The 71,485-nt window shown below is 41.8% G+C and overlaps 3 protein-coding genes across 14 annotated transcripts; 2 read left to right on the top strand and 1 right to left on the bottom strand.

The window, feature by feature from the left end:
• The first annotated feature begins 422 nt into the window (after positions 1 to 422).
• Positions 423 to 14,009, top strand: LOC105051473 (uncharacterized GPI-anchored protein At1g61900). 5 transcript variants are annotated; one of them, XM_010931940.4, is made up of 8 exons: positions 423 to 612; positions 2,915 to 3,066; positions 5,510 to 6,364; positions 6,939 to 7,184; positions 7,586 to 7,600; positions 7,689 to 7,829; positions 7,994 to 8,041; positions 11,238 to 11,817. In XM_010931940.4, the coding sequence occupies exons 2-8, from the start codon at positions 3,033 to 3,035 to the stop codon at positions 11,303 to 11,305; spliced, it is 1,407 nt and encodes a 468-aa protein (XP_010930242.1). In that variant the 5' UTR covers positions 423 to 612; positions 2,915 to 3,032; the 3' UTR covers positions 11,306 to 11,817. The 5 variants fall into 5 exon arrangements, with proteins under 5 accessions (XP_010930242.1, XP_010930243.1, XP_073099626.1 ...); XM_010931941.4 differs by lacking the exon at positions 11,238 to 11,817 and adding an exon at positions 13,911 to 14,009 and having other exon boundaries at positions 432 to 612; positions 2,902 to 3,066; XM_073243525.1 differs by lacking the exon at positions 11,238 to 11,817 and adding an exon at positions 9,925 to 10,723 and having other exon boundaries at positions 432 to 612; positions 2,902 to 3,066.
• Positions 14,010 to 38,927: 24,918 nt separating this feature from the next.
• On the top strand, positions 38,928 to 52,201 carry LOC105051474 (uncharacterized). Of its 4 annotated transcripts, XR_012134298.1 has the most exons (8): positions 38,928 to 39,272; positions 41,033 to 41,113; positions 46,962 to 46,995; positions 48,976 to 50,563; positions 50,672 to 50,765; positions 50,884 to 51,386; positions 51,548 to 51,689; positions 51,850 to 52,201. XR_012134298.1 is itself a non-coding variant. In XM_029266579.2 (6 exons), exons 1-6 carry the CDS (start codon positions 39,193 to 39,195, stop codon positions 50,921 to 50,923), a joined length of 1,917 nt encoding a protein of 638 aa, XP_029122412.1. In that variant the 5' UTR covers positions 38,928 to 39,192; the 3' UTR covers positions 50,924 to 51,407. The 4 variants fall into 4 exon arrangements, 2 of the variants coding, with proteins under 2 accessions (XP_029122412.1, XP_073099417.1); XR_012134299.1 differs by lacking the exon at positions 51,548 to 51,689; XM_029266579.2 differs by lacking the exons at positions 51,548 to 51,689; positions 51,850 to 52,201 and having other exon boundaries at positions 50,884 to 51,407.
• A 3,125-nt stretch (positions 52,202 to 55,326) lies between these two features.
• LOC105051476 (U1 snRNP-associated protein usp106) lies at positions 55,327 to 70,530 on the bottom strand. Of its 5 annotated transcripts, none has more exons than XR_012134553.1 (14): positions 70,267 to 70,525; positions 69,721 to 69,773; positions 69,010 to 69,178; positions 68,854 to 68,917; positions 65,778 to 65,857; positions 65,441 to 65,597; positions 64,709 to 64,770; positions 64,430 to 64,492; positions 63,343 to 63,401; positions 62,940 to 63,021; positions 60,217 to 60,266; positions 59,811 to 60,071; positions 56,428 to 56,734; positions 55,327 to 55,848 (listed from the first exon to the last, which is right to left on the bottom strand). XR_012134553.1 is itself a non-coding variant. In XM_010931947.4 (13 exons), the coding sequence occupies exons 1-13, from the start codon at positions 70,411 to 70,413 to the stop codon at positions 56,707 to 56,709; spliced, it is 1,275 nt and encodes a 424-aa protein (XP_010930249.1). In that variant the 5' UTR covers positions 70,414 to 70,525; the 3' UTR covers positions 56,397 to 56,706. The 5 variants fall into 5 exon arrangements, 3 of the variants coding, with proteins under 3 accessions (XP_010930249.1, XP_073100067.1, XP_073100068.1); XR_833240.4 differs by lacking the exon at positions 55,327 to 55,848 and adding an exon at positions 59,521 to 59,690 and having other exon boundaries at positions 56,397 to 56,734; positions 70,267 to 70,526; XM_010931947.4 differs by lacking the exon at positions 55,327 to 55,848 and having other exon boundaries at positions 56,397 to 56,734.
• Positions 70,531 to 71,485: the final 955 nt, after the last annotated feature.

Raw genomic sequence — 71,485 nt, 5'->3', positions numbered from 1 at the left:
ATGACCCGCATCACAGAATCCCAGGACTCAAGAAAATTTAATTGTGATGCTACGGATCCCAAACGAGACTCCACACAACCATCACTTTGGTATCAGAGTTGGGTCCCGAAGTATTCTCTGCATTAATTAACACGGAACCCAAATTCCGATCCCATCAAAATGAGCGAATCAAAAGCTCTGCCGTCCATCTGGTGGACCCCAGCTCAGGCTTGTGCTCGATCCGTATTTCCTCCAGTTACATAGTACCAATCGTAAAGGCATCTCAGCGACCTCTCTGGCCGTCCGATTAGTGGAGTCCACTGGCAGTTCCGTGGTAGTAATTTGGGGTCGGTTGAAGGGTATTTTGGGAAGTCAGTTCGGACAATCATTCAGATAGCCGAAATAAAGTGCCGTTTGGCATCCGCTGTAATAAAAGAAAGCTAAAAGCGCGAGGGAGGAGAGAGGAGAGAGGGAGAGGGGGGGGAGGAGAGTGAGGAGTATCAAAAGGAGAAAGAATTGTAGCTGGAAAGGGGAAAGTAGCGAGGAAAGGAGAAGGGGAAAGGGGTTTTAGCGGAGGCGATTCGGAATCCGCATTTGGAGCTCGATTCGTGGTGGAGAAATCTCTAAAAAGAGGTATTTTTTATGGTTCGCTTTGCTGCAGATTTGTCTGATTTGTTGATTTCGTCTCCTGTTCTTAACCTAAGAACTTATTGATGAAATGTGGGTGAAAGAGTTGATGTAGAGGACGCTTGGTTGTTTTTATTGTACCATTTTTGTTCTAAAGTCTGGATTCCTGCACTGCATTATAAAATTTTAGCTGTTTGTGGGTTTAAAGAGGGATCTTGCAGCCGTTATACGTTTGATCTGCTGATGATTGTGGATTCTGAGTTACTGTTGGATTGCAGTATGGAATGTTAGATTTTTAGTTAATATTCAGTGGATAACAGTGTTTGTTGTGTATTTTATCTGTTTCTTTTTTAGTTGTCACTTTTATGTGTTTGATGTCTATTGAAAATTTTTGGTTTCTCCTTCTTTTAATTTCACTGTATATACTATGATTAATTGATAGGGCAGTATCTGTTAGAAAAAGAATGAAGACAGATTTTGGAAGTGTATGAGCAGATTAGAACTTGCATCCCTGGATTTGAGCAGAGAGGCTTGATCTTTTGCAACACAAGTTTGATGATGATATCATGAATAGGGTGATCTAAGTGAAATGGGATTATAAGCAGTGTAGGGTGATCTGTGAGAAGAACGTTGTTTTCTTTTCATGAATGCACACAACCGTTGGTCATTTAATGTGATTCTTTGTGGAGATTGTTTCCACTTTGAATGAAAAATTGGGGCGATCTTTAATATTTATGCAGAGATAGTATAGAATATGTAGATTATGAGACGTGGTTTCACTTGTGTCTTTTTCCTTTGTAGTCAGCGAACCTCTAACCCAAGGTAGATGAAATCATCCTCATATTAGTAGTAAAGCTAAGTTTATTATGTCTTTCACTATTCTTTTATTGCTCTTTTTGGGTGGAGGTCAAGCACATGTAAGATCCTTTAGAAGACTTGCTTGGTTGACAGAACCGGGCAGATATTATTTGCTTGTGGCAATGTTTGAAAGTGTGAGGTATAGAGGTAGGCAGGGGGTGCCCTCAAAATTATCTAGACCCCAGAAATTACAGAATAGGTACAAGATACTTAAAATAAAATTTGCAACAATTAACAATTGAATCTTCACATGTCTATTTGACCAAATGCAGCCATGAGAAAGCAATTGTTCAAAGTAGTGAAGGATTCCAAGAGAGAAAGTGTGATAGAGAGAAGAAGAGAGCATTTTTTTTGTTTTGTTTTGTGTTTTGTGGTTGAGGGGAGGAGGGGGGGTGGACGGGCTAAACAAGCTTTCATCATCTAATCCTTTACCTGGAAAAATGGGGTTCATTGTGGATCATAACTCTTAGTTCACTGGTTCTTTGGAAGAGCCGAGCAAATATTTATGATTAGCTCTTGACCAAAGATAAACACATAAAAAAATTCACTCTGATTTCCTTTCTAGGGAACTCTAAACACAAGAGGGGCTTGCAAAAGATTCTTGAAGCCAACTGGTGGGTAAGATGCCTTCCTTAGTAGCTGTAGTTTAAGATCATGCATTAGGGAGCAATCCTCCACTACTCTTCTAAACTCATAAAAATCCTGGAGCAAGAAGTATGACAAGGTTTAGTCTTTTATAAAATGAATGGCCTTTGTCTATAAGGCACACTTTATAAAGCAGTTAAACTGAACTATAATCTTCTAATAAGTTTTGAAGCTCCAACGTAGGCCCCTTTCTTCACTGTGTTGAGCTCTTGGCTTCATCATCATACATGATGTGACCATCTTTGTCATTGTACCATGTATTATCATCCAATGTACTAGCCACTATATCTTATTCTCTTGTCAAATCATTAAGTGACTTTGTTCTTGGCTTTGTTTTTCCTAGTTTTACCAGAAATACTCAACATCTTCTACTTTTCTGCCTGGGTTTTATGCACACACACTCTCTTATTGCCCAAATATTTGATGCATGCAGCATGATTGTGTTTTCTGCAATTCTAAGAATTTTCTGTATGGACTTATCTATCTTTAATGATCGTATATACTACCCATCTTTATACTGCTTCTTGAGTCATTTATCCTATAAAGCTGAGACATCAGAAACAATTAGCTATCAAACTGTGGTATATCATGGGAATCTATTTAATTGGAGTCTCTAATGATACATCAAACTGCCTACACTAAACAACATGATTAGCTAGATCACCTTTTAAATGTAAACAATAAATTTATCGGTGCCATGAGTAAAGAGATTAAAATATATTATGTTAAGAAGTACCTGCTTCCTAACATATCTATGAATGACATAAACCTTCTGCATTCTCCATCCTGAAGTTTGTAGCTGCAGGTTGTCTACAAGGCATTTTACCATATGCTGGAACTATGGTGTGTTGGTGAATAAATAACTGGATGCCTTGTGGCACTTCTTCACTCAGGCACCCATGTCATCAAAAGGTTGAGAAGATATGGAGCTGCTTAATGCTGATTCTCGCCTTCGCAGTAAGTGGCTTAAAGAAAATCTCAGATTTTTTTCTGAAAATTTTCAAAAACTACATCTTAAAAAATTATCACTTCATGACTGTCAACAAAGCACTGCCATTTCCTATCATTTTTCCCTTGTCATTATTTATGCTTTTGTTATATTTTCCTCATTTGTTTTACCAGTTTATCTATTTAAAGAGAGTGTCTGAGTTAAATGGTTTTAGTTTCTATATTTGCTAGGATATAATAACATTTTCAAACATATGATAAATTATTCTGCAGATATTTACCAACTATTGAATGATTAACTCTCGAAATGTTCTGGTTGGACATATTTTTAACCAAAAATAAAATTGAAGCTACATTAGAAAATGCCAGTTAACTCTTCCATAAGAATCTGACATGAGAATCTTCTAATAATCTGACATAGAGACAGTTTGTGTCTCATAGATATATATGTATATGTATATGTGTGTGTGTGCGTGAGCGCACGTGTGTGTGTGCGCATGTAATTTATTCAAATATGTTTTTTTCCTTTGAGAAGCAGGCGAGATTTAGATCTTGCCTGCAACATTTAGAGCCTATTTGGTTAAATCTGGCAGAGTAGGACATGATTGGGAGTGTGTAGTGATGAGAGGGAGGGAGTGGGAGAGGGAAGAAGGGTGGGGCACTGGGTTAGCATGGCTCCCTTCCTGCAGGTTAAAAGAAAAAAAAAAAGATTTTTTTTGGCCTTGCAGGTGTGGGCCCACAAGCCCTATGCTCTCCCTCTTCCACTCTCCAGCTCCCTTCCTCCCTGAGACTGGGATAAAATAAAAATTCTTGATGTTCAGCTGGTTAAGTGGCTTGAACCTTTGACCTCTTGCATATAAGCAAGAGGGTGCTACCACTAAGCTAAAGCTCAGTTCACATATTCAAATATGTATCCACGTGTGCATATAATGAATGACGAGCTAGATCTATGCTGCTTAAGTTCATAATGTCTGATCAAATGGCTGCAAGTTGTTATGTTAGACTTGGTAACTTTCATAAATACATGACAAATGTAGACATGTGATAATGGTAGGGCATCATGATTGGATAACATGAAGTGTCAAGCACTGTCATGAAATGTCCTAGCGTCCAAGTGTCAGACATATCAAAATACCCAAAATTTGAAGTGTCGTGGTAACACTACATAAAATCATCTACACGTTGAGTATTCATGAATATTGCGATATGATTTCTCATTGGCAACACCCGTATATTGATCAAGCAATTTACATTTGCAAAAATCCATTAATACGAGAAGGAAAAGGGTGGGATTTTGTAATGTTTATACTGGGTGCACATGCCTGTAACATAGTTGAGCATGGGAATCATAAATTTTGCTTGTTAGTGCATTAAGTAATGAATGAGCTCTGTTGAAGTTCATTATGCATATTTAACATGCAAATGATAGACTTTGATCATGATTATCAGATATTACTATTGTGGATTCTAGTTCCACCTTTTCAATACATATCTCCAAGTCTTATGGGAAACTGAAAATGTCCTTTTCCAACCATCATAGCCCAGCAGTTTGGTTCTTCCTTTTTGTAGCCATCATCTCATTAAAAACATGCTTAAATTGGTAGTAGCCTGTAAAGTTATGTATACACATAGCATCACAAAAATGGATGTTAGAGCGTATTGCCATAATCATGACTAATGACCTGCAGATATCTTATACTACCTTGCATGCTTGGTAACATGGTAAAAGATGTGTTATTTGCAAAGGTATTCTTATGCGCATCGGACATATTGGTGAAATGGCAATGCTCCTATTGATACAACTAGAAAGGTTTCCTAGTTTTACAGGGGAATTAACCTGTTTTTCTTTGGACAATCATTGTGAGCATGTAATTCCATTAGCTATTATCTGAGAGACTGGACAACAAACTTAAATTGGTAAAACATGCATTATTCTGCATAGATGCTAGAAATGGCTACCTAAATATGTCTATCAAGTTGCATGCTAGATGACCTTGCACGAAAGTGACCACATTTAACATATTGCATGCAGAATACGTACACATACATACATACATACATAGACAGACAGACAGACGTCAGGAATTCTAGTTGGACCAGGTAGGGAAGACACAAATGAATTGAGATTCCTGAGAAACCACATGGGCAAGGGAAAAATGTGATATTTGAAAGGAAAAAAGTGAGTGCTGGATGGCTGGAAGCTTGGGATTCCTATCACCTTATGATTCACATCTCTGTGTGTGTGTGTGTGTGTGCTGGATGATGTCTTTATTTAATCACAATCATTCATGCTTCTGCTATAAAAATCGGTTTTCTAGTCCACAATGTGTGTGCGACATGATTTCCTGTTCCTTGCATGCAAGATACCATGTCCTCTAATATTAATGATATCTACCATTTTTGTGATTCTGATGATTCAATAAATGCTGACTAGAGATATGTTTTACTGCAGGTACAATCTATCATCGATTTCTCATATTTGCAATTTGGTTATGTGGTTTCCAGCAAGTTGTGTCTCAGGAAGTGGTACTTAAACCAAAGTCCAGCGTTCCTGATAAATTTGTGCTGTCTGATCCTCCTGCTGGCCTCTTTGATCCAATAGAGATCTCTCCTGCTGTCATTCCACGTAATCCATATCCTGTAGAACCACTACCACCAATGTATCCGTCCTTTCCAAGCACATATGAGCCAATTTTGACTGGGAAATGCCCTGTAAATTTTTCTTCAATATCAGATATTGTGGATAAGACTGCCTCTGATTGTTCTGCACCTTTAGCAGCATTAGTTGGGAACGTTATTTGTTGTCCCCAGGTTAATAGTTTGATGCACATTTTCCAAGCCACTTATAGCAGTGAATCTAACACGCTTGTTCTGCACCAGGCTGCTGCTAATGATTGTTTTTCAGATGTCATGAACATATTAGCTAGCAGAGGGGCAAACAGTACTATCCCTACACTTTGCTCTGTGAAACCATCAAATCTTACTGGTGGTTCATGTCCTGTGAAGGAGATTACATCATTTGAGAAAACAGTTAACACAAGCAAACTGCTAGATGCATGCAGTGCAGTTGACCCACTTAAGGAGTGCTGCAGGCCCATCTGTCAACCTGCAATCATGGAAGCTGCACTTCGCATCTCTCTAGGAGGAGCAAGTATGCTTGAGATTTCTAATATACCTGGGAGTGGCACCACAGTCAGTGTTGTCAATGACTGTAAAGGGGTGGTGTATGCTTGGCTTTCTAGGAAGCTCTCACCAGAGGCTGCTAATGCTGCTTTTCGGATATTATCTGGCTGCAAAGTTAACAAAGGTCTGTTTTATTATTATTTTGTAGTGTTGCAGTAAGCATTTTCCATTGCTTACAATAACACAACATGCTTTTCACCTTCACCACCTCTCTCTCTCTCTCTCTCTGTGACTTCCTCTGTACGTACATGCATATATCCCGAAGTCAAGCATTATTTTGCTCTTTCAAGAGGTATAATTCCAACAGTGCAAAATTTCTTGAATATTAGCCTAATATTGCTCCATACTGAAAAGAAAAACTGATGACAGAACAAAGAGATAATGAAATTATATGAGAAAAAAATGAGAAACTACAGACTATATGGAAAAGCATGAGATTATATACGTATACTTTTATAAATACCCATGCATGCTTACACTCCTAAATGCTCATTTGCCTGCATGTGTACCTCTGTGCACTGATGCTGGATTAATGCTTTCTCTTGCATTCACCATCCGCTTATCATTTGCCAGCACTTGATGGTGGGACTATGTTCACAACTTATAAATGCAATAATCAGGGATTCTGCTTTACACAATGCCAATACAACAACACAAATTCATGACGTGTTACTGACGTTTGGTCTGTTCTCTCATAGTTTGTCCCTTGACATTTGAAGAGCCTTCGTCAGTTATCAAAGCATGCCGTGATGTGGCTTCTCCGAATCCTTCCTGCTGTGCTTCATTGAATACTTATATTGCAGCAATACAAAAACAAATGCTGATAACAAATAGGCAAGCCATCAACTGCGCGACACTCTTTGGGTCAATGCTACAGAAAGGAGGTGTTATGACAAATGTATATGAACTTTGTGATGTTGACTTGAAAGACTTCAGCCTTCAGGGTATATTTACTATTTACAGCCTATTTGGATATTCCTGTAGTCTTGGGCTGAAAATCCTATAGGAATTAGGCCTTTTGGCCCATCTAGCTTGTATTGTCTAAGAGCCTATGTAAACCCAGCTTAAATCCTAGTCTTTGTGCTGCACAAAGGGGAAAAAAAAAGACCCATGAAGGTCTTTTTTTTTTCTCCCTATAGGATTTAGGCTGGGTGGTGTTTGGTTGATACAGGGTTATGCTTAAATAGACCATCTAATCCACGAATCCTATAGGATTTTCAGCCCCATCGCGTAGGAATATCCAAAAATACCCTTATTAACATTTTTGTCCTCTACTTTAAGCCCTCTGAATTGTGACTAATCTCTAACATTATTTTACTTATGTTGACGTTCGCAATTGGGGCAGCATATGGGCAACAAGGTTTGCCATACACTTCTTTTGATATCGAATTCATAGGTACTTTTCATACAGTATGTCATCTTTACCTATAACATATTTTTGAATGCAGGCTGTCTGCTTCGGAGTTTACCAGCAGACATTGTACTTGATAATGTGACAGGCTTTAGCTTTACATGTGACTTGAGTGACAATGTTGCTGCACCATGGCCTTCCTCATCTTCTCTTTCATCCTTGTCCCTTTGTGCCCCTGGTGAGTAAAATTTTAATTTTCTAGCTGGTTGTAATCAGGATTTAGGACAATGTTTCTTGCAATTTTGCTTTTTTGAGACATGTCCCAACTTACCCCATATTATTTAAAACAATGCAAGCTTGATGGTTTTAATAATCTTCCTATCTGGTTTCCTGAATTTTCAGAGATGTCATTGCCGGCGTTACCAATACCACAGATGTCTAGAAGCTCAGGTATGTTGTATTAAATGATATCAGTATTTTTTGCTATGGAACTTCTCGTATACATCTTGTGCTTCTCAAATTGGCATCCTCTAAACCATACCTGTGCTGATATAGTTGCATGTAATGTATTCTATCTCATAGGAATTATTTTGGGAGGCTTTCCGTTGCTACAGGATGCAGGGATTATGTGGCTAACTATCTCGCTAAAGTCTGGTCATTTTGAGCAATCATGTTGGATACTGATGTTCTATAAAACTGCCTTTCTTTGCACCTATTGTAGTTGCAAAACTTAGAGGAAGGATTACTAATATATGGTGTCAAAAATGTTCTCCTTCAATTATTTTTCTTGTGCTCCTTTTCCTGCCCTAACATCCAAGTTGCAAATCGGGAAACTCAAAAGAAAGACCGAATCAGAAAGATACCTCACCACCCATGTTATTTAGCACATTATTGAAGTAATGACTATCAAATTGAGATACATGCTTATGTGAAATAATAGCGCATTGGCAAAGAGGGGGCCTAGATTTGTGTAGAAGGCTATGGAAAGGACAAGAGATCCGAAAAATCCTATAATAAGGAGGATCAGCCTTTATATAGGGTGGTATGGTGAAGAAGGAAGCATGATGAAACCTAGATTAAAGTTTGTTGGCAATGGTGATTATCACCTTGATATGCTATGTTGTAAATGGCCAATGCTATTGAATTTTTATGGAAAACGACATCGGTGAGCTATGGACAATTTAGCTGATGCTTGAATTGTATATCATGTTTGTTTATTAGATTCTGCTTGGATGATGACCTCTATAAATATTGAAACTTGAGTGCTTTTCTTCTATTTAATTGGTAGAAAAATCATACCATAATAAGTGCTTTCGCATGCTAGATTATTTTAAACTCTGGATGGTTCAAATGGGGGTGTATTCATCAAAAAGAAAAGTTTTTTTCTTTTTATCATTTCCAAAGGAAAGACCGTGCCCGATGGTTATATTCTAACAAATGTAATTCTTCTTTGTCAATCTTGATAATGCATTGAACTCTACGAACCACTCTGCTTATGCTAAAAACCTGATTGTTAGCACATCAATTTTGGCAACCAAGTTTGCTTCCTGTACATCTTTGTGAATAATTATAAAGTGACTAATAACAAATACACACCTTCCCCCTTACAATTTTAGATAATGGAAGATGTAATTAGCTCAACTGGGGCCGTATGCCTAGGTTTGTTTTACTAATCATAGTTATTTTGTTCTTTCTTTCTTAACTTTTGATTAAGTTTGGGCAGAAATAGAACTGCTATTTAATAAAAAAAAAAAGTTTTATGTGGTTTTGTTGAAGTAATTGGGACCTATGTCCTATTTGCAAGAGGAGCAGTGTCATTCAAATATGAGGTAGAAATAAAAGAGTTCAGCTGTTTTTGTAAAACTTAGACATGCAAGGTATCAGTTTGTAGATGACAAATAACAACATTTCTCGGGGTTCAGAGAAGCTTATCACCGAGCAGGCTCACTTAAGGTGATATTTTAGCTATGCAGTCAAATTCTTTGCTTTTTCTTTATCCTTGAAGTAATATGCCTTGCGTCACATTGTACAGTGGAATTCTACATTGTATTATTCAAATAAAGGTATACAAAGAAATATATTCCAAAAAGGAAAGAACTGGACTGTCTTGGCCAGCAAAGAGATCTCTAGAAAGGGAGAATTGCAAACATATACTGAGTTGGATAAAGCAGTAGAAAGAAGGGCTATTTTATGATTTTAAAACCTGAAGTGCAGTTGTTCCCCATGTCCATTAGCTTACTGATCAGGAGTAAAGGTTTATTTTAACTGTTGATTATATCAAATGCCGTCTTTTCTCCCTTTTCAGAAAGTCTGAGATCTGATATTTACTTCAGATTCAATCAGAACATCAAATTTGCACAATGTTTTTAATCCACCAAGATAATTACCGATGATGCGTAGATTTGAGAGATCTCCTTCAACATGTGGACGCCCAAGAAGTTTATGAACAAAGATGGTTACGGTGTAATTGAAGGTGCTCCTTCAGATCTGTATGCATGTGAGGAAAGTTGGTTGCTGGTGGATAAGCCATATGATGATGGGAGGCTCCAGCTGATGAGAAGATGCAAAATTGGAAGTTGATGCGATGAACTGAAAAGGGGCAGATGAGTATGGTGCATGTAATCATGATCTTCCATCGGAGGTGACACTAAATCAAGTCAAACTTTCTGTGCATATTATTTATATTATATCAATGGTGCACGACTGATCAAGAACTTGAAGCTTCTTGAGTAGGGTGGTTGAGGTTGATTGTGTGGCATGACTGCTGGCTCAATGATTTTTCAAATGTTCCATATACTGCAAAATAGATGGCAATGGCCATTATGCCATTTCATGGCTGTCTATAAAGTTTGGATTAAGTGAGTCTGTTTGAAGGATTTTTGGAACTTAGATTAGATTTTGGGATCTGAATATTGCCTTCTGTCTAGAGATTTTAGTTGTACTTGAGTCCTGCATTTATGTGTTGGATTGATACGGACTCTAGTGGTGTACAAGGGATAGCTTTCGTGTTTCGAAGTAGTGGCTGCAGTAGCATTTGTGCCTAGCAGGGGTCATGGTTGGGCTATGGTTGCTCATAGATGGTTACAGAATTATAGAGTGATAATGGACTAGCTATGCTTGGTAAGTTTGTGTGATCAGAGGGACTAAATTTTTAATTTTTCATATGAATTCCTCTCGTCTCTTTGTGAATACTTGAACCAGGATTCTATAATATGCTCCTAAATAGGCAACCTAAGTTTTTGTCATTTTATTAGCTTATTGTCACTAATTTATCCTTAAAAAAAAAAAAGAAGAAAAAGAGACATTAGGTAAAACTCGTCAGAAAACAATACATACTTTGAGGTGATCCATGTATTTTTTTAAGCTATCAATTATTTATTTATTTATCTTTTTTATCAGCAAGCAAAGGTTTTAGAGTTTTTGGATTTAGTGAATAATCAAAAGTCATGTATACTTATTGTTAATATTGCAAGTTGGTGCCTCCATGTATAGTTCCGTGGTCTGTGTGAATTTTTTTCTAATTTATGTATCTAATAATTTCTTACTTTTGCTAAACGGATTTTTTTTCAGTTGCCTATTTAATTTATATCAAAGGTAGGCTTTCTGTTACATGATCACTGACAATTTGATGTTCCACCTCTCTCAGGTAGCTACGGTCTGGAAATGAGAACTTTGATTCCCTTTATGTATTTAGTGTCCAGCTTATTATTTTAAAATATGGTCATGGGTTTCAAAGTTATATCCAGCAGATATTGCAGAGGTTGGGAGATCCCTTTCTTGGGTAGTTTACATCGAGCAAGTTGATCCCTTTTTGGTATATTTTAAGATCAGAATTTTATTTGGGGATATGGTATGAAAAATCCTTCGTAGGGACACCAGTGTTCTTGCAATGAAGAAAACACCCAAGTGATCCTAAGGATCTTTGTGAATAGAAAGTAAGCTGAATGGGTGTTTGTCTCTCCTTAGAGGCCATCTCCATCATTTTCACTATTTTTGTTGTTCAATGGTAACTCTGCTGCGGAGCGTGCATGGTTGTTGTTGGGCTTGTTGGAGTGGAAATTCTTGGCATTGGTGCAGGTTTTCGATAATTACATATTGCACTCTAATTGTAATATCCTGTCGATGATTTATCTCTAACAAAATCATTTTGGGCATAGTTTCTCCTATGGTGGTTGGTATGTAGCTATATACTACGGATAATCAAAGCGATATAATAAATTCTTCTAGCTTGTTGTTGTTTATTCTTTATCTTTATTGTCAAGTAATATAGAGTTTCCAAGTGAATTGCATGCTTGGGATTATCCTCTGTTTTGAAAATTGTGGTTCAATCAGCTAGTAGGGAGGGGAATGAATTCCATCACTTACAAGCAACAATCACTATCTAAGGATCACTTGCTACCATCATATATGATTTCATTGATAAAAGATAGTGAGCTTTTACCAATTTTTATTTATTTTTTTTACATTCCAGTTTCTAAAATGTTTTATTAAAATAATATAGAGAGATTAAAAATAGTGAGGGAATATGTCGAACCATGTTTGTAGAGTCAGGTAATTCTTTTTCCATTCCTTTATCTTTTAACATGTCTCTTCTCTACGAGTATTTCCCTTGATATCAATAATATGATCATTTTATTCTGATGAACTGGTACCAAAGTGAGCTACTCTTCCTCTCCCCCTCAAACGCTCCACTACAGAGCCCAGCATTATTTGGACTCACTTTCTAAGAAGAGTCCATCCCTTTGCCAACAATATATAGAAAAAATGAATTAACAGAGTTCGAGAAATATAATCAGTCTAATTAATTTAACATAAAGGATTCATATGTAACAAGTTACAAAATTTTAAAGATAAAAATATTATATATATATATATATATAGGTGGAACAAGTTATAAAATTTTAAAGATTAAAATATTATTGATATCCAAATCTTATGACAGCTTAATCATTATCCAAACTAATAAGGCTGTTTATAAATTACTTAATAATATATTTTGTATTTTTTATATATTAATATGAAAGTCTAGTCATTGTCTAAGCCTTTTCATTCGATCGTCTCCCATCTGATTGAGACTCCTAAGAACGGAAAAAATAGAGAAAAATTTAGAAGAAAAAATTAAAAAAATCAACAAAAACAAATGAAAGGCAGAAAAAAATAAAAGGTGAGACCTTTTCCATATATATTAATTATTTTTTTTTTTTTCTTTTCTCTATTCTTTATCGAAGACCTGTGGAAAGGAGAGCAGCTCAAGGAGATCGGAGGGGTTTATTGGGGTTTTTTCTTCAAGCATATGGGAGTTGATCCCTTGAGGTTTTGAGAGCTTAATCTTGGTAGAAGCATGATATTTGGTAGGGTTTGGAAATTTTTAATCGAAAGGATTCTTCTTTGGTTATAAAATTTTCAATACATAGAGTTCCATTCTCATGATAATGTGAATATGAACGAGCATTAATCGGATGGGTTCGTGTACCCTACAGGGATATGCTATTTTTAAATAGGATTGGGATAGATTTTAGATTTTAGGTTAACTAGCTTATAATCCCATATAATATATGGGATGTAATTTTTTTAAAATAATATTTAATTTTATTTATCAATTTTATTATATTTATTTTTTACATATTTTAAAAAATTAAAATATTCTCTCAATTATCACAGTAAGCCTCCTTGATATAAAGTTTACTTCGAAATGTTTTGAACCTCAAGATAAATAGACTGTAATGTAACCAAAGGGATGTCAACTTTATTTTTGTAAGTTTTGATAGGTTCCGAGAACAAATGGAGCACAAGTTGGTGGGTTCAGTTCAAAGTGTTGCTAGAGAGGGGCTTGAAAGAGTGGAGGCATGAATCCCACTGGTCTCATGATATTTCAAGTCATGTCGATCTCGGTCCTCTCAGGCCTCTTTTGGTGGCAATTGGATGCTTATCATCACATGCGCAATGGGTTGGATAGCTGGTACAATTGGTTTGATTTTGGCAGCTGCCATATCCTTGCTTGCTAATATTCTTCTTGCTCATATTCACGAAGTTGGCGGTAAACGGCAGATTAGATATAGAGATCTTGCTGGTTATATCTATGGTATTTTGTCTCTTCAATTATCTGCTTGTTATCCAAAATTTTCTGATGCAAGAAGTTGAGTTGAAGATTGAGCGGCCTTAAAGCAACATAATATTTTCCTTTTTCATGCATTCTTTTTAGATGACATCTTACATCTTCATGTAACTTAAATTTTTTAGAATTTATTCTATTCCTTCCCTACAAAGTTGGTCTTACTTTCTACATCCTAAATGATTTCTCCTGTTTCAATTATTGCAGGTAGAAAAATGTACTCACTTACATAGGGACTACAATATGTTAGTTTGTTCATGATCAACACTGGATTTATCATTTTGGTTGGTCAGGCAACGAAGATAGGATAAATCTGCACAGAGTTGTATGGTACAAAATCGAATCACACAAACTTGTTCAGCCACACTCATATATTGAAGCAGAAATTAGAATATATCGATATCAAATCAAATAAAATTGCTGAGTCATGAATTTGTTGTATTTCAATTTGTTATTTATTAAAAATTTATATATTTATTATACTTACAGAAGTCTTATGCATCAATCCTTCGGCCTCAAGAGGCATGAAGGTATCACCATCAGGCTAATTTTTGTTTCTTTTTTTTTTTTTTTTATGGTAACGATGCTCCAGTTGCTAGTTGACTAGGCATGTAATATTTTGGATAGAACATTTATATATGTAATGCATTTTTATTTATAAAAAATTTTTATTGTATGATATTTGATATATTTTAATGCACTTGATGATAAATTTTTGATTTTGAATATGTAATTGGTTGAATATTAACAGATGAATCTTGATATTTTATTTTATTAAATTTAATATTCATTTCAGATTTGTATACTTTTGACGGTTTTTTAATAGATTTTTGATGGATTTTTGATATGTAAATTTTATGACAGATTATCTGTCAGTAAATAGAAGGAAATTTAAATATAATAATGATAAATTTTTAACAAAAAATTTATCAAAAATTTTTTTGATGGAAATTTGTCAGTACAAGTGTCAAGTCGTAAAAAATTTTTTGACGGATAGTTTGTCAAAAAATTTCTAACAAATAATTTATCAAAAAATTTTATCATAATTATATTTTCTGATAAAAAAATAATATTTGTTAGAAAATATAAAAAATATATTTCTGACAGATTATTCATCACAAATCTATCAGAAAATTTTTTGATGGATATATTTTGTCAGAAAAAATTACTAACATGATTTTTTCTGATAGATGAGAATCCATCAGGAACATATTTTCTCATAAATTTTATGAATTTTTCTAATAGAATTACCCGACAATGAAGTTTTTATTTTTAGTAGTGGGCCAACAATGAGGCTCAAGTCATTTCTTCCTAGTACTTTTTCTTGGCAAACTCTCTTAAGGATATCATGAATGAATTTTGTACACAAATTCTTTTCAGTTTTTTGTTCGTGATAGATTGGACTTCTGTTCTTCTTTGCAATATTCATGGGCTTCTTCCCACTCTACTGCCATCTTCACCTTCCCAATCGAGCAAGCGATGCTGATCAAGGAACATTCGCCGAGAATATACCATCTCTCCTCCTACTTCTTTGCTCACATGGCTGAGATAAGAAGTTTTTTGTTTATTGCATCAACTAATTTTTACTAATTTTTTATCAAGGTGCGAGTTATAAAATCACATAAATTATTATTTGAGAAAAAAATAAAGGGTTATAAGGATAATAATGTATATTTAATATATGGAAGGTTAAGAGCTCTTTAAGAACTTAATAAAATTTCAAATGAAAATAAAGAGGAAGAAGCACAGGAGTTGAGGGCCTCTTAGGAAAATGAAATGGTCAAGCTCATTTAATATGGCAGGTTAAGAGTTCTCATGAGTTTAATAAAATTTCAAGAAATCACAATATTTTTTAAATAACTTTTAAGTACTTTCAATATATTATTAATAATATAATATTTACGTCGCTTTATATTGATGTAATATAATGAAGGTCGATATTGTACCAGATGCACATGAAGAGATAAAAATTTTTTGCTTATATGTATAGACTAGATTAGTAACATAATTTCTTTCACTTTCTGTATGTGTGTGTATATATATATATATATATATATATATAACACCCAGAAGATCATGAGAATCTCATCACACAAAAATACCATCATCCGTTCATGAATCTACTGCAATCACAATATATTGCAATCTAAATCTTTTTATTTTTTTTTTTCATACATAAGACAAATAATTTACCCAATGAGTCAGCATTATGTCCATAAATCCTCCCTGAATTCAATCCAATTTGACCCTATCACCCGTTCTTTCCGGACACTGGCTTAAATCGGTCCACAATGGGCGCACCCAAGCCCAACTCATGCCAACCGATGCCTTCCCCACGCTTTCCTTCTTGAGCAGTTTTCAGCAGTATTAGAAGCGGCGGTGATCTAAAAAATGGGTCACCGGATACATAGAACGCCCGCAGGCGAGGCCGCAGCTATTCATCTCCTTTGTCCTCTCCCCTCCGCGTCCTACTCCTCCCTTCCGTCTCCGGCAAGGCGATGGGCTGCGCCTGCGACGGCGAGAAGTTGCCCACAACCTGATCCTCAGCATCCCCAAGGAGGGCGAGCGGATCCTCGCGCCCACGTGGCGGCCCGACGGCACCCTCCGGAAGCCCATCCGCATCCGTGCCGGGTATGTCCCCTAAGACGAAGTCGCCATCTACCAGTCCAAGGGTGCCCTTATAAGCTAAATCCTTCACCAGCTCCGGATCCACATTAGCCTCCGGCTCCCATATCTCCTCCTCAATATCCACCCACTTCACCAAGTACTCCTTCCCACCTCCCTCCGCCCCACCACTGCCTCCGCCACTCCAGCCTCGAAGTCCACCACCAGATCCTCCGCAACCCACTCCTTCCTCACCCACTCCCTCCCCCCGTCCTTCCCCTCCAGCAAGTACTCCCTCCTCTTCCCCCTCCCCCTCCCCTCCACCACCCTTTCCACCTCTGCCCACTCGTATACCGCCCCCTCCAGTTCCGCTGCTGCCTGCCTCCCCAGCGCCACCACCGGCGTCGCCGCCAGCACCTCCCTCGCTAGCTCCAGCGCTGTTCTTCCTCGTCCGTCTACCACCGCCGCATCCGCCCCGGCCTCCTTTACCGAGTTCTACTCCACGAGCAGAGCGAGGAGGTGTTCATCGGCCAACCGGCGATTCCTGGATTGAATCCGTCGGGGAAGGAGAGCAGTGTCGGTGAGGAAGCCTGACGACGGACGCCGCTGCACATGGCGGTGGGCTATGGGCAGGTGGCGGCGGTGCTGGCGCTGCCAATGCAGAGGCCTCCGTTTTATAACCCATGGGATGCGAGGTTTAAAAAAAAATATTTTTTTTCCTTTCAAAATTATTTTTTTAAAAAAAAATTTTTATTTTTTTAATTATATGCTTCCTTCCTTCCGTCTTAGTACGGGCTGCTTTTCGACCTTTATCATTCTTTTTCATGATTAATTGATTTGATTCTCCTATTCGTCCAAGAACTCCAATCCCTCTGAAATTATTATCTTCCGCGTGTTTACCCTTCACGAGCTAAGCCACGTTAATCCTTTTTTTGTGAGTGTGCGTGTTATATACCAACCCGATCCACCTCCACTCGTCCGTCTCCTTTCCCGTTGCGCGCTCCTTTCCCGCACGGTCTCCCTCTCCCACGCTCTCTTCTCCTCACCTTTTTTTTTTTTCCTTCCTCCTCCTCCCCCTCCATTTCTTCTTCTTTTCTCCACTGCCACCACTCATCTCCGGCATCTTCTCCTTCGCCACCTCCCGCCTGTCCTTCAGCCCCTTCGACCCGATCGCCCACACCCTCCCCGACCCCTCCCTCTCCTTTCTCCCCCACCTACGATCATCGTCCAATCCTCATCCAACGACCTCCTTTGCTGCTTCGCCCCCTTTCCACCGCCCCTCCTACTTCGTCTGTAATCCGGCACCATCGCCTGGGTCGGGATCCTGCCCCCGCCCATCCACCCCAGCTCCGACCCCGCCCTCATCTTCGAGCCCTCCGCCTATAATCTCAACTCCGTCAGCGCCAAGATCAAGCGCCTCGGCGACTCGGACCCTCGCTTCCTCCGCTACGCCTCCCCCCACCCACCCCGATCCTCTCCGCTCCGGAGACCCGCGTCACCACATATATTAGATTAGATTTCGTAATCGGGTTTGGGAACGGATTCGGATAGGAAGATTTTAAACGGATTCGTATACAGGTAGGGCAAAGTTTGCGGTTACCGTACCCGTTGACGTGGCTCCCTCCCCTTCTCCCAAAACCACACACGTCAAACGGAGGCCCTGCCAACGCAGAGGCCTCCGTTTTATAACCCATGCATGGGATGCGAGGTTTAAAAAAAAAATTTTTTTTTCCTTTCAAAATTATTTTTTAAAAAAATTCTTTTCATTTTTTTAATTATATGCTTCCTTCCTTCCGTCTTAGTACGGCCTGCCTTTCGACCATTATCATTCCTTTTCATGATTAATTGATTTGATTCTCCTATTCGTCCAAGAACTCCAAATCCCTCTGAAATTATTATCTTCCGCGTGTTTACCCTTCACGAGCTAAGCCACGTTAACCCTTTTTTTGTGAGTGTGCGTGTTATATACCAACCCGATCCACCTCCACTCGCCCGTCTCCTTTCCCGTTGCGCGCTCCTTTCCCGCACGGTCTCCCTCTCCCACGCTCTCTTCTCCTCACCTTTTTTTTTTTCCTTCCTCCTCCTCCCCTCCTTTTCTTCTTCTTTTCTCCACTGCCATCGCTCATCTCCGGCATCTTCTCCTTCGCCACCTCCCGCCTGTCCTTCAGCCCCTTCGACCCGATCGCCCACGCCCTCCACGACCCCTCCCTCTCCTTTCTCCCCCACCTACGATTATCGTCCAATCCTCATCCAACGGCCTCCTTTGCTGCGCCCCCTTTCCACCGCCCCTCCTACTTTGTCTGTAATCCGGCACCATCGCCTGGGCCGGGATCCTGCCCCCCGCCCATCCACCCCAGCCCCGACCCTGCCCTCATCTTCGAGCCCTCCGCCTATATCTCAACTCCGTCAGCGCCAAGATCAAGCGCCTCGGCGACTCGGACCCTCGCTTCCTCCGCTACGCCTCCCCCCACCCACCCTGATCCTCTCCGCTCCGGAGACCCGCGTCACCACATATATTAGATTAGATTTCGTAATCGGTTTGGGAACGGATTCGGGTAGGAAGATTTTAAACGGATTCGTATACAGGTAGGGCAAAGTTTGCGGTTACCGTATCCGTTGACGTGGCTCCCTCCCCTTCTCCCAAAACCACACACGTCAAACGGAGGCCCTGCCAACGCAGAGGCCTCCGTTTTATAACCCATGCATGGGATGCGAGGTTTAAAAAAAAAAATTTTTTTTCCTTTCAAAATTATTTTTAAAAAAAATTCTTTTCATTTTTTTAATTATATGCTTCCTTCCTTCCATCTTAGTACGGGCTGCCTTTCGACCTTTATCATTCCTTTTCATGATTAATTGATTTGATTCTCCTATTCGTCCAAGAACTCCAAATCCCTCTGAAATTATTATCTTCCGCGTGTTTACCCTTCACGAGCTAAGCCACGTTAACCCTTTTTTTGTGAGTGTGCGTGTTATATACCAACCCGATCCACCTCCACTCGCCCGTCTCCTTTCCCGTTGCGCGCTCCTTTCCCGCACGGTCTCCCTCTCCCACGCTCTCTTCTCCTCACCTTTTTTTTTTTTTTCCTTCCTCCTCCTCCCCCTCCTTTTCTTCTTCTTTTCTCCACTGCCACCGCTCATCTCCGGCATCTTCTCCTTCGCCACCTCCCGCCTGTCCTTCAGCCCCTTCGACCCGATCGCCCACGCCCTCCCCGACCCTCCTCTCCTTTCTTCCCCACCCTACGATCATCGTCCAATCCTCATCCAACGCCTCCTTTGCTGCTTCGCCCCCTTTCCACCGCCCCTCCTACTTCGTCTGTAATCCGGCACCATCGCCTGGGCCGGGATCCTGCCCCCCGCCCATCCACCCCAGCCCCGACCCCGCCCTCATCTTCGAGCCCTCCGCCTATAATCTCAACTCCGTCAGCGCCAAGATCAAGCGCCTCGGCGACTCGGACCCTCGCTTCCTCCGCTACGCCTCCCCCCACCCACCCCGATCCTCTCCGCTCCGGAGACCCGCGTCACCACATATATTAGATTAGATTTCGTAATCGGGTTTGGGAACAGATTCGGGTAGGAAGATTTTAAACGGATTCGTATACAGGTAGGACAAATTTGCGGTTACCGTACCCGTTGATGTGGCTCCCTCCCCTTCTCCCAAAACCACACACGTCAAACGGAGGCCCTGCCAACGCAGAGGCCTCCGTTTTATAACCCATGCATGGGATGCGAGGTTTAAAAAAAAAAAAAAATTTCCTTTCAAAATTATTTTTAAAAAAAATTCTTTTCATTTTTTTAATTATATGCTTCCTTCCATCCGTCTTAGTACGGGCTGCCTTTCGACCTTTATCATTCCTTTTCATGATTAATTGATTTGATTCTCCTATTCGTCCAAGAACTCCAAATCCCTCTGAAATTATTATCTTCCGCGTGTTTACCCTTCACGAGCTAAGCCACGTTAACCCTTTTTTTGTGTGTGCGTGTTATATACCAACCGATCCACCTCCACTCGCCCGTCTCCTTTCTCGTTGCGCGCTCCTTTCCCGCACGGTCTCCCTCTCCCACGCTCTCTTCTCCTCACTTTTTTTTTTTTTTCCTTCCTCCTCCTCCCCCTCCTTTTCATCTTCTTTTCTCCACTGCCACCGCTCATCTCCGGCATCTTCTCCTTCGCCACCTCCCGCCTGTCCTTCAGCCCCTTCGACCCGATCGCCCACGCCCTCCCCGACCCCTCCCTCTCCTTTCTCCCCCACCCTACGATCATCGTCCAATCCTCATCCAACGGCCTCCTTTGCTGCTTCGCCCCCTTTCCACCGCCCCTCCTACTTCGTCTGTAATCCGGCACCATCGCCTGGGCCGGGATCCTGCCCCCCGCCCATCCACCCCAGCCCCGACCCCGCCCTCATCTTCGAGCCCTCCGCCTATAATCTCAACTCCGTCAGCGCCAAGATCAAGCGCCTCGACGACTCGGACCCTCGCTTTCTCCGCTACGCCTCCCCCCACCCACCCCGATCCTCTCCGCTCCGGTGACCCGCGTCACCACATATATTAGATTAGATTTCGTAATCGGGTTTGGGAACGGATTCGGATAGGAAGATTTTAAACGGATTCGTATACAGGTAGGGCAAAGTTTGCGGTTACCGTACCCGTTGACGTGGCTCCCTCCCCTTCTCCCAAAACCACACACGTCAAACGGAGGCCCTGCCAACGCAGAGGCCTCCGTTTTATAACCCATGCATGGGATGCGAGGTTTAAAAAAAAAAATTTTTTTTCCTTTCAAAATTATTTTTAAAAAAAATTCTTTTCATTTTTTTAATTATATGCTTCCTTCCTTCCATCTTAGTACGGGCTGCCTTTCGACCTTTATCATTCCTTTTCATGATTAATTGATTTGATTCTCCTATTCGTCCAAGAACTCCAAATCCCTCTGAAATTATTATCTTCCGCGTGTTTACCCTTCACGAGCTAAGCCACGTTAACCCTTTTTTGTGAGTGTGCGTGTTATATACCAACCCGATCCACCTCCACTCGCCCGTCTCCTTTCCCGTTGCGCGCTCCTTTCCCGCACGGTCTCCCTCTCCCACGCTCTCTTCTCCTCACCTTTTTTTTTTTTCCTTCCTCCTCCTCCCCTCCTTTTCTTCTTCTTTTCTCCACTGCCACCGCTCATCTCCGGCATCTTCTCCTTCGCCACCTCCCGCCTGTCCTTCAGCCCCTTCGACCCGATCGCCCACGCCCTCCCCGACCCCTCCCTCTCCTTTCTCCCCCACCCTACGATTATCGTCCAATCCTCATCCAACGACCTCCTTTGCTGCTTCGCCCCCTTTCCACCGCCCCTCCTACTTGTCTGTAATCCGGCACCATCGCCTGGGCCGGGATCCTGCCCCCCGCCCATCCACCCCAGCCCCGACCCCGCCCTCATCTTCGAGCCCTCCGCCTATAATCTCAACTCCGTCAGCGCCAAGATCAAGCGCCTCGGCGACTCGGACCCTCGCTTCCTCCGCTACGCCTCCCCCCACCCACCCCGATCCTCTCCGCTCCGGAGACCCGCGTCACCACATATATTAGATTAGATTTGTAATCGGGTTTGGGAACGGATTCGGGTAGGAAGATTTTAAACGGATTCGTATACAGGTAGGGCAAAGTTTGCGGTTACCGTACCCGTTGACGTGGCTCCCTCCCCTTCTCCCAAAACCACACACGTCAAACGGAGGCCCTGCCAACGCAGAGGCCTCCGTTTTATAACCCATGCAAGGATGCGAGGTTTAAAAAAAAAAATTTTTTTCCTTTCAAAATTATTTTTAAAAAAAATTCTTTTCATTTTTTTAATTATATGCTTCCTTCCTTCCATCTTAGTACGGGCTGCCTTTCGACCTTTATCATTCCTTTTCATGATTAATTGATTTGATTCTCCTATTCGTCCAAGAACTCCAAATCCCTCTGAAATTATTATCTTCCGCGTGTTTACCCTTCACGAGCTAAGCCACGTTAACCCTTTTTTTGTGAGTGTGCGTGTTATATACCAACCCGATCCACCTCCACTCGCCCGTCTCCTTTCCCGTTGCGCGCTCCTTTCCCGCACGGTCTCCCTCTCCCACGCTCTCTTCTCCTCACCTTTTTTTTTTTTTCCTTCCTCCTCCTCCCCCTCCTTTTCTTCTTCTTTTCTCCACTGCCACCGCTCATCTCCGGCATCTTCTCCTTCGCCACCTCCCGCCTGTCCTTCAGCCCCTTCGACCCGATCGCCCACGCCCTCCCCGACCCCTCCCTCTCCTTTCTCCCCCACCCTACGATCATCGTCCAATCCTCATCCAACGGCCTCCTTTGCTGCTTCGCCCCCTTTCCACCGCCCCTCCTACTTCGTCTGTAATCCGGCACCATCGCCTGGGCCGGGATCCTGCCCCCCGCCCATCCACCCCAGCCCCGACCCCGCCCTCATCTTCGAGCCCTCCGCCTATAATCTCAACTCCGTCAGCGCCAAGATCAAGCGCCTCGGCGACTCGGACCCTCGCTTCCTCCGCTACGCCTCCCCCCACCCACCCCGATCCTCTCCGCTCCGGAGACCCGCGTCACCACATATATTAGATTAGATTTCGTAATCGGGTTTGGGAACGGATTCGGGTAGGAAATTTTAAACGGATTCGTATACAGGTAGGGCAAAATTTGCGGTTACCGTACCCGTTGACGTGGCTCCCTCCCCTTCTCCCAAAACCACACACGTCAAACGGAGGCCCTGCCAACGCAGAGGCCTCCGTTTTATAACCCATGCATGGGATGCGAGGTTTAAAAAAAAAATTTTTTTTCCTTTCAAAATTATTTTTAAAAAAAATTCTTTTCATTTTTTTAATTATATGCTTCCTTCCTTCCATCTTAGTACGGGCTGCCTTTCGACCTTTATCATTCCTTTTCATGATTAATTGATTTGATTCTCCTATTCGTCCAAGAACTCCAAATCCCTCTGAAATTATTATCTTCCGCGTGTTTACCCTTCACGAGCTAAGCCACGTTAACCCTTTTTTTGTGGTGTGCGTGTTATATACCAACCCGATCCACCTCCACTCGCCCGTCTCCTTTCCCGTTGCGCGCTCCTTTCCCGCACGGTCTCCCTCTCCCACGCTCTCTTCTCCTCACCTTTTTTTTTTTTCCTTCCTCCTCCTCCCCCTCCTTTTCTTCTTCTTTTCTCCACTGCCACCGCTCATCTCCGGCATCTTCTCCTTCGCCACCTCCCGCCTGTCCTTCAGCCCCTTCGACCCGATCGCCCACGCCCTCCCCGACCCCTCCCTCTCCTTTCTCCCCCACCCTACGATCATCGTCCAATCCTCATCCAACGGCCTCCTTTGCTGCTTCGCCCCCTTTCCACCGCCCCTCCTACTTCGTCTGTAATCCGGCACCATCGCCTGGGCCGGGATCCTGCCCCCCGCCCATCCACCCCAGCCCCGACCCCGCCCTCATCTTCGAGCCCTCCGCCTATAATCTCAACTCCGTCAGGCCAAGATCAAGCGCCTCGGCGACTCGGACCCTCGCTTCCTCCGCTACGCCTCCCCCCACCCACCCCGATCCTCTCCGCTCCGGAGACCCGCGTCACCACATATATTAGATTAGATTTCGTAATCGGGTTTGGGAATGGATTCGGGTAGGAAGATTTTAAACGGATTCGTATACAGGTAGGGCAAAGTTTGCGGTTACCGTACCCGTTGACGTGGCTCCCTCCCCTTCTCCCAAAACCACACCCGTCAAACGGAGGCCCTGCCAACGCAGAGGCCTCCGTTTTATAACCCATGTATGGGATGCGAGGTTTAAAAAAAAAAAAATTTTTTCCTTTCAAAATTATTTTTAAAAAAAATTCTTTTCATTTTTTTAATTATATGCTTCCTTCCTTCCGTCTTAGTACGGGCTGCCTTTCGACCTTTATCATTCCTTTTCATTATTAATTGATTTGATTCTCCTATTCGTCCAAGAACTCCAAATCCCTCTGAAATTATTATCTTCCGCGTGTTTACCCTTCACGAGCTAAGCCACGTTAACCCTTTTTTTGTGAGTGTGCGTGTTATATACCAACCCGATCCACCTCCACTCGCCCGTCTCCTTTCCCGTTGCGCGCTCCTTTCCCGCACGGTCTCCCTCTCCCACGCTCTCTTCTCCTCACCTTTTTTTTTTTTTCCTTCCTCCTCCTCCCCCTCCTTTTCTTCTTCTTTTCTCCACTGCCACCGCTCATCTCCGGCATCTTCTCCTTCGCCACCTCCCGCCTGTCCTTCAGCCCCTTCGACCCGATCGCCCACGCCCTCCCCGACCCCTCCCTCTCCTTTCTCCCCCACCCTACGATCATCGTCCAATCCTCATCCAACGGCCTCCTTTGCTGCTTCGCCCCCTTTCCACCGCCCCTCCTACTTCGTCTGTAATCCGACACCATCGCCTGGGCCGGGATCCTGCCCCCCGCCCATCCACCCCAGCCCCGACCCCGCCCTCATCTTCGAGCCCTCCGCCTATAATCTCAACTCCGTCAGCGCCAAGATCAAGCGCCTCGGCGACTCGGACCCTCGCTTCCTCCGCTACGCCTCCCCCCACCCACCCCGATCCTCTCCACTCCGGAGACCCGCGTCACCAAATATATTAGATTAGATTTCGTAATCGGGTTTGGGAACGGATTCGGGTAGGAAGATTTTAAATGGATTCGTATACAGGTAGGGCAAAGTTTGCGGTTACCGTACCCGTTGACGTGGCTCCCTCCCCTTCTCCCAAAACCACACACGTCAAACGGAGGCCCTGCCAACGCAGAGGCCTCCGTTTTATAACCCATGCATGGGATGCGAGGTTTAAAAAAAAAAAATTTTTTTCCTTTCAAAATTATTTCTAAAAAAAATTCTTTTCATTTTTTTAATTATATGCTTCCTTCCTTCCGTCTTAGTATGGGCAGCCTTTCGACCTTTATCATTCCTTTTCATGATTAATTGATTTGATTCTCCTATTCGTCCAAGAACTCCGAATCCCTCTGAAATTATTATCTTCCGCGTGTTTACCCTTCACGAGCTAAGCCACGTTAACCCTTTTTTTGTGAGTGTGCGTGTTATATACCAACCCGATCCACCTCCACTCGCCCGTCTCCTTTCCCGTTGCGCGCTCCTTTCCCGCACGATCTCCCTCTCCCACGCTCTCTTCTCCTCACCTTTTTTTTTTTCCTTCCTCCTCCTCCCCCTCCTTTTCTTCTTCTTTTCTGCACTGCCACCGCTCATCTCCGGCATCTTCTCCTTCGCCACCTCCCGCCTGTCCTTCAGCCCCTTCGACCCGATCGCCCACGCCCTCCCCGACCCCTCCCTCTCCTTTCTCCCCCACCCTACGATTATCGTCCAATCCTCATCCAACGGCCTCCTTTGCTGCTTCGCCCCCTTTCCACCGCCCCTCCTACTTCGTCTGTAATCCGGCACCATCGCCTGGGCCGGGATCCTGCCCCCCGCCCATCCACCCCAGCCCCGACCCCGCCCTCATCTTCGAGCCCTCCGCCTATAATCTCAACTCCGTCAGCGCCAAGATCAAGCGCCTCGGCGACTCGGACCCTCGCTTCCTCCGCTACGCCTCCCCCCACCCACCCCGATCCTCTCCGCTCCGGAGACCCGCGTCACCACATATATTAGATTAGATTTCATAATCGGGTTTGGGAACGGATTCGGGTAGGTAGATTTTAAACGGATTCATATACAGGTAGGGCAAAGTTTGCGATTACCGTATCCGTTGACGTGGCTCCCTCCCCTTCTCCCAAAACCACACACGTCAAACGGAGGCCCTGCCAACGCAGAGGCCTCCGTTTTATAACCCATGCATGGGATGCGAGGTTTAAAAAAAAAAAATTTTTCCTTTCAAAATTATTTTTAAAAAAAATTCTTTTCATTTTTTAATTATATGCTTCCTTCCTTCCATCTTAGTACGGGCTGCCTTTCGACCTTTATCATTCTTTTTCATGATTAATTGATTTGATTCTCCTATTCGTCCAAGAACTCCAAATCCCTCTGAAATTATTATCTTCCGCGTGTTTATCCTTCACGAGCTAAGCCACGTTAACCCTTTTTTTGTGAGTGTGCGTGTTATATACCAACCCGATCCACCTCCACTCGCCCGTCTCCTTTCACGTTGCGCGCTCCTTTCCCGCACGGTCTCCCTCTCCCACGCTCTCTTCTCCTCACCTTTTTTTTTTTTCCTTCCTCCTCCTCCCCCTCCTTTTCTTCTTCTTTTCTCCACTGCCACCGCTCATCTCCGGCATCTTCTCCTTCGCCACCTCCCGCCTGTCCTTCAGCCCCTTCGACCCGATCGCCCACGCCCTCCCCGACCCCTCCCTCTCCTTTCTCCCCCACCCTACGATCATCGTCCAATCCTCATCCAACGGCCTCCTTTGCTGCTTCGCCCCCTTTCCACCGCCCCTCCTACTTCGTCTGTAATCCGGCACCATCGCCTGGGCCGGGATCCTGCCCCCCCCCATCCACCCCAGCCCCGACCCCGCCCTCATCTTCGAGCCCTCCGCCTATAATCTCAACTCCGTCAGCGCCATGATCAAGCGCCTCGGCGACTCGGACCCTCGCTTCCTCCGCTACGCCTCCCCCCACCCACCCCGATCCTTTCCGCTCCGGAGACCCGCGTCACCACATATATTAGATTAGATTTCGTAATCGGGTTTGGGAACGGATTCGGGTAGGAAGATTTTAAACGGATTCGTATACAGGTAGGGCAAAGTTTGGGCTACCGTACCCGTTGACGTGGCTCCCTCCCCTTCTCCCAAAACCACACACGTCAAACGGAGGCCCTGCCAACGCAGAGGCCTCCGTTTTATAACCCATGCATGGGATGCGAGGTTTAAAAAAAAAAAAATTTTTCCTTTCAAAATTATTTTTAAAAAAAATTCTTTTCATTTTTTTAATTATATGCTTCCTTCCTTCCGTCTTAGTACGGGCGCCTTTCGACCTTTATCATTCCTTTTCATGATTAATTGATTTGATTCTCCTATTCGTCCAAGAACTCCAAATCCGTCTGAAATTATTATCTTCCGCGTGTTTACCCTTCACGAGCTAAGCCACGTTAACCCTTTTTTTGTGAGTGTGCGTGTTATATACCAACCCGATCCACCTCCACTCGCCCGTCTCCTTTCCCGTTGCGCGCTCCTTTCCCGCACGGTCTCCCTCTCCCACGCTCTCTTCTCCTCACCTTTTTTTTTTTTTTCCTTCCTCCTCCTCCCCCTCCTTTTCTTCTTCTTTTCTCCACTGCCTCCGCTCATCTCCGGCATCTTCTCCTTCGCCACCTCCCGCCTGTCCTTCAGCCCCTTCGACCCGATCGCCCACGCCCTCCCCGACCCCTCCCTCTCCTTTCTCCCCCACCCTACGATCATCGTCCAATCCTCATCCAACGGCCTCCTTTGCTGCTTCGCCCCCTTTCCACTGCCCCTCCTACTTCGTCTGTAATCCGGCACCATCGCCTGGGCCGGGATCCTGCCCCCCGCCCATCCACCCTAGCCCCGACCCCGCCCTCATCTTCGAGCCCTCCGCCTATAATCTCAACTCCGTCAGCACCAAGATCAAGCACCTCGGCGACTCGGACCCTCGCTTCCTCCGCTACGCCTCCCCCCACCCACCCTGATCCTCCCCGCTCCGGAGACCCGCGTCACCACATATATTAGATTAGATTTCGTAATCGGGTTTGGGAACGGATTCGGGTAGGAAGATTTTAAACGGATTCGTATACAGGTAGGACAAAGTTTGCGGTTACCGTACCCGTTGACGTGGCTCCCTCCCCTTCTCCCAAAACCACACACGTCAAACGGAGGCCCTGCCAACGCAGAGGCCTCCATTTTATAACCCATGATGGGATGCGAGGTTCAAAAAAAAATTTTTTTTTCCTTTCAAAATTATTTTTAAAAAAAATTCTTTTCATTTTTTTAATTATATGCTTCCTTCCTTCCGTCTTAGTACGGGCTGCCTTTCGACCTTTATCATTCCTTTTCATGATTAATTGATTTGATTCTCCTATTCGTCCAAGAACTCCAAATCCCTCTGAAATTATTATCTTCCGCGTGTTTACCCTTCACGAGCTAAGCCACGTTAACCCTTTTTTTGTGAGTGTGCGTGTTATATACCAACCCGATCCACCTCCACTCGCCCGTCTCCTTTCCCGTTGCGCGCTCCTTTCCCGCACGGACTCCCTCTCCCACGCTCTCTTCTCCTCACCTTTTTTTTTTTTTTCCTTCCTCCTCCTCCCCCTCCTTTTCTTCTTCTTTTCTCCACTGCCACCGCTCATCTCCGGCATCTTCTCCTTCGCCACCTCCCGCCTGTCCTTCAGCCCCTTCGACCCGATCGCCCACGCCCTCCCGACCCCTCCCTCTCCTTTCTCCCCCACCCTACGATCATCGTCCAATCCTCATCCAACGGCCTCCTTTGCTGCTTCGCCCCCTTTCCACCGCCCCTCCTACTTCGTCTGTAATCCGGCACCATCGCCTGGGCCGGGATCCTGCCCCCCGCCCATCCACCCCAGCCCCGACCCCACCCTCATCTTCGAGCCCTCCGCCTATAATCTCAACTCCGTCAGCGCCAAGATCAAGCGCCTCGGCGACTCGGACCCTCGCTTCCTCCGCTACGCCTCCCCCCACCCACCCCGATCCTCTCCGCTCCGGAGACCCGCGTCACCACATATATTAGATTAGATTTCGTAATCGGGTTTGGGAACGGATTCGGGTAGGAAGATTTTAAACGGATTCGTATACAGGTAGGGCAAAGTTTGCGGTTACCGTACCCGTTGACGTGGCTCCCTCCCCTTCTCCCAAAACCACACACGTCAAACGGAGGCCCTGCCAACGCAGTGGCCTCCGTTTTATAACCCATGCATGGGATGCGAGGTTTAAAAAAAAATTTTTTTTTTCCTTTCAAAATTATTTTTAAAAAAAAATCTTTTCATTTTTTTAATTATATGCTTCCTTCCTTCTGTCTTAGTACGGGCTGCCTTTCGACCTTTATCATTCCTTTTCATGATTAATTGATTTGATTCTCCTATTCGTCCAAGAACTCCAAATCCGTCTGAAATTATTATCTTCCGCGTGTTTACCCTTCACGAGCTAAGCCACGTTAACCCTTTTTTTGTGAGTGTGCGTGTTATATACCAACCCGATCCACCTCCACTCGCCCGTCTCCTTTCCCGTTGCGCGCTCCTTTCCCGCACGGTCTCCCTCTCCCACGCTCTCTTCTCCTCACCTTTTTTTTTTTCCTTCCTCCTCCTCCCCCTCCTTTTCTTCTTCTTTTCTCCACTGCCACCGCTCATCTCCGGCATCTTCTCCTTCGCCACCTCCCGCCTGTCCTTCAGCCCCTTCGACCCGATCGCCCACGCCCTCCCCGACCCCTCCCTCTCCTTTCTCCCCCACCCTACGATCATCGTCCAATCCTCATCCAACGGCCTCCTTTGCTGCTTCGCCCCCTTTCCACCGCCCCTCCTACTTCGTCTGTAATCCGGCACCATCGTCTGGGCCGGGATCCTGCCCCCCGCCCATCCACCCCAGCCCCGACCCCGCCCTCATCTTCGAGCCCTCCGCCTATAATCTCAACTCCGTCAGCGCCAAGATCAAGCAGCTCGACGACTCGGACCCTCTTTTCCTCCGCTACGCCTCCCCCCACCCACCCCGATCCTCTCCGCTACGGAGACCCGCGTCACCACATATATTAGATTAGATTTCGTAATCGGGTTTGGGAATGGATTCGGGTAGGAAGATTTTAAACGGATTCGTATACAGGTAGGGCAAAGTTTGCGGTTACCGTACCCATTGACGTGGCTCCCTCCCCTTCTCCCAATACCACACACGTCAAACGGAGGCCATGCCAACGCAGAGGCCTCCGTTTTATAACCCATGAATGGGATGCGAGGTTTAAAAAAAAAATTTTTTTTTCCTTTCAAAATTATTTTTAAAAAAAATTCTTTTCATTTTTTTAATTATATGCTTCCTTCCTTCCGTCTTAGTACGGGCTGCCTTTCGACCTTTATCATTCCTTTTCATGATTAATTGATTTGATTCTCCTATTCGTCCAAGAACTCCAAATCCCTCTGAAATTATTATCTTCCGCGTGTTTACCCTTCACGAGCTAAGCCACGTTAACCATTTTTTTGTGAGTGTGCGTGTTATATACCAACCCGATCCACCTCCACTCGCCCGTCTCCTTTCCCGTTGCGCGCTCCTTTCCCGCACGGTCTCCGTCTCCCACGCTCTCTTCTCCTCACCTTTTTTTTTTTTTCCTTCCTCCTCCTCCCCCTCCTTTTCTTCTTCTTTTCTCCACTGCCACCGCTCATCTCCGGCATCTTCCCCTTCGCCACCTCCCGCCTGTCCTTCAGCCCCTTCGACCCGATCGCCCACGCCCTCCCAGACCCCTCCCGCTCCTTTCTCCCCCACCCTACGATCATCGTCCAATCCTCATCCAACGGCCTCCTTTGCTGCTTCGCCCCCTTTCCACCGCCCCTCCTACTTCGTCTGTAATCCGGCACCATCGCCTGGGCCGGGATCCTGCCCCCCGCCCATCCACCCCAGCCCCGACCCCGCCCTCATCTTCGAGCCCTCCGCCTATAATCTCAACTCCGTCAGCGCCAAGATCAAGCGCCTCGGCGACTCGGACCCTCGCTTCCTCCGCTACCCTCCCCCCACCCACCCCGATCCTCTCCGCTCCGGAGACCCGCGTCACCACATATATTAGATTAGATTTCGTAATAGGGTGTGGGAACGGATTCGGGTAGGAAGATTTTAAACGGATTCGTATACAGGTAGGGCAAAGTTTGCGGTTACCGTACCCGTTGATGTGGCTCCCTCCCCTTCTCCCAAAACCACACACGTCTAACGGAGGCCCTGCCAATGTAGAGGCCTCCGTTTTATAACACATGCATGGGATGCGAGGTTTAAAAAAAAAATTTTTTTTTCCTTTCAAAATTATTTTTAAAAAAAAAAAATTTCATTTTTTTAATTATATGCTTCCTTCCTTCCGTCTTAGTACGAGCTGCCTTTCGACCTTTATCATTCCTTTTCATGATTAATTGATTTGATTCTCCTATTCGTCCAGAAACTCCAAATCCCTCTGAAATTATTATCTTCCGCATGTTTACCCTTCACGAGCTAAGCCACGTTAACCTTTTTTTTGTGAGTGTGCGTGTTATATACCAACCCGATCCACCTCCACTCGCCCGTCTCCTTTCCCGTTGCGCGCTCCTTTCCCGCACGGTCTCCCTCTCCCACGCTCTCTTCTCCTCACCTTTTTTTTTTTTCCTTCCTCCTCCTCCCCCTCCTTTTCTTCTTCTTTTCTCCACTGCCACCGCTCATCTCCGGCATCTTCTCTTTCGCCACCTCCCGCCTGTCCTTCAGCCCCTTCGACCCGATCGCCCACGCCCTCCCCGACCCCTCCCTCTCCTTTCTCCCCCACCCTACGATCATCATCCAATCCTCATCCAACGGCCTCCTTTGCTGCTTCGCCCCCTTTCCACCGCCCCTCCTACTTCGTCTGTAATCCGGCACCATCGCCTGGGCCGGGATCCTGCCCCCCGCCCATCCACCCCAGCCCCGACCCCGCCCTCATCTTCGAGCCCTCCGCCTATAATCTCAACTCCGTCAGTGCCAAGATCAAGCGCCTCGGTGACTCGGACCCTCGCTTCCTCCGCTACGCCTCCCCCCACCCACCCCGATCCTCTCCGCTCCGGAGACCCGCGTCACCACATATATTAGATTAGATTTCGTAATCGGGTTTGGGAACGGATTCGGGTAGGAAGATTTTAAACGGATTCGTATACAGGTAGGGCAAAGTTTGCGGTTACCGTACCCGTTGACGTGGCTCCCTCCCCTTCTCCCAAAACCACACACGTCAAACGGAGGCCCTGCCAACGCAGTGGCCTCCGTTTTATAACCCATGCATGGGATGCGAGGTTTAAAAAAAAAATTTTTTTTCCTTTCAAAATTATTTTTAAAAAAAATTCTTTTCATTTTTTTAATTATATGCTTCCTTCCTTCCGTCTTAGTACGGGTTGCCTTTCGACCTTTATCATTCCTTTTCATGATTAATTGATTTGATTCTCCTATTCGTCCAAGAACTCCAAATCCCTCTGAAATTATTATCTTCCGCGTGTTTACCCTTCACGAGCTAAGCCACGTTAACCCTTTTTTTGTGAGTGTGCGTGTTATATACCAACCCGATCCACCTCCACTCGCCCATCTCCTTTCCCGTTGCGCGCTCCTTTCCCGCACGGTCTCCCTCTCCCACGCTCTCTTCTCCTCACCTTTTTTTTTTTTCCTTCCTCCTCCTCCCCCTCCTTTTCTTCTTCTTTTCTCCACTGCCACCGCTCATCTCCGGCATCTTCTCCTTCGCCACCTCCCGCCTATCCTTCAGCCCCTTCGACCCGATCGCCCACGCCCTCCCCGACCCCTCCCTCTCCTTTCTCCCCCACCCTACGATCATCGTCCAATCCTCATCCAACGGCCTCCTTTGCTGCTTCGCCCCCTTTCCACCGCCCCTCCTACTTCGTCTGTAATCCGAAACCATCGCCTGGGCCGGGATCCTGCCCCCCGCCCATCCACCCCAGCCCCGACCCCGACCTCATCTTCGAGCCCTCCGCCTATAATCTCAACTCCGTCAGCGCCAAGATCATGCGCCTCGGCGACTCGGACCCTCGCATCCTCCGCTACGCCTCCCCCCACCCACCCCGATCCTCTCTGCTCCGGAGACCCGCGTCACCACATATATTAGATTAGATTTCGTAATCGGGTTTGGGAACGGATTCGGGTAGGAAGATTTTAAACGGATTCGTATACAGGTAGGGCAAAGTTTGCGGTTACCGTACCCGTTGACGTGGCTCCCTCCCCTTCTCCCAAAACAACACACGTCAAATGGAGGCCCTGCCAACGCAGTGGCCTCCGTTTTATAACCCATGCATGGGATGCGAGGTTTAAAAAAAAAAATTTTTTTTCCTTTCAAAATTATTTTTAAAAAAAATTCTTTTCATTTTTTTAATTATATGCTTCCTTCCTTCCGTCTTAGTACGGGCTGCCTTTCGACCTTTATCATTCCTTTTCATGATTAATTGATTTGATTCTCCTATTCGTCCAAGAACTCCAAATCCCTCTGAAATTATTATCTTCCGCGTGTTTACCCTTCACGAGCTAAGCCACGTTAACCCTTTTTTTGTGAGTGTGCGTGTTATATACCAACCCGATCCACCTCCACTCGCCCGTCTCCTTTCCCGTTGCGCGCTCCTTTCCCGCATGGTCTCCCTCTCCCACGCTCTCTTCTCCTCACCTTTTTTTTTTTTCCTTCCTCCTCCTCCCCCTCCTTTTCTCCACTGCCACCGCTCATCTCCGGCATCTTCTCCTTCGCCACCTCCCGCCTGTCCTTCAGCCCCTTCGACCCGATCGCCCACGCCCTCCCCGACCCCTCCCTCTCCTTTCTCCCCCACCCTACGATCATCGTCCAATCCTCATCCAACGGCCTCCTTTGCTGCTTCGCCCCCTTTCCACCGCCCCTCCTACTTCGTCTGTAATCCGGCACCATCGCCTGGGCCGGGATCCTGCCCCCCGCCCATCCACCCCAGCCCCGACCCCGCCCTCATCTTCGAGCCCTCCGCCTATAATCTCAACTCCGTCAGCGCCAAGATCAAGCGCCTCGGCGACTCGGACCCTCGCTTCCTCCGCTACGCCTCCCCCCACCCACCCCGATCCTCTCCGCTCCGGAGACCCGCGTCACCACATATATTAGATTAGATTTCGTAATCGGGTTTGAGAACGGATTCGAGTAGGAAGATTTTAAACGGATTCGTATACAGGTAGGGCAAAGTTTGCGGTTACCGTACCCGTTGACGTGGCTCCCTCCCCTTCTCCCAAAACCACACACGTCAAACGGAGGCCCTGCCAACGCAGAGGCCTCCGTTTTATAACCCATGCATGGGATGCGAGGTTTAAAAAAAAAATTTTTTTTTCCTTTCAAAATTATTTTTAAAAAAAAGTCTTTTCATTTTTTTAATTATATGCTTCCTTCCTTCCGTCTTAGTACGGGCTGCCTTTCGACCTTTATCATTTCTTTTCATGATTAATTGATTTGATTCTCCTATTCGTCCAAGAACTCCAAATCCCTCTGAAATTATTATCTTCCGCGTGTTTACCCTTCACGAGCTAAGCCACGTTAACCATTTTTTTGTGAGTGTGCGTGTTATATACCAACCCGATCCACCTCCACTCGCCCGTCTCCTTTCCCGTTGCGCGCTCCTTTCCCGCACGGTCTCCCTCTCCCACGCTCTCTTCTCCTCACCTTTTTTTTTTTTCCTTCCTCCTCCTCCCCCTCCTTTTCTTCTTCTTTTCTCCACTGCCACCGTTCATCTCCGGCATCTTCTCCTTCGCCACCTCCCGCCTGTCCTTCAGCCCCTTCGACCCGATCGCCCACGCCCTTTCCGACCCCTCCCTCTCCTTTCTCCCCCACCCTACGATCATCGTCTAATCCTCATCCAACAGCCTCCTTTGCTGCTTCGCCCCCTTTCCACCGCCCCTCCTACTTCGTCTGTAATCCGGCACCATCACCTGGGCCGGGATCCTGCCCCCCGCCCATCCACCCCAGCCCCGACCCCGCCCTCATCTTCGAGCCCTCCGCCTATAATCTCAACTCCGTCAGCGCCAAGATCAAGCGCCTCGGCGACTCGGACCCTCGCTTCCTCCGCTACGCCTCCCCCCACCCACCCCGATCCTCTCCGCTCCGGAGACCCGCGTCACCACATATATTAGATTAGATTTCGTAATCGGATTTGGGAACGGATTCGGGTAGGAAGATTTTAAACGGATTCGTATACAGGTATGGCAAAGTTTGCGGTTACCGTACCCATTGACGTGGCTCCCTCCCCTTCTCCCAAAACCACACACGTCAAACGGAGGCCCTGCCAACGCAGAGGCCTCCGTTTTATAACACATGCATGGGATGCGAGGTTTAAAAAAAAAAAAAATTTCCTTTCAAAATTATTTTTTAAAAAAATTCTTTTCATTTTTTTAATTATATGCTTCCTTCCTTCCGTCTTAGTACAGGCTGCCTTTCGACCTTTATCATTCCTTTTCATGATTAATTGATTTGATTCTCCTATTCGTCCAAGAACTCCAAATCCCTCTGAAATTATTATCTTCCGCGTGTTTACCCTTCACGAGCTAAGCCACGTTAACCCTTTTTTTGTGAGTGTGCGTGTTATATACCAACCCGATCAACCTCCACTCGCCCGTCTCCTTTCCCGTTGCACGCTCCTTTCCCGCACGGTTTCCCTCTCCCACGCTCTCTTCTCCTCACCTTTTTTTTTTTCCTTCCTCCTCCTCCCCCTCCTTTTCTTCTTCTTTTCTCCACTGCCACCGCTCATCTCCGGCATCTTCTCCTTCGCCACCTCCCGCCTGTCCTTCAGCCCCTTCGACCCGATCGCCCACGCCCTCCCCGACCCCTCCCTCTCCTTTCTCCCCCACCCTACGATCATCGTCCAATCCTCATCCAACGGCCTCCTTTGCTGCTTCGCCCCCTTTCCACCGCCCCTCCTACTTCGTCTGTAATCCGGCACCATCGCCTGGGCCGGGATCCTGCCCCCCGCCCATCCACCCCAGCCCCGACCCCGCCCTCATCTTCGAGCCCTCCGCCTATAATCTCAACTCCGTCAGCGCCAAGATCAAGCGCCTCGACGACTCGGACCCTCGCTTCCTCCGCTACGCCTCCCCCCACCCACCCCGATCCTCTCCGCTCCGGAGACCCGCATCACCACATATATTAGATTAGATTTCGTAATCGGGTTTGGGAACGGATTCGGGTAGGAAGATTTTAAACAGATTCGTATACAGGTAGGGCAAAATTTGCGGTTACCGTACCCGTTGACGTGGCTCCCTCCCCTTCTCCCAAAACCAGACACGTCAAACGGAGGCCCTGCCAACGCAGAGGCCTCCGTTTTATAACCCATGCATGGGATGCGATGTTTAAAAAAAAAAAAAATTTTTCCTTTCAAAATTATTTTTAAAAAAAAATTCTTTTCATTTTTTTAATTATATGCTTCCTTCCTTCCGTCTTAGTACGGGCTGCCTTTCGATCTTTATCATTCTTTTTCATGATTAATTGATTTGATTCTCCTATTCGTCCAAGAACTCCAAATCCCTCTGAAATTATTATCTTCCGCGTGTTTACCCTTCACGAGCTAAGCCACGTTAACCCTTTTTTTGTGAGTGTGCGTGTTATATACCAACCTGATCCACCTCCTCTTGCCCGTCTTCTTTCCCGTTGCGCGCTCCTTTCCCGCACGGTCTCCCTCTCCCACGCTCTCTTCTCCTCACCTTTTTTTTTTTCCTTCCTCCTCCTCCCCCTCCTTTTCTTCTTCTTTTCTCCACTGCCACCGCTCATCTCCGGCATCTTCTCCTTCGCCACCTCCCGCCTGTCCTTCAGCCCCTTCGACCCGATCGCCCACGCCCTCCCCGACCCCTCCCTCTCCTTTCTCCCCCACCCTACGATCATCGTCCAATCCTCATCCAACGGCCTCCTTTGCTGCTTCGCCCCCTTTCCACCGCCCCTCCTACTTCGTCTGTAATCCGGCACCATCGCCTGGGCCGGGATCCTGCCCCCCGCCCATCCACCCCAGCCCCGACCCCGCCCTCATCTTCGAGCCCTCCGCCTATAATCTCAACTCCGTTAGCGCCAAGATCAAGCGCCTCGGTGACTCGGACCCTCGCTTCCTCCGCTACGCCTCCCCCCACCCACCCCGATCCTCTCCGCTCCGGAGACCCGCGTCACCACATATATTAGATTAGATTTCGTAATCGGGTTTGGGAACGGATTCGGGTAGGAAGATTTTAAACGGATTCGTATACAGGTAGGGCAAAGTTTGCGGTTACCATACCCGTTGACGTGGCTCCCTCCCCTTCTCCCAAAACCACACACGTCAAACGGAGGCCCTGCCAACGCAGAGGCCTCCGTTTTATAACACATGCATGGGATGCGAGGTTTAAAAAAAAAAAAAAAATTTCCTTTCAAAATTATTTTTAAAAAAAAATTCTTTTCATTTTTTTAATTATATGCTTCCTTCCTTCCGTCTTAGTACGGGCTGCCTTTCGACCTTTATCATTCCTTTTCATGATTAATTGATTTGATTCTCCTATTCGTCCAAGAACTCCAAATCCCTCTGAAATTATTATCTTCCGCGTGTTTACCCTTCACGAGCTAAGCCACGTTAACCCTTTTTTTGTGAGTGTGCGTGTTATATACCAACCCGATCCACCTCCACTCGCCCGTCTCCTTTCCCGTTGCGCGCTCCTTTCCCGCACGGTCTCCCTCTCCCACGCTCTCTTCTCCTCACCTCTTTTTTTTTTCCTTCCTCCTCCTCCCCCTCTTTTTCTTCTTCTTTTCTCCACTGCCACCGCTCATCTCCGGCATCTTCTCCTTCGCCACCTCCCGCCTGTCCTTCAGCCCCTTCGACCCGATCGCCCACGCCCTCCCCGACCCCTCCCTCTCCTTTCTCCCCCACCCTACGATCATCGTCTAATCCTCATCCAACGGCCTCCTTTGCTGCTTCGCCCCCTTTCCACCGCCCCTCCTACTTCGTCTGTAATCCGGCACCATCGCCTGGGCCGGGATCCTGCCCCCCGCCCATCCACCCCAGCCCCGACCCCGCCCTCATCTTCGAGCCCTCCGCCTATAATCTCAACTCCGTCAGCACCAAGATCAAGCGCCTCGGCGACTCGGACCCTCGCTTCCTCCGCTACGCCTCCCCCCACCCACCCCGATCCTCTCCGCTCCGGAGACCCGCGTCACCACATATATTAGATTAGATTTCGTAATCGGGTTTGGGAACGGATTCGGGTAGGAAGATTTTAAACGGATTCGTATACAGGTAGGACAAAGTTTGCGGTTACCGTACCCGTTGACGTGGCTCCCTCCCCTTCTCCCAAAACCACACACGTCAAACGGAGGCCCTGCCAACGCAGAGGCCTCCGTTTTATAACCCATGATGCGAGGTTTAAAAAAAAAAAAAAATTTTCCTTTCAAAATTATTTTTAAAAAAAATTCTTTTCATTTTTTTAATTATATGCTTCCTTCCTTCCGTCTTAGTACGGGCTGCCTTTCGACCTTTATCATTCCTTTTCATGATTAATTGATTTGATTCTCCTATTCGTCCAAGAACTCCAAATCCCCCTGAAATTATTATCTTCCGCGTGTTTACCCTTCACGAGCTAGGCCACGTTAACTCTTTTTTTGTGAGTGTGCGTGTTATATACCAACCCGATCCACCTCCACTCGCCCGTCTCCTTTCCCGTTGCGCGCTCCTTTCCCGCACGGTCTCCCTCTCCCACGCTCTCTTCTCCTCATCTTTTTTTTTTTTCCTTCCTCCTCCTCCCCCTCCTTTTCTTCTTCTTTTCTCCACTGCCACCGCCTCCGCCTATAATCTCAACTCCGTCAGCGCCAAGATCAAGCGCCTCGGCGACTCGGACCCTCGCTTCCTTCGCTATGTCTCCCCCCACCCACTCCGATCCTCTCCGTTTCGGAGGCCCGCGTCACCATATATATTAGATTAGATTTCGTAATCGGGTTTGGGAACGGATTCGGGTAGGAAAATTTTAAACGGATTCAGATAGGGCAAAGTTTACGGTTACCGTACCCGTTGCCATTAATCCCTCCCCCTTCCCCCCGCGGCCTACGGACCGCAATAAGGAGGGCACGAGGACGCGGCGGAAGACCTCGTCGGGAATACGGTCCTCGTCTTCTTCTTCTTCGGCCGGTACCGAGTTCTACTCCACGAGCAGAGCGAGGAGGTGTTCATCGGCCAACCGGCGATTCCTGGATTGAATCCGTCGGGGAAGGAGAGCAGTGTCGGTGCGGTTGAGGCAGTGGTTGAGTTGGATTCCGTGACCCAGATCTAAGCGATGGATGTATCGTTTCAAGAAGCTAAAAGGTTATGGTCGCTCCTCTGGCATAAGGATGATCTGCTAGATAAGAAAAGGAGGTTTGTCAAATGGCACTCTCTTTTTTCATTGCATAAAGTTCCATCCTTTTTCCTTTAATTGCCGGAAAATTTTATACTTTATCTATCACATTAGCAGAGTTTTTTGTGGCTACGCTGATGTTATGGTTATCCTTTGGATAGAATATGGTCTCTAAATTAAACTGAGATGAAAACTTTGCAGTCAGTAGTATATTCCCCAAAAGAATGGGTGGAAAAATTGGAAAACATGAAACAGCAATTGTTGGTTGTTTCATTTGCCGATCCAAACTTTGAAGCTTAGTAAATGCTAAGCTCTTAAAAGGATATACCCCTCATATAATTTTGCATGACTCTATAATAGTGCCATAGCAGAATGATACTTGTCTACATCGTGTTTATTTTAGTCAACCAATATAATTTTTTGTGTGATGATGGATTTTGCAGCATGTTTTGGTTTATTTTTGAATTTCTGATAAAGTTCAGTATACAAATGCTTTGCAATCTTGAGTTTGTTGATAAAGGGACATCATATGGCAATGTATTTTTGTTGTGACCACTTACACATTAGCACAAGAGGTACACACACAAATGTGGCTGTTAAGCATTTCTTACTATATGAGAAATGAAAACAATGTTTGTGATATGTTTGCCTCTAACCCAATCTAAAATTTTATCATCTAGCCAGCTCATTCTTGTCAATTTCTCTAATTTTAGCTCTAGCACTTTTGACTCGTTTGGTTCATGGGAAGAGGAGGGGGGAAGTGTGGCCAATGGGAAAATGATGAAAGGCCTCATATTTGGTTGGAGTTTTCAAAGGAGAGATGGGAAAGTGGCATTCTCATGGAAAAAAGATGGTTACATTTCATGGAAAAGAAAAATCCATATGGGACATGGAAAAGTCCAATTTCCATTGACGGGGAATTGGGATAATTTTTTTTCCAATTATTCCCTTAAGCTTTTAGAAAGAATTGGATAAGGTTTTTGTTAAGGATATAATAGGTATTTTATACAAATTTTTTAATAAAATAGATGCTCAACCAAATATAAGCCACTCTGGAACATACCACTTTTTCATGGTCAACCAAACCTACAAAAATCATTTTCTCATGCATCATATACCAGGGCATCAGCTTCCTAGAAAAAACATTCTAGTGAGGGAAAATTCTTCCTGCACCAAACAAGCCCTTTATGATGGAGCTCTTTGATATTAAATGATGCCATATTGCATCTATTTCATGAATCAGATATCGCTTAATTCATAGGGTATACCATGGAGACAGAATGAGGAATCGAAGATACAAAAGGAATATGAAATCCAAATGCCCAGAAGCCTCTAATCAAAGTTATATAAATTTTTTTATATATTGGGATGAACTAAGGTATTTGGGGTTTGTTTTTGAGTTTATATATGAAAAATATGTTTCAAGGGTGAAAATGAAAAAAAGTAACTTAGTTAATTCAATCAAAAATGGGTTTTCTAGAAATATAGTTTCAATAGAAGAGAGTAATAGAAAGCTAGAAGCATCTAGGAATTCAAATGAGCATGGAAACCTGTGTTGGAGATTTTAACTATGAAAGAAAGGAAATGAAAATGGTAAAATTGGTTATGGTACCACCCTTGACAGTAAGAAATCACAGAGGTCATATATCTAACCTTATTTATATGTGATTCGCTTGTGGCTTAATGAGTTATCTAGAAGATGTTTTTTGTTTTGTAAAAGTTGAAAATACTTTAAATATTTCATTTAGCTGATAAGAAATAGCGCATGATCCTTGTGCAGGTGGTTGTTGGGACCTGTAATCATGTCTACATCCGAGAGCAGTCAAAAGAAGTCCAAAAGACCAAAGCATTTGACAGATGTGTAAGCGATCAATTTTTTTTCCTTCCAATCTAATAAATAGCATACTATCCTAAAATATTTTAAATCGTGCCATCAATTTAGCTTGTCAGCCATGTTGAGTCTGATTGAGATCCTGCAGCAAAACAATTTGCAGAGATTTGGGTTATAAAGGAAGCTTGTTTAATCTTGTTCAATAGACTTATGTATGATTGTTATGGGGCCTTGTTCCGCAAACTTATTGAGTGCTAGGTTTACACCAATATTTTCGTTGATACCCCTGCATTACATAATGATTTGTCACACAAATGTTGCTCCAAATTTTAGGTACTGCTTTGGCTTACAGATGCTGGTGCCCCTGCAAAAGAATGCCTATGTATTTACAATTGGTTACATGAGTTAACATTATGCTTTACAGGCCTAGCTTTATAGAAGTTTTTCTGGTTTGCTAATGGCATTTCCTTGGTGACATGAGAACCAGCTTGTCATGCATAGACATCTTTCTGTTTGATGCTTAGTTGTCTATAAGATGAGCTGGCAGTGGCACTTCAGATATCTTGTCATGCTTAATGGATGGTCTCTGCTGCATTTATAGGTTGTTACCTGGTTGAGGCTGTCTGAACAATGTGTTATTGATTTATCATTGCTAGGATTTGCCTAATTTTTATCTGTAGTTTTTGTGATATATAAATCCTACATTTGATTCATCAGATTTAAATATTCTACATCTGGAGAATTTCAGGGATGTGTCAGTTGGATCGAGTCTGACAATCTTTATATTTCACTGCTATATGAATTTACAGGATATTTAAAGAATTGCTGCTGGAGCTTTTCACTTTTTATTGGCATTATAAGTATGGACCTCTAATATGTAAAAGGAAAAGGGGATCTTATGATATTCAATCAAGATTATAAATTGTACTTTCTTGTCCTTTATTTATTTTATGATTGAAATTTCATCTGAAATGCACATTTTGGACTAGTCATACCAGGTTTCGAGGATCTAAAATGTGACTAGGCATTGACATGTAGTCCTAGTTTTCCCCTACTCAACCCAAATATACCAAATATGTCTGCTTCCTCAAAGGTTGATTGAAATCAAATCTACATAGCTAACATATGATTTCAGTTTCCTTCTTTGTCATATATGAGGGTAACTACATCGAAATGTCTAGATTTATTGTTGTCTGGATTGAGATTGGAGAGCCCAAGATCTGAGGAGAGCAAGAGCATATATTTTAAAGGCACTCTATGGCTTTCCCGCCCCTTCAAAACTAGAAACAAGTGTTGTACAAATACTACCAATACTAGAGGAAGGTCATATGTAACTTGGTGCCTTGGTGGTACCATTATGAGCTTATGTACTACAGGATTTCATGAGTTTCACATTTAGATTGAAACAAAATGATGATTTCTTTTTAAAAAATCATTATCATGTTTTTGAAGTTTGGGTCTTCAAGTCATAAAAGTAAATTCAGCAGGGGAAGAGTTCTAGACTATGTAGAGTTCTGGACTATGTATATAAGAAAATTCTGTTCAGAATGGTCGTGTGTAAGTTAAAATGAGGACGTGAGATGTCAGCTGCCTGTATGAGACTGTGTTAATCCTACATTCCTACTTAATTCATACCAAGGTGGGATGCATCAATATTGTAAAGATACATCGGCATAGGCTTGCACACTCAACTGTACTCGTTCACTATGCTGATGAGTTAGATATGGTACAGTAAGGATGGGAATTTAAATCCATAAGTCTATGATGCTGATTTTTTTTAGAAATTAGATTTCTTCCATCATTTAAGAGAATGGAACATTTGTTAGGAAGGAAGCACAGAAATATTATCCTCTTCCTTCCTAGAATTCTTTCACTTGGTGTTGGTATCGTATCTAGCATTTGCTGTCGCATATACGAGTGTTAGTTCTCTTAGGATTCTACTGGATTATTCCAAATGAATAGTTCTTAATCTGCTTCAAAGAATTCCAGAATCTTGCAAACCAAGTCTTAACCAATTGGGATGGTTTTTATTTGGGATCCATTTAAATTAACATTTTGATGGATGTTTTTGTAAATTGTGCTTCTTTTATGACATAAAAGTGTGACTTTGGCTCAAATCATGGACATGTTTCATAAATTACATGTAATTTGTCTCTTAGTATATTATTCTATTGGAACTTGGAAACATAATAAATCCTTTTTGTTTGTTAAATGTCATAGTAAAACCGATAATAGACACATCCAAATACATAGGACTATGTAATATCTTGTGCTAGTTCCTGATATTGAGACTCGAATCACACACCATCATTAGTTCCATTTTTTTAAGCAAAATGGACATGTGATATTGAGGCAAATTGAATAGAGAGGAGTTGGAGTTTTTAGGACCAAGGATGGTAAAACCAATACTGACAGGCGTATTGGCCGGCGACCAGTATGGTATACTACCAATTCATACCATGCTGAACTGCGGCATACCAAACCATGGGGAGGGAGAGGGAAAGAGCTGGACAGGAAGATGGTGGAGGGAGAGGGAGTGGGGGAAGAGGAAGGAGGGAGGGAGAGAGAGGGGGGAGGGACTCGCTTGGTTGGTCTTCCAGGATTGACGGCTCTATCTGAGGAAGGATGGGTAATAGGAGAAAGGCCAAAAGGTGGAGGGCGTTGGCAGCAACAAGCAATGTTTTCAAAATCGGATCGGACATCGGACTGGAATGAAAAAAGGGTCAGGGGTCAACCAGGTCAACCGGTCGGCCCAATCAATTGATCCGGGATTTTGCCATTCTGGGAGAGAGTAGGCCCTCCCATTCTGGAGAACAGCGATATGGGCGGACATGGATCCATCCAGATCCGCCAAAAGAGCGGAGATCACGACCAAACAGCAAGTAAACATATGCTTGGATCTTGATTTTACAAGCTTAAGAGTGGTGCGCTGTAGAAATCCATCCCAGAACCACCAAGTCCCAATCTTTCCTCAGGGAAGGAACCCAAAAATAAAATAAAATAAATAAGAATCGCACACCTCGCACAAAAAATAGGAAAAAAACGAACTATCTGATCATGATGCGGTAAGAATTCGCAATGGAAACAATATCACAAACACCCAAATACATTATGCATCAAAAAGGCCTCCAGGGAGAGAAAAAAAGAAAAAAAAATACATGCCTTGGAAGACGAGGCTTGGAAGAGGTAGCGACGCCTTCCTTGCATTCCTTGCCGTCAAGAAGAGACCTGATTGGAAGAGGCCCGAAGGTGCTAGATTTCTCTCTCGAAAGCAGGGGGAGGACGGAGAAACAAGCTCGGGAGCATTGGACATCGAGATCGACGACAGGAGGAAGGAAAAACGAGATCGAAGATGGGATGGATCGCCTCGAGATCTCCGCGAGGCCTCCCACAGCGAGGAGGCGATTCTTCTTGGGGTCCTCGATGATGGGGTTGGAGAAGAAGGCGGTGAGATCGCGGAGAGCGGGGAGGGGATCGGTGGAGGAATCTTGTCGGCAGCGGTGGAGGAGGAGGACCAGAGATGGATGAGGCAACGGAGGGTGAGGTTGGGGATGAGGTCAGTGGAGGGTAGGGGTTGGCGAGTGGCAGGGCAGGTGCAGTGATCGAAATCGAGCACCTACTTTGGGGCTTTAGATTGCAGAGAGGCAGAGACCATGGCGCTTGTCCAGTAGGCGACGACGACGAGGCTAGGGCTCTGGCCTTTGGGCGGCAACAACGAATAGAAGAAAAGAAACGAAGACCGAAAGACGTCGTAGACAGAGTCGAGACCAATCTAGAGAATTAGAATACCCTCGGTGGTTTTTTATCCGCAAACGATTAACCTGTCGTCCGGTCGGTTCATCACGGGCCAACCGGTTCAACGGTTCTTACCGATTTTTTGCGGGTTGAATATCAACCAGGTCCAACCCAAGTTTCGCTTCGGGATTAAAACCGGTCCCCGGTCCAACCGGTCGACCCGGCCGGTTCGGTCTGATTCTGAAAACATTGGCAGCAAGTGGAGGTAGGAGAGAAGCGAGGGTTTCGAAGGGCTTCATTGGGGGACCAAGAGGGAGGGGGGAGAACGAGAGGGGCTGAGGGGGCAGAGGAGGTGAAGGTGCCAAGGGGATTTGCAATGGAGTAGCGACGATGGATGGATAGCGTTTCCGAGAGTTTTTTTTTTGGGGGGGGGATCGTAAATCCAGTGGTGACATGGCCTATTTAATCGATGTGCTAATCATGAGGGATTGCTGGATTGGGTTAAGCTTATTTAAAGAAAAGGGCTAATTGAGGAGCTTTTCTAATTGGGTTCAGCTTGTTTACCATGCCAATAGAGCAAATTGTTCTAATTCCCCATCGGTCTGGTTCAGTAGGCCCTGAACTGGACGGTTCAAGGCAATATAGTCAACCATGTTTGGGACCATAAGGATTTGATATTTGAAAGACTGTGTTAATATATGGTTCTTTTATGATGAAATAATTGATTATTTGCGCTCAATTCATATGTGGCTATTTCTATATTGATGTTCTAGTTAAGCTTTTATCTGTCACCTTCTTACTATATTTTTTTATGAGTATGCTGAGTGGTCGGCTAATGTGAAGCACTGCAACTAAGCATCCACCCATGCTCTGAGTTCTGTTATACATGCTTTGTTCTTTTGCTTCTCTATGATTTAGCTATTGCATATAAGATTTGTCCTATGGGGAATATGTAAAAAAGAGAGATTACTGACCACGTATAAACTGTTTATCGAGTCTGGAAAAAGTCGGCATTTCAACAGTAGTTTTTGATACCGAGGCTTTCAGCAACTCTACCTGACGAGTCTTTCATATTTTGGTGCATATTCCTAGGTTCATCTTGCTAGTACTTTTCATTCATGTATTTCTGTCTTGTTTGTACTTTAGCCTTAATTAGTTTTTGACTAGGTGCTTCTTCGTAGTATGAATTTTCAGGCAAAATTATTGTTTTCTAACCTAAAAGCTGGGACATAGGTTTGTGTATAACGGTCAAGAAAAGGAGGAACCATGGCAATACTGAAATAGGGTGAAAATCTGGATGTGATGAATGTTGAACATCCATAATAGATTTAAATGAAACTGTTCTGTTTAGAGTTAACTGAAACTGTGATAGGACATAAAGCTTTTTTAAGATGAAGACCCATATTACAAAATTTTTAAATAGGGCAGTGCAGCGCAAGAGGTTCCCTTCATTGTAGGGTTTGGGAAGGGTTAGATGTATCATAAAATTTTTATTTAGTAAAACAGCGGTTGTAGGAAATTAAGAGGATTCATGCTCCTTTCCATGCGTTGCTAAGATAATTGCTTGTCATCATTGGGTGCTAACAAATCCATTTTATTGTTGATGTACGTGGATTCTTGGTTTATTTTCTTTTGCATCATTGTTGAAGCCAGCCAGAATATTCAATTCCTTCCCCAAAATCCTGTAGGCTCAATGAATCAGTACATATTGGACTTGTTTTCCAGTTTCCTCAATGCATTCCTGATTGGTTGAGTCGGTAGCATGGGTATCTTTTCTAGCCCATAATTTTTATGTTAGTCTTTTAGATTGTAAATTTATCCAAAACTTATACATGTTTTATGTCTTTTGATGGCTTTATATAACGTACATCAGTTCTTCTATAAAAGGGAGATGATAGAAAAATATTGATTCTTAAGAAACTGATACAGAAGGGCCATCTGCAATTCCAAGATTTTTTATCTTCTCCATTGGTTTTTGGATTAGAGCTCAAAACTAACTGAAAACAGAACAGCCCAATAGACCGTTTTGACTACTTTCCATTGTTGCTGTTTTTTCTGAGCGATGGTATCTGTTTTGATTTGTTCTCTCTGTTACAAGAAATGAGAGTCTAATCTAAGGATAGATATTTTGGTGTCTGTGCAGGTACTTGCTGGAATCAGACATTAGGAGTGATGAGGTTAGTTGCTGACTTTTCATAAATTGCTTAGCTCTAAAAATTTGAGCTCTGATTGGTGCTAATGGTATCATTCATTTGGGAAGGAGTGCAATGAGATGTCTTTGTTTGAAATCTTGATGGTTGAATTATTGATGAATGAGGCTAACAATTGTTTGCTCGGTTGGTTGGCACCTCTCCCCCAAAGGCTTGGCCATGGAGGAGGTACAGGTTTGAAATCCTGGGTCTTGCTCAAGTATAGGGGGAAAAAAAGAAGTGTTGGTGCATGAGAAATTCATGTCCTTGTTCTAAAGGTTACAAAATTTGACTTAAACTAATAACAATAGCATGGTGATGCCATTCCATGACTTACCCAAATTCCTAACAATAATCTAATAGTCAGAAATGTTTCTGCTACAATACTGCAGTCATAGGTGAATTCATTGAGATTGTGATACCGAGAATTTGCATAAAATGTATGTACGTTGCACGATTAAATCGCTAATAGCTGCTCTATCTATTGCCTTATGGATGCTTTTTTTTCTTGCATGTAAAAACAATTATCTAAGTGGACTGTGTTTGTTTTATATGATGAAAATATGAAAGCATGCTTTGAACATGCAAGGGTGTGCATGAGGTCTTACAACCGCAGTCGCAAGGAGGGGTTGAACCATTGAAGAATACATGTCCATGCCAAGCATACGAAACCATCCTTGTAGGGAACTGGTACTTTATATACCCTTGGTGCTGTACTAACACTTGCCAAGCACTAGTTGTTACATGACCATCCTTTCCATGATTGTGCTTGTAGCCCTCCCCACACACACACACACAAAAAGAGAGAGAGAACTAGAGAGAGAGAGAGAGCAACTCAATCAGATAACATGTGAATAAGTGTTATCAATCCTAAATCTTTGTAGGATTGTATAATTGGTGATTTAACAATAGTCTTCCTTTATCCCATAAAGTAAAGATAATTCAAAATGCATCATTGAATAATATTCATGATCTGCAATTTAATTTCAAATTTGATGCTTTAGTTCATTGAAGCTTGCAAAAGCATGTCTGTGTTTCTCTATGCATCTATTCCTTGATTTATGGAGTATTCATGCCAAATGAATACCTCTGGAATTTGCCTTTTGATGCAGCAACTTCAGAAAAAGAAGTGATTGGCTGGTCCTGAAGATTTGGATGGCTTGCTTACAAGGATTCTTGTACAAATCCTTGTTGACAAATTGTCTGCATGTTGACCTTGCATTACCTTTTCCTTATTATTTTCCTATCAATTCTCTCCACTTTCAGTAGGTACTGATCCATTTAAGAGGTAGCAAATGGTTTGACTGTCATCAGAAAAATTGCAGAATCTTTCCAAATTGCTACACCAACGTAAACTTGGTATTAGGATTCAGTCTGATGTTTGTTCCATTGAGAAGATCTAAAGACATTCTGAAGGAATCTTAGATTCTCATTTCGCACCTAACAAGCTGCATCAAATTTCTATTAGAGTTTGTGTTGTTGAATTTCTACTAGAGTGTGCGGGTGTGCTTGGGCTTTGTTTGGACAACTTTTACATATCATGATATACAAAAAGTTGTCTGTTTCAATTTTATCAGCTTATTGGTCAAGCATATGATATGTTTCATTGTTGATAATGTAGGAAGTTAGATTGTAATATGAATGTGATATCAGGATCTTTGTAGTTTCAGTTTGTACCTGAATCTGTTTCTGCTTCATTAAAACTAGGAAACCCAGTGAGAAGACAGTCCAATGAATTCTGATGAAACTGATCTAGGTTTATTTAAAACCAGTAAGCACAGTAATTATAAGTCATTATAATTGAAAATTTAACTACTGTAAATTTTTGTGATTTGTTATGTCAAATAAATGCTCTACATCAAATTTGACCCTTGATAAGGGTCTTAGATGTTTTTACACATTCAGATGATCAACAATTATGTATTTGTTGTCCTTTTTTTATTTCTTATACACCATTTCCTTTTTCAGGTTTCCTCGGAGATTGTAAGAGCTAATGTGGAGAGGTGCTTTGGATCATATCATAATGGTCAAGGGACACACCATGTGGTTCAGGATTACCTGCAACACTTTGGCATGCATAACATGGAGAGTAACTCTGTAAACCCACCCAGCTTAAAGACATTTTCAGTAATGATTGACAACTTGAACAACGATGCACTATGTGCTGTGGCTAACATAGTCAGCAACAACAATGTTAGCTTCAAGAAAACCCATCCGAGGATGAGAAAGGTCATAAAGAATTATCTTCGAAGATATTTTACGGAATCAAATTTTAAACACAATCCGACTGTGCTGAAAAAGTTATCAGATATTTTCAGAAACCCATGCAATTTTCAGGAGAAACATTTGACGCTCACCACTCCAATCTCTCCACCTCTTCTTTCGGCTATTTACAAGGTCTTGGAAAGACTTGGTGAAATGCCTATTCAGGACCTTATTGCAATGAATAGAAGGCTCAAAGGTCTAGCAATTGTCCCTCAATTTCCACCTGTCCTTTATGGCTCTAAAAAGGATATGCTTTTAAAACGAGTGAGGAAAAGATGTGAAGATTCTCTTTCAAAAGTTAAGGAAGGGGACGACCTGCCGGAACGATTAGCTAAGGCACTGTCAGTCATGCTTTTGTCTCTCAAGCTAAAATCAGGAAGTATCGAAATGCTAACATCAACATTTTACCCCTTTCCACCAGATATAGTAGGCTTGCAGCATGGGTTTTTAAATGCTATATGGTCATTCCCGAAATTCAGATATGCTGATCTGAAAGCCTTGAAACCTTTAGTGGATCCAGAAGCTAGAGTTCCCACAAGGAGATTCAGGATATCTCTTAAAAATTATTTGAAGGAGTATTTGTTTGCATGTGATGAAATAAATATTCCAAAGGAAGTACAGAGTGCTCTTTCTTTTATCAATGGGACGTCGAAGCGTCGACCCTGCATGTTTTCCAAAGAGACAAGAGAAGAGGAGGTAGAGGCTGTGTTGTCTGTGAGCAGTCAATTTAAGCAAATTATATTGGACCTGATTCCGGACCATAGTATTGATGATGAATGTGGAGTTGCATGTGCAGGGGGGCTTGGAACTGATGAGAGCAGTGAGAGTGATGATTTTGAATTGTCAGCAAGTGACTATTTCTCTGGTTCTGATGACTGTGAACACAAGCAAACATATGATTCTTGTTCAAGTGATGAAGCGGAGACTTTTGGGGATTCAAGACCTAATTCCACTCCCATCACCGCTAGCGGCACAGACTCTTCTCAGCTTGCTGCAGCTGCAAGAAATACCACCTGCAGTATCCTTAAAGACCCTAAATTGGAGCATAACAAAATGGCTGCCCTCTATCCCGATCCCGAAAAGTTTCTAAGGCCTAATATTAAAAATTGTTTTCACAGGACAGCAAGCACGGGTGACATAGCAGTCCAGGATATCTGTGACAGGACAGCTGTGTTTGCGCATGGGCTAATTGGCTGTATGCTGGACAAGTTTCTGCAATTTGAAGGCAGAGATGTAGATGTGATGACAAGATCTTATCTTAGAGGTGGATTATCTCCCATAGATTCACAAGGTATTTTTAAGATCCCTAGTTAAATCTTTTATTATAATTCTGTCCATAAATATGATATCAAAGTTTATTGAATGAACAAGTTGTATTGTGTCCCATTCTTGTGATCAGGTGCGGAAGTTCTGTTGAATACTCCGAAAGTGGATTTGAAGGCTCAGGTTCTTATTCAAGCTGTAGAGGAGCTGCTGCCTTCTTTTCCAAAGAGGTATCAAATTTAAAGCATAGCTTAACTCTTCTTAGTTTACCTATTTGCATGTGGAGTTAGATTTCCAAAAGATAATGGTGATAGAATCTCTTATTGATGTTGTCAACTGTTTCTGCAGTTGTATAGAAAGAGTAAAGAAGTTGATGGAGCAGCATTAACTTGCAGGACTCATAAACTTCAGTTCTTAGGCATGCTTGGGAGGTAGTATCAATCAGGGAGCGCAAAATCTGAAAGTTGCATCCCTCAAATGTGAGAACTACATTTGCTGCTCTGGATTGTGGATCTAAGACAAGTTTTGGCTGGTACCAACACACATCGGATGACAGACACAGCAGTAATTTCAGCAGAGTAACAGGGCCTGGTAGCATCAGTAATGTTGTATGAGGATTACTTGGTGATTGATTCATCTTCCTTCAGGAATCTAATTCTTGAAAGCAGCATAAGGGTACCATGGATGTTGTCATGCAAAATGAGGCATGAATAGCATAATTACCATTTTTCAGACACAGGTCCACATTGGAAAATAGGTGCAAGAAATAACACATGGTTTTGAAGTGAAGAAAAGGGGAAGCATCAGGAATGCTGACTGACGACTCTATATTTTTCAGATGTATCTCACATGTACTCTTCTTGCTGGCATTGGTTGGTTGTTCTAACTATTATATCCTACATTTTTTGGGGGTAAAATGCATTGCAAGTTATGAGAACACTTTTGTAACAAGAGAGCATGTTCTGAACATCAACTAGCATAATATTATAAGATAATGCTAATTACTCTGCAGAAAAAGGTAGCGGTTGCAAGGTGTTGGGGTGTATTGATTCTCTTCTTGCTTATGTGACCATCGAAGCACGTGATGCCTTTAAGATAGGATTCTTGCAATAACAATTCATGTTATATTCCACCATGGTCTCAAATTTTCCTTGGTATGGAGCACATTCCCTGAGCTAGCAATAGCACCATAATGTTGATCTCTATGCTGTGCAAGCAATTTGACTTATCTACTTTGTTTCATCAATGACCTGCTTAATTTGGGAGTTTGAAATACAGAGTTCCTAATCCAGAATATGTTTATTGATGTTCCAGGAACAGAGGAGGGATATCTTTCAAGAGGTGAAATAGCGCTGCAATTTTTGACTGGAAAAATGGGCCAGGTTGTATTCTCTAGGGATACAATAGTGGAAAAGAGATGCGTTCCAAATAACTCCACTCTTTTTTGACTTGCTGAGAAATGGCTTCTCTAACTTTCTGCACAAATGGTCCATGTTCTTGTCCTTTCCTGTGCATCCCAGAAAGAGTTTGCTCTTCTTTTCTCTTCCTCTCTCTACTTTCCCTTTACTTTTTATTTCTTCTTGTCTGTGTCATGGGTTAAAATTGGATCAGATACTGATGGAATATCAGTATATCTATATATATATTTATTTTGTTTAACGAATAAGATAGGGATCTTAATTGGATACAAGAGGTATGGATATAAATATAGAAATAAGTTGTATAAATAAATTTTATGACCATATAATTAAAGATATTGTTAAGTGAATGATAAATCAAATTAACAATATTTTAATATAATTTTGTATTTTTCTTAAAATTTTGTGAGTGAAATATAAAATTAAATAAGTTTATAAATAGAATCGGATATTCAGATATGGATTGGATGGTTATATATTCATATTTATATTTTTTTTTGATAAATATAGATATAGATACAAATATTAATTGGGTGCTTAAATTTCTATTCATGTTCGAATGTATTCAGATATGAAAATAGATTTAGACAGATACTATTCGATTAACTTTCACCCCTAATCCCATTATAAGCAAACAATGTAAAAGAGTTGGTTACGAAAGATCTTGGTGCTTTTGTGGTGTAATAATAATTTTAAAGAATTTTATACATGGCACATAATTGATGAGGCTGAGGCTGAGCTTGTTAGGGAATTACTCGAAGTAATGAGTTTCTTGTCTGAACCATGCTTACCATGTTAAGGAACAAAATCAAGGTAAATGAAAATGGAAATGAGTGATTTCTGAGAGCAAGTCAACTATTGATTTCAGACGGGATACAACATTATTAACTCATGAGTACAGCATTTTTAATGGAGGATGGATAAAACAATGTATCTGTCTAACCTGCATTGATGTTATCCATCTTACATGGCACAGAGACCCCATTTAACGTGCTAACAGTGATTTATAGATGTTAGAAAAGCGATACTTGTGGCAGTGTAAGTAGAACAATCAAGACATGTAATTCAATTGGCCTAATATCACTAGCTTAGTCCCTTCGAATAAAAATAAGGGAAAAAACAAATATCGTTAGCTTGCAATTCAGCAGTCTAACATCGATAGCGATAACTCTATGAGAGTGTTAATGTTTAGTTCGTGAGTTGGAATTGGATAGATTGTAATGGAAATCAGAATAACTGTATCCTCTCAAGTATTTGATTTACGATGGAAATTGAAATCGAATTGGAGATTTGAATTCTTAGGAGCAAGTCAAGATTGGATTTTAGAAAAATTGAGCCATCTCATTAAGCCTCACTCAGCAGTCTAACATCGATAGCGATAACTCTATGAGAGTGTTTAGTTCGTAAGCCGAAATTGGATAGATTGTAATGGAAATCAGAATAACTGTATCCTGAAGCATTTGATTTATGATAGAAATTGAAATCGAAATGGAGATTTGAATTCTTGGGAGCAAGTCAGGATTGGATTTTAGAAAAATTGAGCCATCTCATTAAGCCTCTCCGAAATCGGAATCGAAGCCCAAACAATTGGAATGAGAGTTATCCATTTTCATTTCTGTTTCAGGCTCCAACTCTTCCAACCAAATATCTCTTAAAAATATTTATATTTGTTGTTATGGATGCCAACATATTTCATTACAAACATGCAGAGGGCCTAATGATTTTCCGGCACTTCTAGAAATGCAGTGAGGTTTTAAAGACTGAGGTCTCGCTCGTGGCCATTATCCCGATGAATTATAGAAGCAACTGAGATGTTCCAAGATCTCAACTGATATTTTAGAACTAAGATACGAAGATATCTAATACTAACAGCCATATTAAGAAACTAATTTCAAATTTTATTTTTAAAAAAAATCTATCAAACGAAGTAAAAAATATGACTAAAAATTCAGCCATACAAATATATACCATTTACACGACGATTCAAGAATCGTCATGCATGTGACCACTTTGAAGTGGAACCAGAAGAGACTCCTAGTCCTAGGTATCAAGTCAACACCCAACATTAGCATAATTGTTTGGACTGCCAAGGGAAAGGATAAACCGAGAGGGCGAGTATCATATGAAGCTCGCCGAATTGGTCTCAAAGATGTCTTTGAGAATGGGATCATACTACAAGATAATTAAGGAGAGACAACCAACCTCGTGAAGAGGCAAGCCAAAAAAAAAGGGGTATATAATAGGCCAAGGCTAATAGAGTATGAATATTGGTCTCACAATTAGTGCTGAGTAGGCATCCTGATAGTTGGTACCAGTTACTAAATCTACTAGGAGTGGATGTCAAAATATGGAGAACAATTGTTTACTATGGTAATTATCTTATTTTAGCATAAATAATCCAATTATATTTTTTAAGGGACCCTTTGACAATCAATTTATTGTTTTTTTTTATCTTACCGTAGTTTTACCCTATATTTTACCCTATGAGTAGGTGTAACTTAAATGCCTATCATAACTCAGTACTATACCCTTACCATAGCTTAGTGCTATACTTTTCTAGTATAACCCAGCACTACGTTTCTTGTTCATCTCCAATAAATGATGGTGTGATGGTAGAGAAAGTCCTCGAGATCAGGGCATCTAGATATATGCTATATTTTGTTCTCTCTTTTATCACTTTTTTATGTTGGTGGCATGCCCGCATGCACCAATCCTCGCCATCTGGCTTGTCACCACTCCTCTTTATTGTAACTCTGCCAATAGATCCTATGATTTGTTCGAATGGGATGAAAAGAATGCCAACACAAAGTATCATTAGATATTTTGAAATTTTTTGATTTTGCACTAGTCGAGATATTTAGACCTGACATATCATATATAGTGTGACCAAGATCCTGATCACAGGAAAAAATTAGAAATATAGATAATTGAATGCATGTGATTAGTTTATCATGTTTGGATTTAGATCCTCGACTCAACTAATACCTTAATCCCAAAGAAGTTGAGATCCTCTATATGAATCATGTTGTGAAAGAATGATACCTTTAATCCTACATCGATTATAAGATAAGAGAGATTCTGGCTTGAAGCCTTCTCTCCCCCCAACAAGATGCTGCCTTTTACATATGACAAAATCGTGCAGCACCTAATACGAGCTAAAGCGAACAATATCCGACATGTATGATGCAGAGACCAATCCATCCCACCCATCTGAGCCATCCGAATTCTTAACCATAATATTGGCACCATATGTGAAAACCACCTCCTTTCCACATGCACAGAATCCTCGTGACTAAAAAGACTACTGTTGTGGAAAGATAACATCTTTAATCCTATATTGATTGTGAGTCAACGAAGATTTTGAATAGAGACATTTTCTCCCACCAATGAAGCATCTTTTATAAAAAACAAAACCACAACACAGACACAAAGCGAACAAAACCTGAGTCATCAGACTCTAGAGTTTGATGAGAGCTAGAAAAAACTGAGATCTCATATTAGTTTTTGCATCTCCTATGGTGGCCTACCTCATAGACCAATTCCCAGTTTTCTTAAAATCTTCTTCGATGACCATATGGAAGAAACATGACATAGTAGAGGAATGACAATATAATCTTGCACGGGGAACCCAAAATAGAAATCTCCTTGATCGATAGCCGGGCAAATCAAAAGGAAACTCCACCTCAGGCCTGCCTCCTTTGTTGCCAAGCTTGTTTATAGGAAGGTTAAAAGTGCTGCCGACTAAATCAAAGCTCATATAGGCAAACCTGCTAGAGTCGTCCACCAAGAGTATCTGTAATCCCCAAGCGCCTCAAAGGATATTTTGGTAACTCTGCGAGTGGCCATATTTACTCCAGACTTGGTGTCAAATTTAAATGTTAATGGGTTCACAAACCTACACAAATGAGAAATAGGGTCAACTGCGACATTGGTTTACATAAAACCTCTCCTTGATAAAAGAAAATCACTTGCAAAAACCTACAACATTGAGTTCTAGGGAAGACAGAATACACGATACATTTACACAAATCATATTCTATATCATCCATTTACCCAAAATCCAAGGACAACCAAATGGTCCAGTAAATCTTCAAGCTACCAAAATGCAGTCATGCTTCAAATAACCATATTAGTGTCAAATGTTCCTCTACTGGTGTAGAATTTTATTTTTATTATTATTATTATTATTATTATTATTATTATTATTATTATTATTATTATTATTATTATTATTATTATTATTAAAAAGTACAACAACACAGTACAACCCTTAGCAATTGAAAAGGCTGGTCTTTAGTTATATAAATTTTCTTACAAATTCCTCACCTTTGCGTTGCTTAAGCAGGCGAGAACCAAATTCTACCCCCATATTAACGCGTGCCCAGCATTAATATACAAAGACATTTCACAACAATAGAGCTTGCAGAAACAAAAACACAGAAATAAAGAAAGAAAGCAACCAAACACAACCTACCAGTCAACGCATTTTTTCCAACAGAGTAGCATCTATCTTTTACGTTTCACAAGAGTACTTCCAAAAGCAGTTAAACGACCTAACAAGGTTTTCATTCTATTAGACAGGCTTATAAATTCCTTCACAAGTGCTGGAATCAACCACCAGGGAAATCCAGATAAAAGGACTCTGTATTCAGGTGAACTGAATCCACAGGCACGAAACCACACTGTGACACCAGCCATAGAGCTTAAGCACACAGACCTCAACACTTCATATCTTCCATCCTGAAATAAAAGTTCAGTATCGGTCGTATCGATCATGACGCCTGCAAATAATGAAATAATTTAGTCATTTAGATAGGTAAGTTTAACAAAGATTATAGGACTGACATCCTTACATCTTAATACCATCAAACATCTAAAGATAACCAATAGTGAGTTGATTCCAAAGACCATCCACTACATAGTAATATTAGATATTTGCCAAAAAAAACTCACAAGAATAGCAAAATTCCTCTCTCAACCCTTCGTTATCTTTTTTTTGTTTAAATTATTATTACTAACACTCTTGTACCATTCTGACAACATTTTCAAAAGTTAGATGTGGAAAACCTTGGGTACTTCTAGATTGAGAAGTCCACAACAAGTTAAAGCAAATCATGGATACAGAAACTGCTATTGAAGTCAGAATATTAAAAGAGTACTGCTACATATCACCCATCCACTCACCGCCCGGTTCAGCAATCCTATGTGGCAGGCAAGGAACCCTCAGGGATGGGGGCAGGGTTTGGAGGTTCAGCCAGCCAATCACTGACAACCACATAAGTTTGGTAAACTGAGCAGATGGCGACCATCAGCCTTTTCCTTAAAATATGTCAAAATTGGTCAGCAACAAGAATCTCTGCATGTTATCCCATTACCAAAGGTGCTTGCAAAGAGACAAGATCATAGTTATTAGACCCAGACACAAGACCTATGAGGACAAGGGTCCGCATCACCGCATCACTAGACTATCAGGTCAACCAGTCCACGGACCTGAGCAAAGGCCAGGTCGGGACAGATTGGGTTCAGGCTAGGCTTGGATCCTATTATCAGGGCAATTTTTCCCAGCCTGAGACCAGCCCAAGCTTGGGTTGGGTCGAAAGTCCAGAGCCCAAACCTAGCCCAGCCTGGATTGGGTCGGAGGTCCAGAGCCCGAGCTCAACCTGGAACAAATATTAAAAGCCGGGCTTGACTACCAGCCTGAGCCAACATAGCCTTGGTCTCCATCTTGCACACGAGAGAGAGGTGGGGGAAACAACAGCTGCATCGAACCAAGGGCAGAGTGGGAGGCAGTGGGGCAGCCTTCACGGAAGGAAGGGGATGGGAGGGAGTGGGGAGAGAAAGGGTGGTAGTGCAGGGGTGACCTTTGACAGGAGTAAAGAGAGGCAAGGAGAGGAGGGGGCACAAGGCTTGGTGGAAAGCAAAGAGAGGGGGAGAGAGAAGCAGCAAAATCCAGCCGTTAGGTTAGAAGATGAATCATGGAGACTCAAACGTCCATGTAAATGCACACGCGCGCGCGCGCAGAGAGAGAGAGAGAGAGAGAGAGAGTTAGGGATTTGGGATATGTTTCTTTCCCTTTCCCATTTTATTTCCCATGTTCATTTCAAAATAACTAAAAATATATAATTATATAATTTATAATAAATCAAATAAATAAAAATAAATTATTTTCAAGCTGTGTTGCACCAAGTATAGTAATTCCAAGCCTGAGAACAGCTCGAACTTAGTCAAGCTTGTAAAATGCAGGCTCGGCCTAGTCCAACAGATCGAAAACTTGAGCCCAAGCCCAAAAAATTGAGTCAAGCTAGGCCGAGTTTGCACAACTCTGTCAATCAGACAAAGTTCACATTAAAATATGTTTAAATTTTTAACATTGGATGAATATAAATGCACATAACTATTAATAAGTTTTCCATTCTAAACACTCTTAAATGATATGCATTCACATTATAAATTTCTCTCTAATTTTAACATAAATAGAACCAAGGTTGAATGTATCAGTGCACACCGATCGTACCATACCATACCGGTACCGAATTGGTATGTGGTATGGGGGCACACCGACACTTGGTATGTTGAATAGGCCCCATACCAAGTATACTAATACTATAATAGGATGGTATCTATACAAGTCCAGGACTGAGAAAACGTATCTTGAATAGCGATGAGTCACGAAAGACATAATGTAAAAAAGTATATAGAATTTATTGATATTTTAATTATGATAAATATTATAGTTTTCAAAACATCCAAAAGAATAAAATGAGGTTCATTTATCTTTTTATAATCTACTAACGAGAATAAAGAATTCATCAATTTCTACCGAAAGAAGTTGACTACAGTCTTACAACAATTTTATAACAGCTTCATCTAATTACACAGACATATCTTAAGTATAATAAATCATCATAATGATATAATATCAAAAGATGTCTCAATGGTTGAGATATCCTTTGTCATAGAAGAGGTCTGGAGTTCATATCACTAACTATGATTATTATTTCAATTTTCGGTGAAATCCAATTGACCTGGATTTCTGCCCACCTGAGTCATGGTTTACACAAAGAACAGCCAATTATACATTCCCAGTCCGATTATAAGACCCGACTGGATGAGGGCAGATTCACCAGTTTTGTAGTCTGACCGGCCAGTCTGGTCCAGTTTTAAACAAGATCCAAAGACATGAACAACAATATAGAAAAAAATTCAAGAAATGGGCAGGATACCAATTTGAACCTAATTTAAGTGCAAATCAAATAACGATGGTGATTCAGTTCAGCTAAGAGGCCAAGGCATACTTTTTGACAAGTAACTAAAAAATGGCCTAGCCAAACAATTGAGACAGACAACAGCCAATTACAAAAACAAACATGAACATGAAGGTGACAGCTTGTGAAATTTCATAAGCTTTCAGAATAAGATCTAGACTCTGAAAACATCCAAGCTTCCAAAATAAGACCTGAACTTTGACCAAGAGAGCTAGATTCATCGGATTTAAACATATCAAATGCAAATGCTGTTAAATGTTTTTCATAAAAGGGGTAGATACATCAAGAAGTGCAGTGATTACTTATTATAGGTTCAAGTTGTACTAAGCCTACAATTCTTCATCTCCTGCTGTCTGTTCTCTTCAAATGAGTGGAGGCTGAACCACTCAACTAGCCAGATGGAAGCAAACAGCTTTGGTGGGAGAGATGTTTCAACGTGTATCTCAGTACTTGTACAATTGGCGTCAATCAACTAAAAGACATTTCACCATTAGAACCATACAGGCATTGCAGTTGCCAGCACAGTCAATACAGATCAAACATAATGAATACAAATTAAAGTAGGTCTTTATTAGTATAATTGCACTGGTACCTGTGCCGATCATAATCTCTAGAGCGTTCCTTTGAACGAGAACGTGACCTTCGCCGGCTCCTTGAATCATAACTGCGAGATCGATCTGATTCTCTCTCTCGGTCGCGATCATATCCTCGATCTCTATCATAATGGCGATCATAGTCTCTGCTTCTACGATCATAATCCCTTCCCCTGTCACGACTATCACCTCGGTCCTCTCTATCTCTGTCCCGATCCCTACTTGCTGCTCTATCACGGTCCTGACTTCGTTCTCTTGACCTGAAAATGAATGAAGTGATAAATTTTATTCAAGTCTTTGGAATTGCTTTCCAGAAAAAATGAGGAAATAGAGGAGGAGAGGAAGAAAGAGTTTGACCCTTAGTGGCACTACCCAAGTTCACAGAAGACCAGGTGAAATAAGTACCTGCTATCATATTCAGTTCGCTCCGACTTTCGCCTCTTATTTCTCTCTTCCTGATAAAGTAAATGATTAACTATTTCATATAGATAACCTTTGAATTACATAAAAAAGCATTATTCCCAAAGGTGACCGGATTCTTAGAACAGAAGAAGGCATGAAACATTTGAGCACACACCTTGTAACAGAAAATTGACAACCCTAGCCTTTCCTTCTCCATATAACCAACATCAAGATGTGCATAATATTGAATGCCAACAAAGAACAAGACGTGTGTGCTTGTTGAATAATTATTTCCAAAAAGTTAAATTTAATGCATTAATATCAAAAGGAAAAGAACTTGGGCATGTTCACAATTTCTTGGAAGGCGGATAAGATTTATGTTGTAGTATGTACAGTTTTAGAGGAGTGATTTCTGTGCATGTATACGAGAAATGAATAATTTATGCTGCTAAAGCATTGCCGTCCAACAATCTTCCCATCACCAGCTGTGTTATACCTCCTAAAAACTGAAGGCACACTACCACAAGCTTTTCAGGGAACCCCAGAAAACAGGAACTATGGACCATTCTTTAAGAACCAGAAATCTAGAAAAGCATTCACAGATCAATCATATGTTCACATTTCATAACGACCAAACAAGGAATCCACCAAAGACATCCTTGTCTTCAACAACACAAATATGGATCCAGAAGTTAACATGTTTTCAGATCTCACAAAGGATTAACTACAGCTTCTGGTCAATTAAAGCTCTGAGTGTAGCATTCTAAAATCGCCTACATGACCAAACTCTAAAGAAACACCAGAAACAAAGGAACACTAGATACTCCCCAAAAATAATTCACTGACTCAAAAATTCGATCAAATAATAAGAAATTCAGAAGTACTAAAAAATGAAGAATATAACTAATACTGTTCTGTACAGGTATAGCTGACATACATAAAGAAGATTTTTGGCTTAAGGGTTCTAAATACCATAACACCTAAAAATATTATGAGAATGTAAAGGACTAATGTGGGTGTATACAGTGTATGCACTTCTGCAAGGTCAAAGCATTTAAACCTGCAATAGATTGTGTATGTGAATGCATGTATGCTTATATTCATAAATAAGTCAGCACATGCAAATCCCTGTGCAGCCAATCAATCCCATGAAACACCAAACTGGGGAGAAATGAAAGAAGCCGATAGAGACATAGTCAAGCAAGCAAAAGGGGCATGGTCATCTAATCCAGAATGATGGAAACCTTGACCATGAGTAAAACCCCTTCTAGGAAGGGGTTTAATTGATATTCAACTCTTTTTAAAAACATCAGGCCTCTGGTCATGACTTAAGTAGGTGCAACACAACAAAGTGGCAAACATGGTGAGGTGCATATCACTACAATCTGAAAATACACTTGATAGAAATGAATAGGCCAGTGAAATATAGAAGTGGCGAGATGCGCTTCAATCTGATTTTATTATATGAAAACTGGAAGAGCTCCCATTCTACTTCTCGGAAACAGATCATGGACAAGTGTAGAGTTTCCTGTGTTAATAACATATGCATAAAACAACATGGAATGAGAAGCAACGGTTACAGAATTCTGCACTGGTTCCATGCAGGGCTAGCACCAGCATTGTCTGTATCACGCTGTGTGAAAGCATTGCACACAACTTGCATCGTGCCAATACCATGTCATTGTAAGGCACTAGACCAGTACATGCTGATCCATGCCCACCAGCATGGACAGCACTGTAATCTATGATATGGACAATAAAGTGAATAAACTATATCATGGAGTTTAACACACTACCAACTCCATTATTTTGCATTTTGTTAGTGACATGGAATGGTCCCATCACAATTATCCTAAATTTAGAAATATGTTGGAGGAAATAAAACTAAATTGTCTGTCAACTTGTTGAGGTTAGGAAACTCATTAATACTGAGCAGAATTACTTCTTAAAAACAACAACAACAACAACTTCAGCAATGAGATCTTAGTTGTGATGCAACCTCCATAAATGTCTTTCCCAATATCTCATATGCCAGATAAATGCCACTGTTTGACATATATCTCATTCAATCACCCCCTTCCTCACACTCTCAGAAGATTATAATGCCTAGTAATAACATAACAATCACCAAAATCTATCATCACAACATTAATGTAGATGTCACACAAAGTAGCATTACTATGAACTACGAAAGTAACCATAGCTTCTTCACCAAGTAAATTTTTCTAATGCAAGGTCCAAACATATTCCAATTGTTTTTCCACCATATACCACCATTTATCATATGAATTTAGTATACGCAAGCTTTATACGACATTTTAACCAAGTTTATCACATTGCATTATCCATGTATACCTGATTAGATTAAATGTAATTATCCACCAAAACTGTAATTATAGCCCATTCACAAGGCTGAATCTTTTGGCCTAATACCACTCTGATTAACATTACAGAAACTCTCCATGAAGAATGTGGAACGTAATACAGCACCTGAGCATGCATAAGAGTTTAAATTTTAAGAAATGTAATGCAACTGATAAACAAATACATCAGGCATATATAAATAAATCTACAACAATTCAGGATGCAGCTCTCCACATTACACTCTCAATGTATTCTTGTCATACTTAAACCATCTGCTGGAGGAATATTTGAATACAATAAGAATGCATAATCAAAACATAACTATTGACATCATATGAGGAAAAGAATTAACAAAATCTAACCTGAAGTTCTGCTATCTTCTCACGAATTTGCATATAGCCCAAGTGAAGCTTTCCTCCAAAATGATCAGCCAAACGACGATCACTGCATACCACAAAACCAACAAGATATCACATTCGCTATTAAAAGCATAAATCTGAAAACCTCCTACAGATTTGCATAATGCATAGTGACCCCATAACTTCTGACAATTATAATCTACAAGCATAAATAATAAAACACGCACATTCTTTAGCTGCAAAAGAAATCCTCGTAAAACTGGGCCCAAAAGCCTGCTGGTAACAAGGAGGTATAATGCGCCCGTCAAAATCTGAAGTACTTGAAACCCAAATACTAATCTTTTTTTGCCCTCAGAATTGTAGGAACATAGCTGAAATTACAAGGCAAGAGGATAAAAGATTGTACCTATCATAGACACTCAAGAATGCTCCACATATGTCACATACACGTAACTTCTGATCAGTCTGCAAAATGAATGATAAATGTCAGTCATCACTATGTTTATCAAGATCAACTTTGCATCTCACACATTGCAAATAACAACAGCAATAACACCAATGCTAAAGGGCGGGCACTAGGGAACTGATTAGCCACCACATGCATGAATTAACTCATAAAATAAAGGCCAAATTGTTACATTTGAGCTCTGGATTAGCAATCCAGAGTCTACTTCATTCAAACTAATTAATACACACACACATATATGAACAGATACAAACTTCATTAGCAGCTAGGATCTAGGAATTCCAAATAATGTGAAAAATTAGGACTCGAGATTGAGATTGCACTTCCTGCTTTCCTATGACACACACATACTGGAGCAGTGCCTTTTGTACTTCAAGATGTTGCCAATTATCTGATCCTGTCCTAAGTCAGATACTATGAATAAAACTTTCCAGGTTGTTAACGTCACAGTAATAATAGTGATAATAATAAAATCACTCTTTCAAAATAATATATTACAGATAAATACAGACACATATATCAATGCTAGGTTGTGTGTTAATTCTGTCCATAAGGTTGGTACATGTGCATGGTTGGGTTGAACCTTTTGGATAAAACCTGAGGGTTTTTTGGTTATCTACCAAAAACTTCCCTTGCAAATAGAATATGCAATTACAAATTCAATTACTATAATATCCTTTTACACACATATCCTTAGGTCATCTTTGATGCTCTTTGTACCCATCTCTGCTAGTAAGCATACAGCATGATGATGCAGTAATTTGCCTTTTGGACTAAAAGGCTCAGACACTATTTGATATCCCATAACTGGAAACAACATAATCTTACAAGAGTGATGATTCAAGGAAAAGTGATTTTTTTGTTCTTATCAACAAGAGGAACACTGGAAAAAACAAATAAATCTTTCTCTGATTTGGCATGTTCAAACATGTATCACATGGATGGGAGTGAACTAATTTTGAAAAACAAATAAAAAAGCATTCAGAGTTGCAAATAAGAAAGATATGCACCCATGGATTGAACTCACAATTCGCACATCTGCAGCAGTATACTTTGAAGAATCTAAGACTGGCTCCTGGCGTGCACCCAACTGAAAAATGAAAATGATAAAGTATTATGTTTCTGGGTAAAAGAACACAGTAAAAGAACAAAAAGTTTATGAAAAATCATATGGAGGCAAAAATTCAAATCACATGTTTCTGGAAGACTTGAAGATGTCATTGGACTATTCTCCCAGTAATGTATATGGAGGTTAGACAGATGCACCAAATGATTAACTCATATGCGTCCAGAAAGGGGGAAAAACCTTTTTCAGAGCTTCTGCCTCTTCCAAAGCTTTCTGAGCTTCATCTACCATTCCCTTCTCACCTGCCAATAAAAAGGCACCCCAATCAATTTAGAAAATCAGATATATAGTCTATTGTGGATGATCAAGCAACATAAAAACATGCTTCACTCATAATGCTTTAAACAGTTATGCTCAACCTGCACATCAATCCACTTCATCAGGGTGTACATAAGTAGAACCATTTTCAATGAGTTGTCTTGCATGCAAAAAAAAAAAAAAAGAAAAAAGAAAGTTTAACACTCATAAGAACATCAGACCAGCTGGCAGTGCAACACAAACTCAAGTACTGTAAACAAGCAAAATGTTTATATCAGGTTAATTAGAAAAAGAAAATTATAACAACCAATGTCAATACTAAACCCAGTATAACAAGAGCATACGTATGTGTCCTTTATGAGATAAGAATTCCTATCATCATCAGGATTCATGTAGTAACACAGGAATCGGAGCCAAGTCAAACACATTAGCAGATAGCTGTAGCATCAGACAGAAACAAAGATGAAAAGCTACTGCATGTTTGATCAACTGCCCCATATTTGACATAACAGAAGAATATCAACTTGGGAAGGACAGGAGACAAAAGTTACTTGGAGTAAATTATTAATACTAAAAAATGCAAGATCGAAAAATATTCCAAGGAGTGAGTAATTATGGATCACAATTTCCACTAAAAGGCAAAAGCGTATATACCAAGCTCTTCTGCCTTTCTAAGTTTTTCATTTATCATTTCTTGTGTTCGGGGATCTGGAGGAATAGGTGCGGGTGTTGAAGATAATTGAGAGGGATTCTGAAGTGGTTGTGGCAATGAAGCCCGGTCTTTGTTGAAGGCATCCAGAAGCAGCATAGACTGCAGCGAGAATAACAACAAAATTAATGAATTAGATCATACACCGGAAATGTAGCAATAGCCAAAGATACTGAAGAAACAATACTTGGAGTTGTGCTCCAAAGGTTCATACTTTTTGACAACATAATACTTCATAAGGATAAGAGAATTATGTCAATTGCTTATATAGCAAAAAGATACCTGCTTATCAGCTCTTTTTGTTCTAAGCTCTTCAACCTCCTCCAGAGCCCGAATTTTACTGTCAGTTTTTCCTTCCAAATCTAAAAAACAATATTTCATAAACACCCAAGTCATTCATTATAAAACCCAGAGTTTGTGGGAAAAGGATAAACAGGCACAATACACAATAACCATAGACATGAGACAAAAAAATGCAATGCACTAAAAGAAAACAATACCAAACACCAGAACAGCAGAAAAAGACAGAAAACAGTTGGCAGCAAAAGCTAACATGATGCACCAAATTCTAAAGCCTAGAGGCACATGGATTTTTTTTTTTCCATGTGTATAAATTATGAATATTGAATTTGTGAAGTAATGTATGCGTGTGCCTGCACTCCCCACCCCAAAAACCAAAAAAAGGGAAAATTAATTAACAGCCAAAATGTCATAAGCATCCATTTAACAAACAATCCAGTTCTCAGTGGAACCACCTTACTATTCAACCAGCTAAGGCACAATTAAGCTCATCATAGCCTAAAAGACGTATGAGGTTAGCATTACCAGATGCACAAAAGATACACATGTATTAAAATGCTTTTTTAATCAAATGATTAGTTGTCTAAAATTTACTTTTGCAATTCACTGTCAGAATCTATTAGTAATTTAATATAGATATATACAAACCTGGAACATATGAGCTTTATTAAAATAGTCTCCTTAATTTTTACAAAACCAGTTTTGGAAAAATCAACAACACAACCTCAAGAATGAATATCTGCAATAATAAATGCTAGAAGTGACTGCTCTTGCACCATGTTATCTCCTCATAGCAATGCAGTGCTGCTGTAGCATGTTAAATTTGACCAATCTACCAATACCCCATGAATCGGATGAACCCTCCGAATAGCACTAACCCCACGAGGAATAGTAAAAATATTTTTAGGAGACAATATTTCATGGGAACGTTTATGGGTTTTAAGAATCTACATACACTTGATGGTAGTGATTACTATGTATGACGGTATACCACCCATATTAACTACAAACAAACTATGTTATAATATATACATACAAAAATTATTAAAATAAGGATCCTTTTAGGATTAAAATTAAAAAAAAAAAAAAAAAAAACCTTGGGCTACCTCCTTTCAGTCGGATAAACAATGTTTGGAGACTTAACTCTTTGGTCTTACAAATGCTGGATTTTGATAACAAGTGATTGCCCTTCTCTGACCCTTACTACCCAACCGGAAAGCAGACAGCCAATGCATTCCTTGAGCAGCTCAAAAGAGCCCAGACTCACTAATGGAAAGAGGAAATGAAAGCAAATAAGAATTGAATGAATGGATACTCTAAGAGAGAATGAGAAAAAAATTGATTACAAATGTGGCATGTTCATAGCCATAAGTTATGGAATGAAGTGTATGGCCTCGGAAGATACAGATTAGAATTTGGTGATGGCACAAAACATTTGAATAGATTATATTAATGACTTGAAATCAATAATTATCCCATAAACATGTTAAAAAAGAAAAGATTGTTAAATGGAACAGGTAACTAAATTTTACTTCACTACTTAAGCATGTAGAAGTATTGCACAAAACAAACAGAAGAAAAAGAAGAGGAGAAAGAAGGAATACTCACCAGAAGAATAACTCAAAGCTGTCAGCAGCTGAGTGAGGATGAGATGACCACACTAATGCAAGGATCATTTGGCAGTGAAGAATATCTATGAAAGATCTAAATGGGCATCCAGAGATGAATGATGGTGAATTTGAGCAAGAACAAGATGGGTTCAGATCTGGAACTACGAATTAGGTGGGAAATGTGATACATAATTTTATAATGAGATGTAACATAATAGTCACATTGACTTATAAAAACAAAATTACCATCTTGTGATTTTCAAGAATGATGCAATTTCACCAATAGAGCGTGGAAATTAAGATCATCAAGGATATACATGAAGAACAAAATGAGCAACTGAAGTGCTACGAATAGTTACAGCAATATAGCTCTCAGAGGCAGCAGACTGCACCAAGATTTTTTAAAGCACTCAATTTTGCAACTTCTGTTTTCCTTTCAGAGGAACCCTTTTCCTTGTACATTTTCATTAATAAACAAACCACTAATGGAGAGGATATTTCATGGTGTCATAGTTGAAGATATATAGTTAACTGATGAGACAATGATAGGATAAACCATGTCGGGTCTCCAAATTCCTACATGCAATAAGCACCACATACCAACTCCTTATCTGAATGGCTCCCATATGGTAGGTTAGATGAACCCCCATATGCTACTTGCAAAAAAAAATATCAGCATAATTTGCCAACATATTTGTGTAGATTAAGCATGGCTCCATCTTAGGACTGTTCCAAATTAGATTATAAAGAAAAGATTTGAAGCATTGCACTCTCACAGGAAACAACTCGAAGATTCATCACAAAGAACATTAATGTAACACTTATTATAACAAAATTAAAAATTAGGCCCCTATCAAATCCAAAAGCCAAGCGAGTCCAAGGTTTGATCATTTTCTCCATGTATAATTTGTTATGCAGGAAACTAGTGAGGTAAGTGAAGACATATCTAGTAAAACTTTACCATGTTTTGGATAAAATTGCAAGGACCTATTAACTTTGCATGATAGAACCATCCCTTTGGGTTAATGGGAAAAAATATATAATTTATAATGAAGGCCAGCAGAGAATTTAAAGTGTGGCAATAAAGAGGAGCAAGCATTACAACAATCAGCTCAACATGGTACACAACCACATATTTTAAAATTGGTTGACATAAGAACAATAAGCAATGTACAGACCTTGCTCATTGTTGATGCAACATAAAAGCGTTAATTTGATTGTTGCAACTTTGCACAATAAAGAACTCAAATCTATCACTAACATTGTCTATGCATATCCAGCCATATCAGTTTCACGATAATCTAGCCAATGCACTAACAAACAAGATGAACTTCAGAAGTGCACAGGAAGTACAAATTAATCATCCTCGTTTTTAACATGTGACAATGGTTAAGACTGCAAATGTCCATGTAAGATAGATCATCCATATGACTGGCTAAGTGAATTACCAAAAGCATCAGCTTCTTTCAATTTCTCCTTGATTTGCTTTGACAACTCCATGACCTCAGGTGTCTGTGTTACATAATAAACAGTTTCATGGCAAAGTTTTAGCAAAATCATCAGTCAATAGAAATGTGCAAGGTCAAATGGAATACAACAAGTACCTGGGTAACTTCTGATACGGATATTGCAATAGCTGCTTTGGCATCCTCTTCCTCTAGACGCTTAAGGGCTCTCTGGATTTTCCTTTCACATTCGACAATTAGCCTTTCTATCATATCCTCCAGTTCTCTATCAAAATTATGAATTCCCTTTGCTTTGGCTTCTTCATACCTATGACGTGTTCAGGAAGGACAACGGAAGACGTTGCTTCAAAAGCACCTTACTAAACAAATACCAAAATACTATAAACACATGGCATAATGTTTCTCCGAGGCATGGCAAAGAAAGATGAGCATACAAGGTTAACAGGAACACCACAATGATTTTTCACTTTCATAGTGGCTCAGACAACCCAAAAATAATGGAAACATAGCATAAATAACAACATCCCACATGCTAGAATTTACTTGATATTTTCATAAAAGATGCAGCAATAAGCATAACAAAGGTGACAGGTCCATCCCGGCGACAGCAGAACAGCTTACGTGGATAATAATCAATGGCTACCAAAGACAAATAATGTGCTGTATAAAATATATATCCTAGTCAACATTTTATATTAAAGCTTCGTCCCTGAAATCTTTAAGAATTATTACCCTACAGTCACAATTATTTGAAATATAAATCCAGCAACATAACTTACTGTATCAACATTGCTATATTTAATAACAAAAAGAAAGTACAGACTTTCATTGTATTATTGCAAAGGATACTCTTTCCTCAGCTGTAGAGAATGCACCTTTGGACAAGGACCCATATCCATTTTCTGATAAAACCAAAGACCAAAATCACGACTTCAGTTTAAACAACAAACATTACAAAATACATCAAAGTGATCAAATCTATAGTTAAAATTGCCCTACTCAGCACCAACATTTTTACACTTTTGAAACAGGGGATAAAAATATCCAAGTAAAATCCAAATAAGTTAACAATTACCATCGCATAAAAAGTAAACCATGTTAAAACTTGTAAAGCCTTCTTATAAATCTAACAAAACAACCAGAAAATTGATAGATAATTCAAGATAACCAATCAAATCCAACAAACAAGAGCACAAGTCAACGGTTTTCTTCGATAAAACAAGATAAATAAGCAAACACAGTCGAAATAGAATTCACCTCAAACCCCAAACTCGCTACTAGAGTATCAAATCAGAAACCCTAAGATTGAAAACTAATGTGAACACTACGCCGAGAGAGAGAGAGAGAGAGCGCCAGCGAGTAGGCATCGAATGGTCTAGGGTTTGAGATCGGGACCGTGAGCTGGAAGAGGTCGTGGGGGCAAAGGCCAGCCAAGTAGAGACGGCAGACGTCGCGGTCGTAGTACTTGCGTTTCACCTCCATAACGTCGCCGTTTCGGTTAGCCCCCATGAGGACGTCGAGCTGCTTCCTGATCGCGTCCATCCCTAGGGTTAGGGTTTTTCCGACGGTCGCTCAGTAGAAAGAGGGGAGGAGATTAACAAAGAGACCGATAAGAGAGGCAAACGAGGAGGGAGGAAAACCCGAAGCCGCGATGAGCCACGGTTTATACGTCGCCGAGTTCTTTGGTGCGGTGTGACTCTCTTACAGGCACTAAACTTCTGCTGGAGACTTCGCTGGTGGGTCCCTTTTGTTGCGGAGCTCGGCTGTATGACCGTTCGATGCAAGCAATGTACGGTCATGATTGTTTGATGCGTTGGATTCTTTACTTTGTGGGCACAGGCATTGGGCAACTCCGCTTGGTACGGCCAAATCATGTAAATCTTGATGAAGCCAGTGTTCGATCAAAATTGCTTGGTACATTGCTTATAGTTGGCATGTGCAATAGACGTGGAGTGATTAAAAAGTAATGACCAAGAACATTGATGCAGGAGCTTAAGATTAAATTTTAAATATATTATTTATTTTAATTATTATTTTAGTGTAGTAAATTACTGTTCATGATTACTGTAGTATCGTTATTATTCACGAGTACTATAGTTTAAGATTTATTTTAATAATTTTCAATTATCAAGATTTAAAATAACCAATCTAAAGTTGAGATTAAAATAAATATTTATAATCTTAATATTTAAGTGTTGGTTTGCAGTCATCTTTTATCATTTTTACATCAATAAATCTTAAAATTTAGAAATTTTTTTAAAATTCTAATTGTTCCTTCTTTAATCTTATCCTTTTCTTTCTCGCCTATAATTTGTCAATGCTTGTTGTCCTCTCTTTTTACTGCATCAATTTTGGTATCAAAACAATGATCATATTATTTCAAATTAAGATTTTTATTCCTAAGCCATGTTTGGATGTATTAGAGGTCGTAAAAAGAAAATCAAGGTCAGCAAGCAAATATGACGGAGATGTGGCATATTATTGAAGATTTGTCATGAGCTATTCAAATTTTACAACGATAGGAATCTATAATAGCCCATATGAAAAATTCAGAAGGTGATCACAACTCAATAGACATGCTGAAAGATGGTCTAGAGGATAAAACTGGTCTTAG

Source organism: Elaeis guineensis, chromosome 9 (genome assembly GCF_000442705.2).
Source record: "Elaeis guineensis isolate ETL-2024a chromosome 9, EG11, whole genome shotgun sequence".
NCBI lineage: Eukaryota > Viridiplantae > Streptophyta > Magnoliopsida > Arecales > Arecaceae > Elaeis > Elaeis guineensis.
The sequence above is the reverse complement of the archived record's forward strand: the minus strand, read 5'-3'. Positions and strand labels throughout refer to the sequence as shown.

Bases quoted from the DNA above. Each gene is read 5' to 3' on its own strand.
- LOC105051473 (XM_010931940.4), top strand. From the start codon at position 3,033: ATGGAGCTGCTTAATGCTGATTCTCGCCTTCGCA. The intron at 3,067-5,509 runs GTAAGTGGCTTA...GTTTTACTGCAG, and splicing joins TGCTGATTCTCGCCTTCGCA to GTACAATCTATCATCGATTT. The intron at 7,830-7,993 runs GTGAGTAAAATT...CTGAATTTTCAG, and splicing joins CTTGTCCCTTTGTGCCCCTG to AGATGTCATTGCCGGCGTTA.
- LOC105051476 (XM_010931947.4), bottom strand. From the start codon at position 70,413: ATGGACGCGATCAGGAAGCAGCTCGACGTCCTCATGGGGGCTAACCGA. The intron at 69,179-69,720 runs GTATCCTTTGCA...AACACGTCATAG, and splicing joins TCTCTACAGCTGAGGAAAGA to GTATGAAGAAGCCAAAGCAA. The intron at 60,072-60,216 runs GTACTTATTTCA...ATTCATTTTCAG, and splicing joins CGAACTGAATATGATAGCAG to GTCAAGAGAACGAAGTCAGG.
- LOC105051474 (XM_029266579.2), top strand. From the start codon at position 39,193: ATGGATGTATCGTTTCAAGAAGCTAAAAGGTTATGGTCGCTCCTCTGG. The intron at 39,273-41,032 runs GTTTGTCAAATG...ATCCTTGTGCAG, and splicing joins CTGCTAGATAAGAAAAGGAG to GTGGTTGTTGGGACCTGTAA. The intron at 50,564-50,671 runs GTATTTTTAAGA...TCTTGTGATCAG, and splicing joins ATCTCCCATAGATTCACAAG to GTGCGGAAGTTCTGTTGAAT.